The sequence below is a fragment of the Triticum urartu genome, chromosome 7A (genome assembly GCF_056163025.1).
Source record: "Triticum urartu cultivar PI428250 chromosome 7A, HENAU_Tu73, whole genome shotgun sequence".
NCBI classification, from domain to species: Eukaryota; Viridiplantae; Streptophyta; class Magnoliopsida; order Poales; family Poaceae; genus Triticum; species Triticum urartu.
Window position 1 is genome coordinate 457045806 of NC_141879.1, and position 72089 is coordinate 457117894.

The window sequence follows — 72089 nt, forward strand, 5'->3', positions numbered from 1 at the left end:
CATTAGGCTCCATATTAATTTTATGCTGACATAGAGTGGGACTAATGCCCTTAAGATCATCAAGCGTATATCTGATAGCAGCACAATGCTTCCTCAGAGTTTTCAATAATCTCTTTTCTTCATGCTCTGAAAGGTTAGCACTAATAATAACATGATATATCTTCTTTTCATCAAGACAAGCATATTTCGGAGTTTTAGGTAATTGTTTAAGATCAAACACGGGATCACCCTTGGGTGGAGGAGGATCCCCAAGAATTTCAACAGGCAAGTTGTGTTTCAAACAGGCATTTGGTTAAAGAATATTTCATCTAATTCCTTCCTTTCATTCATAAACATATCATTTTCATGGTCTAGCAGGTATTGTTCTAAAGGATCAGTAGGAGGCACAACAATAGAAGCAAGACCAATAATTTCACCTTTACTAGGCAATTCTTTTTCATGGGGTTGTCTACGAAATTTGGAGAAATTGAACTTATGAGACACATCCCCAAAACTTACAGCAACAGTTTCTTTCTCACAATCTATCTTAGCATTAACAGTGTTCAAGAAAGGCCTACCAAATATAATGGGACAAAAATCATTTTGTGAGGAACCAAGAACTAGAAAATCAGTAGGGTATTTTATTTTCCCACACAAGACTTCAACATCTCTAACAATCCCAATTGGTGATATAGTATCTCTATTGGCAAGCTTAATAGTAACATCAATATCTTTGTAGCGACCTGACCCGAATGGATCACGTCTACTGTGCTACGGTGTCATCCCTGGATCAGTAATGCTGACACCACACAGTACATCGAGGTTTTATAGCAGAGTTGCAATCACACACTTATTACATCGATGGCTCAAAAAGAACTATTACAATAAATATGGCTTAAGGCCATATTTTAAAGATAACAGCGGAAGACTTGGAAGATAAATGGGTCCATCAACTCCAGCGGCATCACTGAGTATAGAACCACGACCTAAACGCACCTCAATCGTCGTCTGAAAAGTCTGCAACATTAACGTTGCAGCCCGAAAACGGGTCAGCACATGGAATATGCTGGCAAAGTAACACATAGAGAGCAATGGAATGAAACAGCTATACTATATGCATATATGGCTGGTGGAAAGCTCTATGGTTATAGTTTTTGCGTAAAGCCAGTTTTTCCCTACTACAAAGGAATAAATTTTATTTACTATCATGGTGGTTGTGAAACATTGAGAATGGTTGACAGCATTCTCAATCCCAATTAAAAGTAATTAAAACCCAATAACATTAATTAGAAGTAACATGTTGAGATTCACAATGATATTCAAGTACTAGATACTCAAGTTGTCCATAACCGGGGACACGGCTAATCATGATTAGTTTGTTACTCTGTAGAGGTTGCGCACTTTTCCCCACATGACTCGATCGCCTCCGTTTGTTTTCTCGCACTACATGGTGTTTGAGAGACGGATGACCGAGACATAGTCTTTCAGAAGCACTAGCACCTTACATGTGGGGTAGACCGGTACACCTACATCCCCTACATCTGCTAGTCCACCCCGTAAGAGTTCGCACAACTTAGTCAACTATGCCAGAGCCCATAGTGGCATGTGGCTGCACACGGAAGTTTCTAGCATGAAAGATCTTATGATCCCTTTGAGCCTGGGTGGCGGTCCAAAAAAAACAGGCAAGTCCTGATAGACATCAGGTGCCTCAATCCACCCAGATGTGTGTTTAAGTTGCCACCTTAGATAAACCATTAAAATTATCAATCTCACATCTGTCATGGATATCACTCACCCAATCCACATCTACTAGCATAACATGGCAATATAAGCAAACGTAGAGTAACTCCCAAAGGTTTCATAATAATACAGGTAATAGGTACTACCTCATCTACTTCCCATCCCACAATTTAATTAGATCCTAATCATGCAATGTGTGAGGATTGATCTAATGCAATAAAACATGGGTTGTAGAAAAGGTATGATCAAAGTGTTACTTGCCTTGCTGATGATCCGCGAGTCCTAGGGTTTCGAAGTAACAAGCGGCGCAATCCGGGTAATCTATCGCAGACAAACAACAAGCATACAATAAGTACTCATCTAATGCACAGGTAAAACTCGAACAAGAAAACGAACCAGGTAGTTCAACTTAAGAACTCCGGTTGCAAGAAAGAACGAAAACAAACGGCGGAAGAAAACAACTCGGTTCTAGCAAGTTGAAACTAGGTCAAAATTTTACTGTAACAAAAGCTTGTTCAAGTTGATTAGACGGAACGGCGGTTTCGAGACGAAACTCCAGGCGCTTGAATCACCTGATTCAGATAAACGAGCGAAAAGATAGACTAGGAAGAAGATCGGATCTAAGATCGCGATTGCGGAATAAATCCGACGAAAAGAAAAAGAAGAACGGTTAAACGAACGGACGTTCGTTAACCTAGAAGAATCCGGTGATCACGTTCGTTAGGACGAACGGTCCGGCGAACGGTCCAAAGCAACTAAATCGGAGAAGAAAACGAATCCGATCTAGGGTTTTGGAGAAGAAAAACCGAACGAAAAACCGATCTAGAAAACCGGAACGGTTTAGAGAAGAAAAGAATCGGAACGATTAGAAGAAAATGATCCGAGGAAAAGAATAGATGTAGCACGAGGCAACCTTGGCGAGGTCTCCGGTGAGGGGCTCCGGCGGCGTCGGCGTAGGGCGGCGGCGTGGGCAAGGTGCGGCGGCGGCGCGGGTGTGGGGCGGCGGCGGTAAGGTGCGGCGGCGGCGCGGGGTGTGGGGCGGCGGCGGCAAGGTGCGGCGGCGACGCGGGTGTGGGGTGGCGGCGCGGGTGAGGCGGCGCGGCGGCGGTGACGCAGGGCGCGGTGTGATGCGGCGCGGCGGCGGTGACGCAGGGCGCAGTGTGATGCGGCGCGGCGGCGGTGCAAGGCGCGGTGTGAGGCGGCGGCGCGGGTGACGCAGGGCGCGGTGTGATGCGGCGCGGCGGCGGTGCAAGGCGCGGTGTGGAGGAGAGCTTTGATTTGATGTGTTTAGAGGGGGGTGCTTGGGTATTTATATTGGGGAGGGGAGGGGTTTACTTGGGGTAGAGGACAAGGAATTAGAATAGGAGTAGGAAAGATCTAGAAAATAAACGGAATAAGGAAAGGGGACAAGGGGGCGCCCTAGAATCCTAAAAGGATTCGGTCCTAGCAAGAGGCGGCGGCGGCCGATCGGCTCCTGGCTCGGCGCCTGGCGCCTGGGAGCGCGGCGGTAGGTGGCTTGGCTTGGGCCTTTGGCCCAAGGCGCTGCTCAAAATTTTTTTTAAATAGTTTCCTCGCGTAGAGAAAAAAAAACAAAAAGGGATCTAAACGAACTCCGAAAAATCTAAAGTAAATTTTCCCCGACTCCTAAAAATGAGCCGAACAAAATGAACTTTTCTCCGGACCTAAAATGCAATTTTTGAAAACGCGCATTTTTCCCTATCCAAATAAAATGCAAATAAACACCGGAAAGCAAAATTGATCTATTTATTATATCTTCATTTTTCCTAAATTTGGGAAAGTCATATTTTTCCCTCTCATATATTTTGACACCGGAAAAATTATTGAAGATAAAATAAATAAATCAAATGATCCTATTTTCAAAATTCGAGAGAACTCTCAAATATGAAAATAACGAAATCTCCAACTCTCTCCGAGGGTCCTTGAGTTGCGTGAAATTTCTAGGATCAACCAAAATGCAAGAAAATATGATATGCATATGATCTAGTGTATAACATTCCAAATTGAAAATTTGGGATGTTACAAACCTACCCCCCTTAAGATGAATCTCGCCCTCGAGATTCGGGTTGGCTAGAAAATAGGTGAGGGTGGTCTTTGAGCAAATCTTCTTCTCTCTCCCAGGTGGCTTCATCTTCTGAGTGGTGGTTCCACTGAACTTTGCAAAACTTGATAACCTTGCTGCGAGTAACTCTACTGGCAAACTCGAGAATCTTGACTGGCTTCTCCTCATATGTTAGGTCATCCTTTAACTGAATCGCTTCTAATGGCACTGTATCTCTTAGCGGTACCTCCGCCATCTCGGCGTGACATTTCTTCAGCTGAGAAACATGGAATACATCATGAACTCCTGACAGTCCTTCTGGTAGTTCCAACTTATAAGCGACTTCTCCCATACGTTTCACGATCTTAAATGGTCCAACGAAATGCGGTGCTAACTTTCCCTTAACTCCAAAACGCTTAACTCCTCGAAGTGGGGATACTCGAAGGTAAACTCTGTCTCCGGTTTCGTAAACTGTCTCCTTGCGTTTAGAATCTGCATAGCTCTTCTGCCTGGACTGGGCTACCTCGAGCCTATCGCGAATCAACTTAACCTTCCGTTCTGACTCCTTAATCAAATCTGGTCCAAAGAATTGTCGGTCTCCAACTTCGTTCCAGGACAACGGTGTCCTGCACCTCCTTCCGTATAAAGCTTCGAAAGGGGCCATCTTCAAACTGGTTTGGTAACTGTTGTTATAAGAAAACTCCGCGTACGGTAAGTTTTCGTCCCAACTTGATCCATAATCTAGTGCACAAGCTCTCAGCATATCTTCCAAAATCTGATTGACTCTCTCGGTCTGTCCATCTGTCTGCGGATGAAAAGCTGTGCTGAACTCTAGTCTGGTTCCTAAAGTTTCATGCAACTGATTCCAAAACTTTGAGGTAAATTGGGTTCCTCTATCTGATACGATACTCCTCGGAACTCCATGCAAACAAACGATTCTAGTCATGTATATCTTTGCCAACTTAGCACTGGTGTAAGTGGTCTTAACTGGAATGAAATGTGCTACCTTCGTCAAACGATCAACTACTACCCATATCGAGTCATATCCGGCTTTTGTCCTGGGTAGCCCTGTGATAAAATCCATGCCTATCTTATCCCACTTCCATTCGGGTATCGGCAGTGGTTGTAACAATCCTGCTGGCTTTTGATGTTCTCCTTTTACTCTCTGACATACGTCACAAACTGCTACATACACTGCAATATCCTTCTTCATTCCGGTCCACCAGAATGTTTCCTTCAAATCCAAATACATCTTGGTATTCCCTGGGTGAATCGAATATGGTGAATCATGTGCCTCTTGCAAAATCAACTTCCTGATCTCCGGGTCATTGGGCACATAAACACGGTCCTCAAACCATAAGGTATCGTGCTCATCCTCACGAAATCCCTTTGCTTTTCCTTTTCTAAGTTTCTCCTTTATAGCAGCAATCTCTTGGTCAGATTTCTGAGCTTCTCTGATCTTATCCATCAATGTTGACTGAATCTCCAATGCTGCTACATAGCCTCTCGGAACTATTTCTAAGCTTAGTTCACGAAGGTTTTCTGCTAATTCCTTTGGTATTTTCCCCGTCACTAGGGTATTGACATGGCTCTTACGGCTCAATGCGTCAGCTACTACATTAGCCTTTCCGGGATGGTAATGCAATCTCATGTCATAATCCTTGATGAGCTCCAACCATCTCCTCTGTCGGAGGTTCAACTCCTTCTGCGTGAAAATGTACTTCAAACTCTTATGATCCGTGTACACCTCACAATGATTTCCAATGAGGAAATGTCTCCACGTCTTCAATGCATGCACTACGGCTCCTAACTCCAAATCATGCGTGGCATAATTCAACTCATGAGGCTTCAGTTGTCGTGATGCATACGAAACAACTCTCCCTTCCTGCATAAGCACTGCTCCAAGTCCTCGACGTGAAGCGTCGTAATACACCTCATAATCCTTGGTCTGATCTGGCACAATCAATACCGGTGAGGTAACCAAACGTTTCTTCAACTCCTGAAAACTAGCCTCACACTCCTCAGTCCATTTGAACTTAGTATCCTTCTTCAACAACTCCGTCATAGGCTTCGCAATTTTTGAGAAATTCTCAATAAATCTCCGGTAGTATCCTGCGAGTCCAAGAAAACTCTGGATCTCTCCAACTGTTGTTGGTGCTTCCCATTCGGTTACGGTCTCAACCTTTGTGGGGTCAACTGCTATACCTTCTCCGGATATAACGTGTCCGAGGAATCCAACTTCCTTCAACCAAAACTCACATTTGCTGAATTTGGCATATAACTGATGTTCCCTTAATTTCTCCAAAACCAAACGCAAATGTTCCTTATGCTCCTCTTCATTCTTTGAATAAACTAGGATGTCATCAATGAACACTACGACGAACTTATCCAAAAACTCCATAAACACTTTGTTCATCAGGTTCATAAAATAGGCAGGTGCGTTAGTCAATCCAAATGACATAACGGTATACTCATACAGTCCATATCTTGTGGTGAATGCTGTCTTAGGTATGTCCTGCTCTCGAATCTTCAACTGATGGTACCCTGATCGCAAATCGATCTTGGAAAACACTTTAGCTCCTTGCAATCGATCAAACAGATCGTTGATCATTGGCAGTGGGTACTTGTTCTTGATGGTTACTTCATTCAATCCCCGATAATCTACAACCATCCTTAATGATCCATCCTTCTTTTCCACTAGAAGTACAGGTGATCCCCAAGGTGAAGAACTTGGGCGAATGTAACCTTTATCCAATAACTCCTTAATCTGATTTTTAATTTCCACCAAATCCTTTGCTGGCATCCGGTACGGTCGCTTCGATATTGGGCCTGTACCTGGCAATAACTCAATCAAAAACTCAATGTCTCTATCCGGTGGCATGCCTGGTAATTCCTCAGGAAATACATCAGGAAAATCCTTTACCACTGGTACTTCCTCCTGCACAACTCCTGATAAGCAATTCACTTGTGTCCTGTTTGGCACATGCCGGGATACATACTTGATCCTTCTTCCTTCTGGTGTGGTAAGCAAAATTGTCTTACTGGCGCAATCGATGTTTCCTCCATACATCGACAGCCAATCCATACCAAGAATCACATCCAGACCTTGGGATTCCAGAATAATTAAATCCGTTGGGAATACATGCCTTCCTATACTCAATGGTACTTGAAAACATCCTTGTCTGGCCATGTATTCTGCTCCTGGCGAGCTTACTAGCATAGGTGTTTTAAGAATCCTAGTGGGAAGGCTATACTTTTCCACAAATCCCCTTGATATGTATGAATGCGATGCACCAGTATCAAAAAGAACGAGTGCAGTAAATGACTTAACCAAAAACTTACCGATTACTGCATCGGGCTGATCTTCAATCTCCTCCACATTAACGTGGTTCACCTGTCCCCTATTGAAAGGGTTCAGCTTCTTCCCAGAGCTTCCATTGCCATTTCCATTCTGGCCTTCAGGACATTCATTGGCATAATGTCCAGTCTTCGAACACTTGAAACAGGTGACTTGACTCAGGTCTCTCTTGGTTGGGGTTGATGGGGTTGTTCGGTTCTGGCCGTTGCTTCCTCCATTCCCATTACCATTCTTGTGGCCATTATGGTTGTGCGAGCTATCTCCTCCATGGGTGTGCTGAAACTTAAATCCCGGTTTAGGGGTAAAACGGGGCTTCTGCTGGGCTCCAGAGTTATACTTCCCCTGTCCATACTTCCTCTTACGGTTCTCAATCTGCTGTTGCTTCCCTTCAATCATGATGGCACGATCTACCAACTCCTGGTAGTTGTTGAAATTTGCTACTATCAACTGCATGCTTAGTTCATCATTCAATCCTTCCAGAAACTTCTCCTGCTTGGCTGCATCCGTAGCAACGTCATCTGGGGCATAACGGGCTAGCTTACTAAACTCTTCCACATACTGGCCAACAGTCCTTCCTCCTTGGCGTAAGTTGCGAAACTCACGCTTCTTTATGGCCATAGCTCCTGCTGAAACATGGGCAGTGCGGAAAGCTTGCTGAAACTGATCCCATGTGACAGTGTCAACTGGGTAAGTGGCTGTGAAATTCTCCCACCATGCTGCCGCGGGTCCGTCAAGCTGGTGTGCGGCAAACTTCACTTTCTCACCATCCGTGCATCCTGCAGTGGTCAACTCCCTTCCTATCTTGCGGAGCCAATCGTCTGCTACTATCGGCTCGGTGCTACTAGAAAACACTGGCGGATTCAGCCTAAGGAAACGGGCTAAGTGGTCAACAGGTGGTGGTGGTGGTGGGTTGTTGTTGTTCTGCTGATTCTGAACTAACATCTGCATCAATTGATTTTGCTGCTGGATCAACTGAGTGAGCTCCGGTGGAAATCCATTGCCACGTCTCGGAGGCATCTGAGGGTTTAGAAAAGACGAGAATTGAGAATAGAGGGGGTCTAAAGGGAAAACACTACCCATATGCACATGAGGCAAAAGCACACAATTCACTTCAATCAATCAAACAAGGGCTTACAAACGGTCTAACTATCGCAAAAGTGCTCGACTATAATGTGTTTATATGGGGGAATACTACTACTATCTGGTGGTCATCTAGAAATTTGAACCGGTGGAAGACTCCATGATATCTACTCCAGCTTCGTCTTCAAAGTCGGGTTCACTTGGATCCGAATCGGTGTCGTCGATGATGATGTAGTTGTCCGGACATGCGACGTACTCGTCGTCCTCCTGGGATGCTAACTTCCTCTTGAGTTCTTCAATCTCCTGCTTAAGATCGCCATTGTGCCTTGCTAGAGCTACGATCTCGTCCATGTAGTCCTTGCGTGTAGACTTCAGTTCTCCTTCTAGCTCGATGATCCTTGCCTTCGCATTCTTTAACTCTATCATGTCATTGCACATCTGGTTCTCGTGGCGTCGAATGTGCTGGTTTAACTCCTGGATGAAAGATGCAATGGATCTATCCTTCTTGGTGCTGACTAACTCCCATTGTTCATTACGGTGTCCGCAAATCTGGTAGATAGTGTCCTTGAGGTCTTCTTGATAAACTTCTCCAATGCGTCCTATGGTGATATGAGCTGCCATGCTCCTTCCTAGACTCCAGGTTGGTGCATTGAACACACTATCTATGGGCTTCGTGATTGGCGCGAATGTTCTTCCCGGAACGTGAGCTTGAATCTTCCAGCGCTCCTCTTCAGGCAGAGTGGCGTTGAAGGTTCCCGTGAAGCTTGGTAATCCAATGTTCAGGTACTTGGTGACTTCCTTCAGGTGAAATCCAAATGGTGTGCCTTCATCCGGTTGAGCGTACTTAATCTTCGCGTGCGTCATCCTAATAGAGTAGAAAAGATGAGGAGTTAGAAAATGAGAAGAGAAGGGTGATCTATGGCTTTAACTTAGTGGTCGTGTCCTACAGTCAGCGTGTGCTCTGATACCATCTCTGTAGCGACCTGACCCGAATGGATCACGTCTACTGTGCTACGGTGTCATCCCTAGATCAGTAATGCTGACACCACACAGTACATCGAGGTTTTATAGCAGAGTTGCAATCACACACTTATTACATCGATGGCTCAAAAAGAACTATTACAATAAATATGGCTTAAGGCCATATTTTAAAGATAACAGCGGAAGACTTGGAAGATAAATGGGTCCATCAACTCCAGCGGCATCACTGAGTATAGAACCACGACCTAAACGCACCTCAATCGTCGTCTGAAAAGTCTGCAACATTAACGTTGCAGCCCGAAAACGGGTCAGCACATGGAATATGCTGGCAAAGTAACACATAGAGAGTAATGGAATGAAACAGCTATACTATATGCATATATGGCTGGTGGAAAGCTCTATGGTTACAGTTTTTGCGTAAAGCCAGTTTTTCCCTAATGCAAAGGAATAAATTTTATTTACTATCATGGTGGTTGTGAAACATTGAGAATGGTTGACAGCATTCTCAATCCCAATTAAAAGTAATTAAAACCCAATAACATTAATTAGAAGTAACATGTTGAGATTCACAATGATATTCAAGTACTAGATACTCAAGTTGTCCATAACCGGGGACACGGCTAATCATGATTAGTTTGTTACTCTGTAGAGGTTGCGCACTTTTCCCCACATGACTCGATCGCCTTCGTTTGTTTTCTCGCACTACATGGTGTTTGAGAGACGGATGACCGAGACATAGTCTTTCAGAAGCACTAGCACCTTACATGTGGGGTAGACCGGTACACCTACATCCCCTACATCTGCTAGTCCACCCCGTAAGAGTTCGCACAACTTAGTCAACTATGCCAGAGCCCATAGTGGCATGTGGCTGCACACGGAAGTTTCTAGCATGAAAGATCTTATGATCCCTTTGAGCCTGGGTGGCGGTCCAAAAAAAACAGGCAAGTCCTGATAGACATCAGGTGCCTCAATCCACCCAGATGTGTGTTTAAGTTGCCACCTTAGATAAACCATTAAAATTATCAATCTCACATCTGTCATGGATATCACTCACCCAATCCACGTCTACTAGCATAGCATGGCAATATAAGCAAACGTAGAGTAACTCCCAAAGGTTTCATAATAATACAGGTAATAGGTACTACCTCATCTACTTCCCATCCCACAATTTAATTAGATCCTAATCATGCAATGTGTGAGGATTGATCTAATGCAATAAAACATGGGTTGTAGAAAAGGTATGATCAAAGTGTTACTTGCCTTGCTGATGATCCGCGAGTCCTAGGGTTTCGAAGTAACAAGCGGCGCAATCCGGGTAATCTATCGCAGACAAACAACAAGCATACAATAAGTACTCATCTAATGCACAGGTAAAACTCGAACAAGAGAACGAACCAGGTAGTTCAACTTAAGAACTCCGGTTGCAAGAAAGAACGAAAAACAAACGGCGGAAGAAAACAACTCGGTTCTAGCAAGTTGAAACTAGGTCAAAATTTTACTGTAACAAAAGCTTGTTCAAGTTGATTAGATGGAACGGCGGTTTCGAGACGAAACTCCAGGCGCTTGAATCACCTGATTCCGATAAACGAGCGAAAAGATAGACTAGGAAGAAGATCGGATCTAAGATCGCGATCGCGGAATAAATCCGACGAAAAGAAAAAGAAGAACGGTTAAACGAACGGACGTTCGTTAACCTAGAAGAATCCGGTGATCACGTTCATTAGGACGAACGGTCCGGCAAACGGTCCAAAGCAACTAAATCGGAGAAGAAAACGAATCCGATCTAGGGTTTCGGAGAAGAAAAACCGAACGAAAAACTGATCTAGAAAACCGGAACGGTTTAGAGAAGAAAAGAATCGGAACGATTAGAAGAAAACGATCCGAGGAAAAGAATAGATGTAGCGCGGGGCAACCTTGGCGAGGTCTCCGGTGAGGGGCTCCGGCGGCGTCGGCGTAGGGCGGCGGCGTGGGCAAGGTGCGGCGGCGGCGCGGGTGTGGGGCGGCGGCTGTAAGGTGCGGCGGCGGCGCGGGGTGTGGGGCGGCGGCGGCAAGGTGCGGCGGCGACGCGGGTGTGGGGTGGCGGCGCGGGTGAGGCGGCGCGGCGGCGGTGACGCAGGGCGCGGTGTGATGCGGCGCGGCGGCGGTGACGCAGGGCGCGGTGTGATGCGGCGTGGCGGCGGTGCAAGGCGTGGTGTGAGGCGGCGGCGCGGGTGACGCAGGGCGCGGTGTGATGCGGCGCGGCGGCGGTGCAAGGCGCGGTGTGGAGGAGAGCTTTGATTTGATGTGTTTAGAGGGGGGGGGGGTGCTTGGGTATTTATATTGGGGAGGGGAGGGATTTACTTGGGGTAAAGGACAAGGAATTAGAATAGGAGTAGGAAAGATCTAGAAAATAAACGGAATAAGGAAAGGGGACAAGGGGGCGCCCTAGAATCCTAAAAGGATTCGGTCCTAGCAAGAGGCGGCGGCGGCCGACCGGCTCCTGGCTCGGCGCCTGGCGCCTGGGAGCGCGGCGGTAGGTGGCTTGGCTTGGGCCTTTGGCCCAAGGCGTTGCTCAATTTTTTTTAAATAGTTTCCTCGCGCAGAGAAAAAAAACAAAAAGGGATCTAAACGAACTCCGAAAAATCTAAAGTAAATTTTCCCCGACTCCTAAAAATGAGCCGAACAAAATGAACTTTTCTCTGGACCTAAAATGCAATTTTTGAAAACGCGCATTTTTCCCTATCCAAATAAAATGCAAATAAACACCGGAAAGCAAAATTGATCTATTTATTATATCTTCATTTTTCCTAAATTTGGGAAAGTCATATTATTCCCTCTATCATTTATTTTGACACCGGAAAAATTATTGAAGATAAAATAAATAAATCAAATGATCCTATTTTCAAAATTCGAGAGAACTCTCAAATATGAAAATAACGAAATCTCCAACTCTCTCCGAGGGTCCTTGAGTTGCGTGAAATTTCTAGGATCAACCAAAATGCAAGAAAATATGATATGCATATGATCTAGTGTATAACATTCCAAATTGAAAATTTGGGATGTTACAATCTTCTATCTCAGCAGGTGCAATATCATTCATAATTTCTTGGTATAAAGTAAAGGGAATTGCACTCACACCAGCACCCATATCACATAGTCCATGATAACAATGATCTCCTATTTTAACAGAAACAACAAGCATGCCAACAATAGGTCTATGTTTATCTTTATTACCGGGTCTAGCAATTCTAGCAGTCTCACCACAGAAGTAAATAACATGCCCATCAATATTATCGGCCAAGAGATCTTTAACCATAGCAATACTAGGTTCAACTTTAATTTTCTTAGGGGGTGTAGGTGTTCTAGTATAACTCTTATGAACCACAACTGAAGCTTTAGCATGATCTTTTATCCTAACAGGGAAATGTGGTTTCTCAATATAAGCAGTAGGAATAACAGGATCAACATTATAAGTAATAGTTTCTTCTTCAGCTTTAATAGGTTCTACTACTTTCACTTCAGTGGGAGGATGATATTTAAACCACTTCTCCTTGGGGAGATCAACATGAGTAGCAAATGATTCATAGAAGGAAGCTACTATCTCAGAGTGAAGTCCATATTTAGTGCTAAATTCACGAAAAGCATCAGTATCCATGAAAGATTTAACACAATCAAACTTAAGGTTCATACCTGACTCCTTAACTTCGTTGAGTTCCCAATCTTCAGAGTTGCATTTAATTCTTTCCAATAAATCCCATTTGAATTTAATAGTCTTTTTCATAAAAGAACCAGTACAAGAAGTATCGAGCATGGATTGATCATTACGAGAAAGCCAAGCATAAAAATTCTGAATAATAATTTCTCTCGAGAGCTCATGATTGGGGCATGAATTTAAAATTGACTTAAGCCTCCCCCAAGCTTGAGCGATACTTTCTCCTTCACGAGGCCGAAAATTATAAATATAATTCCAATCACGATGAACTAAATGCATAGGATAAAACTTTTGATGAAATTCCAATTCAATCGGTTGTAGTTCCAAGTCCCAATATCATCACATAGCCTATAACATGTCAATACCTTATCCTTCAAATATAAAGGGAAGACCTTCTTCTTGACTTCATCCTAGGGTAAACCTGCAAGCTTAAATAATCCAAAAACTTCATCCACATAGATTAGATGCATATCAGGATGTAATGTTCCATCTCCTACAAAAGGATTAGCTAGTAGTTTCTCTATCATTCCCAAAGGAATTTCATAATAAATATTTTCAGTAGATTCAATAGGTTGAGGGGAAACTCTTTGCTCTTCCGGTCAGGGTGAAGACACCCCGAACAAACCCCTCAAAGGATTATTTTCCATAGCAACAAGTGAGAGTAAATTTCAGCACACTATATAAATGTTTCCTTACCAAATTCCGCTTACCAAAGGCGCTTCACTCCCCAGCGCCGGCGCCAGAAAAGAGTCTTGATGACCCACAAGTATAAGGTATCTATCATAGTCCTTTTGATAAGTAAGAGTGTCTAACCCAACGAGGAGCAGAAGGAAATGACAAGCGGTTTTCGGCAAGGTATTCTCTGCAAGCACTGAAATTATCGGTAAACAGATAGTTTTGTGATAAGATAATTTGTAACGGGTAACAAGTAAAAAGTGTAACAAAGGTGCATAAAGGTGTCCCAATCCTTTTTGTATAAAAGGACAAGCCTGGATGAACTCTTATATAAAGCAAAATGCTCCCTAGGACACATGGAAATTACTGTCAAGCTAGTTTTCATCATGCTCATATGATTCACGTTCGTTACTTTGATAATTTGATATGTGGGTGGACCGGTGCTTGGGTGCTGTCCTTACTTGGACAACCTCCCACTTATGATTAACTCCTCTTGCAAGCATCTGCAACTACGAAAGAGGAATTAAGATAGATCTAACCATAGCATGAAACATGTGGATCCAAATCAGCCCCTTACGAAGCAACACATAAACTAGGGTTAAACTTCTGTCACTCTAGCAACCCATCATCTACTTATTACTTCCCAATGCCTTCCTATAGGCCCAAATCATGGTGAAGTGTCATGTAGTCGATGTTCACATAACACCACTAGAGGAGAGATAACATACATATCATCAAAATATCGAATGAATACCAAATTCACATGATTACTTATAACAAGACTTCTCCCATGTCCTCAGGAAAAAATGTAACTACTCACAAAGCATAGTCATGTTCATAATCAGAGGGCTATTGGATATCATTAAGGATCTGAACATATGATCTTCCACCGAATAAACCAACTAGCATCAACTACGAGTAATCAACACTACTAGCAACCCACAGGTACCAATCTGAGGTTTTGAGACAAAGATCGCGTACAAGAGATGAACTAGGGTTTGAGAGGAGATGGTGCTGGTGAAGATGTTGATGGAGATTGATCCCCTCTTGATGAGAGGATCGTTGGTGATGATGATGACGATGATTTCCCCCTCTGCAAGGGAAGTTTCCCTGGCAGAACAGCTCCACCGGAGCCCTAGATTGCTTCTGCCCAGGTTCTACCTCGAGACGGCGGCGCTTCATCCCCAAAGCATCCTTCTGATTTTTTCCAGGTCAAAATCCTCCATATAGCAGAAGATGGGCACCGGAGGCCTGCCAGGTGGCCCACAAGCCACAGGGCGCGCCCAGGGGGTAGGGTGCGCCCTCAGGCTTGTGGCCTCTTGGCGGGTCCCCTTTGGTATTTTCTTCGCCCAATATTTTTTATATATTCCAAAATAATTCTCCGTAAATTTTTAGGACTTTTGGAGTTGTGTAGAATAGGTCTCTCAGATTTGCTCCTTTTCCAGTCCAGAATTCCCGCTACCGGCATTATCCCTCTTCATGTAAACCTTGTAAAATAAGAGAGAAAAGGCAACCTATTGTACCAAAATAGGTAAGAATACCCCATAATGCAATAAATATCAATATAAAAGCATGATGCAAAATGGACGTATCAATGCTATGCTTTGAATCTATGTGAAATTTATTATTTTACTTATTGCTCGGAGAACCCTAAAAAACACTTTCCCTACTTATGTGAGTTTAATGATAATGAAATCCTATGTTCTTATGCCAAGGGTGTTTATAGTTACTATGATATCGAACAAATTGAAGAATTTGTTGCTTTTAAGGGTGCTTATGAAGTTCAATACAAAAAAATACACTTCCATGATGATAAGTGTTTGTTAAGTAGGTCCCATTTTCTGTCATGCATGTACACATCCATGACGATTTTATGACAGAATCAAGATAGTCATACATGTGCCGTCGTAAAAGTGTTTCATGACATTACCAAAATTATCATCACGGAAGTGTCCACTTCCATTACGATAAATCGCGCGTCACAGAAGTGCTTTCGTCAAGGGTGAGCGACACGTGGCATCCACTGTAACGGGTCGCCGTTAACCTATCGGGTTCCGGTTTGGATCCGATAACCCGTTAACAGCCCGAACCAATGAGGATTTTCCACATGTAAAATTCTCAATGGCCAGAGGAACCATGTAAAATTCTCACCGCTAGGACAGGTGTCATCCTCATTGGACAGAAGGCGCCTATGATTCATCGACACGTGGTAGGGCCCAACAGAGGCCCATATAGGTTAAAAAGGTCGGCCCAGTCAAAGGCTCATAGTATTTACTCAAGTACTAGTGGGCCAGCCCAATAACGACCTGTTTAAACATGGCCCATTTACAGCCCGAAGCCAGATCTGGCCCATTAATTGTTCGCCGAATATTTGGGCCCAATTACGGCCCAGTGACATTTCCGCGTGTTAGAGGCCCGATGTAGACATGGGCCCATTTCAGCCCGGTGTGTCTTTCGACTTGGGAATGTCATGTACTACCCATGGGCCATATATGGTCCGATCTGACATCCGGCCCTCTAACGGCCCGTGATAAAGGTGGCAACAGTTCAGCCCAACATGACTTTGGGCCTGTTATAGGCCTGCCGTATAATTCGGCCCATTGATGCATGTACTAAGCTTTCGGCCTCTTAAAGGCCCATGATATCAGTAGGCCAACTAAGGCCCGAGATATGTTTCGGCCTAGTAATGGCCCGTCATATAAATGGGCTAAAAAAAGGCCCGGTCTACATTTTAGCCTGCTGAAGGCCTGTCGACGACTAGTGAAAATTGAGGCCCAACATGCATTTCAGCCTGCTAAAGGCCCATGGTTTCTTCTGGGCCATAACAGGCCAGCAGAATATTCAGTCTGTTAATGGCCCAAAGCTACATGGGCCTAACTAAGCGCTGGGTCCACTAAAGGCCCAACTAAACGTTGGGCCGAATATAGGCCCGTGTAAGTTGTGGGCCTGACGCGAAGTGTGAAGGCCCCAATGGCCTTTCAGGCCCAAGAAAGTTGCAGGCCGACCCAATTGTGGCCTGCTAAAAAGCAGGCCTGTTAGAGGCGAATGTTTCGGCCCGGTCTACTACATCAGATATTTTTTTAGATAGTGAATGATGGCAGTAACTAGTAGGAATTAAGAACAAACCTACTCTATACAATAAAGAAATTATGGCATAGTAACTTAGAATAAAACTACACTATACAATAAAGGATTTATGGTATATTATATCCACTAGGCATCGAAGTTCTCCACCAGTGATCATAAAGCGCAACGAAGAAGTAGATTACAAAAACTGGGCACCATTTGTAACGCCCTCGATGCGTCTAAATCTCCCACGTGTCGAAGCACGACTTAGAGGCATAACCGCATTGAAAGCAATGTCGCAAGTGAGGTAATCTTCACACAACCCATGTAATACATAAGGGAAAGAGATACATAGTTGGCTTACAATCGCCACTTCACACAAATACATGAATAAAACATTACATCAACCAGATACAATCAAGGTCCGACTATGGAACCCAAAATAAAATAAGACTACCCCAAATGCTACATAGATCCCCGATCGACCCGACTGGGCTCCACTACTGATCAACTAGAACGAAACAACTCAAAGGATAAGATCCTCAACGAGCTCCTCCTTGAGCTTGGTTGCGTCACCTGCTCGGTAACATCGGCACCTGCAAACTGGTTTTGGAAGTATCTGTGAGTCACGGGGACTCAGCAATCTTACACCCTCGCGATCAAGACTATTTAAGCTTATAGGAAGGGTAAAAGGTATGAGGTGGAGCTGCAGCAAGAGACTAGCATATTTGGTGGCTAACATACGCAAATGAGAGCGAGAAGAGAAGGCAAAAGCACGGTCAAGAAACTATGATCAAGAAGTGATCCTAAAACAACCTACGTCAAGCATAACTCCAACACCGTGTTCACTTCCCAGACTCCGCCGAGAAGAGACCATCACGGTAACACACGTGGTTGATGTATTTTAATTAAGGTCAACTTCAGGTTTTCTACAACCGGACATTAACAAATTCCCATCTTCCCATAACCGCGAGCACGGCTTTCGAAAGTTCATAACCCTGCAGGGGTGTCCCAACTTAGCCCATCACAAGCTCTCATGGTCAACGAAGGATATTCCTTCTCCCAAGACAATCCGATCAGGCTCGGCATCCAGGTTACAAGACATCCTCGATAATGGTAAAACAAGTCCAGAAAAGCTGCCCGATGCGCCGACATCCTGATGGGAGCTGCACGTATCTCATTCTCAGGGCAACACCGAATAGGTCAAGCTACGAGTAAAACCAGCCCTCAAGTTTCCCCGAGGTGGCCCCACAGGCTGCCCATTTCGGACCAACACTTAGACAAGCACTGGCCCGGGGGGGGGTTTAAAATAAAGATGACCCTTGGGCTGGCCTAACCCAAGGGAAAAAGAGGCTAGGTGGCGAATGGTAAAACCAAGGTTGGGCCTTGCTGGAGGAGTTTTATTCAAGGCGAACTGTCAAGGGGTTCCCATTATAACCCAACCGCATAAGGGACGCAAAATCCGGGAACATAACACCGATATGACGGAAACTAGGGCGGCAAGAGTGGAACAAAACACCAGGCATAAGGCCGAGCCTTCCACCCTTTACCAAGTATATAGATGCATTAATTAAATAAGAGATATTGTGATATCCCAACAAGTAAACATGTTCCAACAAGGAACAACATCTCCATGTTCCAACAAGGAACAAACTTCAATCTTCACCTGCAACTAACAACGCTATAAGAGGGGCTGAGCAAAGCGGTAACATAGCCAAACAACGGTTTGCTAGGACAAGGTGGGTTAGAGGCTTGGTTCAACAATATGGGAGGCATGATAAGCAAGTGGTAGGTATCGCAACATAGGCATAGCAAAAGAGCGAGCAACTAGCAAGCAAAGATAGAAGTGATTTCGAGGGTATGGTCATCTTGCCTGAAATCCCACAAGGAAGAAGAACGAGTCCATGAAGAAGACAAACGGATGTAGCCGAACGGGTCCTCACAAACGCGACATTATCAGAACCAACCCGAAGAAGTAACACCGGAAAGAAGCACACAACATAGTAAACAACCAACACATGAACATGGTATGATATGCGGGATGCGGTAAGTGATGCATATGCAAGATTTTGAAAGGAATGATTGAAACTGGACTCAACTTGGAAATCCAAGAGTGCCACTGGAAAGGTGAGGTGATTTCGGTCTAAATCGATATAAAGATCACCGGAATCGGATGCACGGTTTGGAAATGGCAAGCAAAACAAATATGGCACCGGTCTGCGATTAACAACAAGTAGTCTTCTAATGCATCAAGATAAATATGCTACAGCACTCAAACATGGCAATAAAATACATGGCGGGGATCCACTCATGAAGCTTGACAAAAGGTGAACACTGAGCTACGGCTAATTCACTCATTAACAGGTTCAAACAAGCATGGCAAAAGTGCAAATGATAAAAGGTTTCAGACAGTGAAATTAACACAAGTCTGGAATTTATCATCAGGAAGCACACTTTAGAGCATGAAAACTACATGCTACAGGAACTTAACATGGAAAAGCAAGGCATGGCATGAAGCTACTCAAAGCACTTAACAAAAGTCCCTTAGTGACCTTGAGCCAAAAGGGATCAGAAAATACAATTGCAAGCATGTGAACATGGCAAAAACATAAACAGAACTCAAGACTTAGTGAAAAACTGGAGCATGCAAATCAGTTGACGAGTAGGCATGTTTACGAGCTCGATGCACTCACTATAGAGCATGGCATGACAATATAAGCATACACCCATCAAAAATACATGGCATAGAAGCTAGACATGGCAATAACAACAACATAGCATGCACGGATCAATAGCAACAACCTCGGCAAAATCGCTAAACAAGTTAACAATCTGGCAGGAACATTTTATAGCAAAAGTAGAGCTCGATTGACTCAAGCTAGTGTGCTCCATAATTTCAAACAAAGACATGGATGGATAGAGCACCACAATTTTAACAAAACATCCTTACTGATCATCCTCAAAAGAGGCACGGATCACTAGGAAACAACATGAACATATGGCATAACGACAAAATCAGGACAAGGACTTCGTGAAATTCTAAGTCCCTGAAATTAGCATTACCGATTACGCTACTTTGCAAGCTTGTGCTAGTCACCACAAAGATCACAAAAATACATTGCAAGAACCTCTGTAAATATGGCATGCCATATAACAAAACACATGTAGAGCTCAGGATCATAGCATGCACACATTAATCATGGCAAAAATGACAAAATGCCATTTGCTGAAACAGATCTGACAAATTCACCACATAGCCCTCTTCCAACGACATTTCGGGCATGAAGATGAGCTCGAATGAAAATGATGCAATGAGATGAAATGATTTACTTGTTGAGACGAACATTTTGATATGCTACACGCACAAATCAAAGTCACAGATGATGAGGTTACGACATGTTGAAGGGAGCAATAAAATGAACAGGATCTGGAACTTAGTGAAAAAAACAGGACTGAGAGGTGAGCGTTGGATAGCTAAATGACGCACAGGGCGCTGGATAAGGCAGGCTCACCATGGGCTTCGGCCCAGGACGTGGAGGGGTGAGGCCGACGCGGCTGGGCCGACGGCTTGGCGCGGCCCACGAGCGGATGAGGCCAGCCCAGGAGGCTGACCGGTCGTCTCCCTCCTGCGACCGCTCGAGGCAGGAGGTCATGGCGGCGGCGCTGACGACAGAGACCTCCGACGAGGTTCGAAGCAAGGCGGGGAGGCGCTGGGCGCTCGGGAACGACCCGATCCGGTCACTCCGGACCCGTTCCGGCCGGATCCGGCGGCGGCGCGTGATGGCAGGCGGTGAAGGAGCTCCGGCGGGGTGCTTCCATGGCGGCGGCGGAGCAAGGAGGAGGTCCGGCGGCGCGACCAGGGAGGAGCAGGGCTCTCAGGCTGCGCGCAAGCTCACAGCGGGCGAAGGTGCGGTACGGCGAGGTGGAGGTGGGGCACTCCAGCGAGGTGACCGGTGGAGATCCGGTGGTGGCGGCGGATTGCGGCGGCCGGTGGCTAGGTCGACGCCGGCGACGAGACGGCGGCGGTGGAGGAGCGCAAGGGTCAGGCGGTGCTACGAGATCCGGGAAGAGTCGGGCGGCGGCGCGCGGCGACCGGGACGGGCGGGCCCCGCGTGGGCCCTGGCGGGTCGGCGGGTGAGGCGCGGCGGCGGAGAAGAGGCAGGGGCCAAGTGGCGCCATGCGGTTGGGCGCGGGAGGCTGACGTGTCGCGCTCCCATTGGATGGAGCGACGTGGCGGCTGGACATGTCCGTCGGCGGGGAAATTGTCCGGCGGCGTGAGGTGGACGAAGGTTAGGGTTATCTGCGCGAGAATTTCGGAGGGAGACACATATTTATAGGTAGAGGGAGCTAGGAGTGTCCAAATGAGGTGCGGTTTTCGGCCACGCGATCGTGATCGAACGAACGAGATGATGGAGGAAGTTTAGGTGGGTTTTGGGCCACTTTGGAGGGGTGTTGGGCTGCAACACACACGAGGCCTTTTCGGTCCCTCAGTTAACCGTTGGAGTATCGAACGAAGTCCAAATGGCACGAAACTTGACAAGCGGTCTACCGGTAGTAAAACAAAGCCGCGTGGAAAGTCTCGGTCCAATCCGAAAACATTTAGCACCCGCACACGAAAAGAGGTAGAAAGGGACACCGGATGACAAAGGAACGCCGGAATGCAAAACGGACAACGGAAAAAATGCTCGTATGCATGAGACGAACATGTATGCAAATGCAATGCACATGATGACATGATATGAGATGCATGACACGCAAGCAAAGACAAGGCAACAACAACGAATAACTGAAGGACACCTGGCACATCGGTCTCGGGGTGTCACACCATTCCAGCGTAACAAAATAATACTGAACCAAGACCACTTCCAAGACAGTTCAAGAAAGGTTAGCCTTGCGCGGGAACTGCTGCACAAGCTGCTGAGCAAGGCTATGAGACCGGCCTAGTATGTCGGTCATAGCTTCCAAGTGTAGCTGTTTATCAATGAGGTTCTCATTGGTGTTCTCCGCAATCTTTCTTAGAGATAGGACTTCAAGTCGAAGTTGAGTTACAAAATGCGTTTCTCCTAGAACTTGGGACTGAAGAAGTCGAACTGATTCAGACAGCGAATTCTGTGAGCTTGTCTGACTGCTGGTCTCAAGTAACTTGAACAGTGCATCAAGACAAGACTTTGGGTTTGTCTCACTATCTTCAAGATGTATTGCCTTCTTTGCTGCAATATATGTTGGGTTTGTCTCACAGCCTTCAGCAGGCTTGTGCATGCCATCAGGCATATCACCCTAAAACAAGTAGAGAGATGATGGGTTTTGCACGTGTATAAACAAAGATGATAACTGTGTTGTCAATTCCATCCAATTTCAAATTTGAAAATAAAGAGTAAGTTCAAAATATCAATAGCATAATTTTGCATTGTTCATAATGAGGGGAGCTTCACCACACTACTGAATTACCATGTCAACATAACAAACATAGATGAAGGGCAAAGACAATCATTGTATCTATTTTGGTTAATGTGCATGATATGTTGTTCATATCATCAGCCACACCAGTAAGATAAAATAGGAGATGAAAAGGTGCAAACATGGGTTGCTTCACCACACACTAGATTATATATCCACATAAACAAGTATACATATAGGGAGTATTGAGTAATGTGTATGGTATGAATAAGGAATTTGGTTTTACAAGTAAAACTTGGAACCTATGGTTGTTGCGAACATGCATTTTGATAGAAACAGCAAACTAAACAGTAGTTAATGCTAGGGAGGATGAGAAAATTAAACAACAGTTGAGGATAAAGGCTTTAGAAGGACTGACTTACATTAACAGTTAACACCTACTTTATAATGCCCTTCTCCATGTCAAGGGAAGGATAACTCAAGAATTTCAGCATAGAATATTCTTCATAAGCATTGTCTGTACTCTACATTTTGTAGAGAGTAATTATAGATATGATAATGCTGGAAGGGATAGAGGATAATGAAGATAAGATGTAGATTGATGCTACATAATCAACTACCAATCCCTGGAAGTACAAGCGTTACAGGACAAAATGTACTGACATGAGCAATGGGATACACTTTTGCACTGGCATTGTTTGTGTATTCAACTTTTTGGTAAGATTAAATATAGATCTGATATTTTTATAGTAAATGATGGGCGAGGGAGATAAGATGCAGAATGCTACATAATGAACCAATCCCTCTTCCCATAATATAAGAATATTTTGAACACTGGTGTACTATACAAAACGTTCTTATATTATAGGATGGAGGAAGTAGTTGTTAATGTAAGTACAGTGATAGATGACGTTTTGTCCTTACAAGAGAACTGTAGAGCTAAACCTCTTCAAAAGCATTGGGTCGATTCTAAATTTATGTAAGATTCCATACAGATCTTATAATGTCCACCAAATGGACGATCTCGAGGCTAACATGTGCAGTGATGCTACATAATCAACCAACTATGAAAGTAAGTATGGTCATACAGGGCAAGGGTACTCACAAGAGCAATGCAGTGTGCAGTATAGTTGCGAGATTCTGTGGTCCCTTGAGAATGAATGTTCTTCTGCAAACAGTTTCCGTACAAGTGAGACGTTAAGGCACATGCAGAAATCTAGTTCAAACTATGATGTGATATCATAGATAGTACCTTACGCTGCAGACGAGACCAATGTGTAACAAGATTATTCCAGTCACTGTCTGATAAATGTAGCACCGGAGACTTTACAGAAATTTCGTTTAGAAGCTTGCCATTGAAGTGCGCTTGCCTCAGGTAGGAAGGAAACTTCATCAATGAGTGCTTGAAAAGCGCAACCAACCCTTGCTCGTCTTGACAATCCAGTTTGGTCCTCGCCTATTTAAAAGAATGAAATCTTGTGTCTTCTGTCAGCAGAAACATATTGCTACCTCTTGAGCACTGCGTTGGTTTTCCCTTGAAGAGGAAAGGGTGATGCAACAAAGTAGCGTAAGTATTTCCCTCAGTTTTTGAGAACCAAGGTATCAATCCAGTAGGAGACTACACGCAAGTCCCTCGTACCTACACAAACAAGTAAGAACCTCGTAACCAACGCGATAAAGGAGTTGTCAATCCCTTCACGGTCACTTACGTGAGTGAGATCAGATAGAGATAATAAGATAAATATTTTTGGTATTTTTATAATATAGATTGGAAAATAAATATTGCAAAATAAAATAGATTGGAAACTTATATGATAAAAGATAGACCCGGTGGCCATAGGTTTCACTAGTGGCTTCTCTCAAGATAGCATAAGTATTACGGTGGGTGAACAAATTACTACCGAGCAATTGATAGAAAAGTGAATAATTATGAGAATATCTAGGCATAATCATGTATATAGGCATCACATCCGCGACAAGTAGACCGAAACGATTCTGCATCTACTACTATTACTCCACACATTGACCGCTATCCAACATGCATCTAGAGTATTAAGCTCATAAGAACACAGTAATGCATTAGGCAAGATGGCATGATGTAGAGGGATAAACTCAAGCAATATGATATAAACCCCATATTTTTATCCTCGATGGCAACGATACAATACGTCCCTTGCTGCCACTGCTGTCACTGGGAAAGGACACCGCAAGATTGAACCCAAAGCTAAGCACTTCTCCCATTGCAAGAAAGATCAATCTAGTAGGCCAAACCAAACTGATAATTCTAAGGGACTTGCAAAGATAACCAATCATACATAAAAGATTTTAGAGAAGAATCAAATATTGTTCACAGATAAACTTGATCATAAACCCACAATTCATCGGATCTCGACAAACACACCGCAAAAAGAGTTACATCGAATAGATCTCCAAGAAGATCGAGGAGAACATTGTATTGAGATGCAAAGAGAGAGAAGAAGCCATCTAGCTAATAACTATGGACCCGAAGGTCTGTGGTAAACTACTCACACATCATCGGAGAGGCTATGGTGTTGATGTAGAAGCCCTCCGTGATCGATTCCCCCTCCAGCGGAGCTGCGGAAAAGGCCCCAAGATGGGATCTCTTGGGTACAGAAGGTTGCGGCAGTGGAAATAGGGTTTCGTGGTGCTCCTGGATGTTTTGGGGGTATATGGATATATATAGGAGGAAGAAGTAGGTCGGTGGAGCTACGAGGGGCCCACGAGGGTGGGGGCGCGCCCAGGGGGCAGGCGCGCCTCCCTGCCTCGTGGCCTCCTCGTTGATTTCTTGACGTCTACTCCAAGTCCCATGGATCACGTTTGTTCCAAAAATAACTCTCCCGAAGGTTTCATTCCGTTTGGATTCCGTTTGATATACCTTTTCTGCGAAACACTCAAATAGGCAAAAAAAACAGCAATTTGCACTGGGCCTTGGGTTAGTAGGTTAGTCCCAAAAATAATATAAAAGTGTATAAATAAGCCCATTAACATCCAAAACAGATAATATAATAGCATGGAACAATCAAACATTATAGATACGTTGGAGACATATCAAGCATCCCCAAGATTAATTCCTGCTCATCCTCGAGTAGGTAAATGATAAAAACAGAATTTTTGGTGTGGAATGCTACCTAGCATAATTCTATATGTAATCTTCTTTATTGTGGCATGAATATTCAGATCCGAAAGATTCAACACAAAAGTTTAATATTGATATAAAAACAATAATACTTCAAGCATACTAACTAAGCAATCATGTCTTCTCAAAATGACATGGCAAAAGAAAGTTCATCCCTACAAAATCATATAGTTTGATCATGCTCCATTTTCGTCACACAAGAATGCTCTCATCATGCACAACCCCGATGACAAGCCAAGCAATTGTTTCATACTTTAGTAATCTCAAACTTTTTTCAACTTTCACGCAATACATGAGTGTGAGCCATGGATATAGCACTATGGGTGGAATAGAATATAATTATAGGGGTTATGTGGAGAAGACAAAAAAGGAGAAAGTCTCACATCGACGCGGCTAATCAACAGGCTAGGGAGATGCCCATCAATTGATGTCAATGCAAGGAGTAGGGATTGCCATGCAACGGATGCACTAGGGTAATAAATGTATGAAAGCTCAGCAAAAGAAACTAAGTGGGTGTGCATCCAACTTGCATACTCACGAAGACCTAGGGCATTGGAGGAAGCTCATTGTTGGAATATACAAGCCAAGTTCTATAATGAAAAATTCCCACTAGTATATGAAAGTGACAAAACAAGAGACTCTCTATCATAAGGATCATGGTGCAAATTTGATGCACAAGTGTGGAAAAAGAGGATAGTACCATTGTCCCTTTTTATTTATTTTTATTTCTTTTTCTTTTTCCTTTTTTGGGCCTTTATTCTTTTTTATTTGGCCTTTCTCTTTTTTTTCTTTGGGACAATGCTCTATTAATGATGATCATCACACTTCTATTTATTTACAACTCAATGATTACAACTCGATACTAGAACAAAGTATGACTATATGAATGCCTCCGACGGAATACCGGGAAGGGCAATGAATCAAGAATGACATGTATGATAAATTATGCATGGTGGCTTTGCCACAAATACGATGTCATCCACATGATCATGCAAGGCAATATGACGATGATAAAGCGTGTTATGATTAACGGAACAGTGGAAAGTTCCATGGCAATATATCTCGTAATGGCTATGGAAATGCCATAATAGGTAGGTATGGTGGCTGTTTTAAGGAAGATATAAGGATGTTTATGTGTGATAGAGCGTATCATATCACGGGGTGGATTCACTGGCGAAGTTTGCACCAACTCTCAAGGTGAGAAAGGGCAATTCATGGTATCGAAGAGGCTAGCAATAATGGAAGGGTGAGAGTGCGTATAATCCATGGACTCAACATTAGTCATAAATAACTCACATACTTATTGCAAAAATCTACAAGTCATCAAAAACCAAGCATTACGCACATGCTCCTAGGGGGATAGATTGGTTGGAAAAGACCATCGCTCGTCCCCGACCGCCACTCATAAGGAAGACAATCAAAGAACACCTCATGTTTCAAATTTGTTACACAACGGTTACCATACATGCATGCAACGGGACTTGCAATATTCAACACAAGTATTTCTCAAATTCACAACTACTCAACTAGCACAGCTCTAATATCACCATCTCTATATCTCAAAACAATCATCAAGCATCCAACTTCTCATAGTATTCAACACACTTTTTATGATAGTTTTTATTATACCAATCTTGGATGCATGTCATATTAGGACCAATTTTATGACCAAAGAAAATTACCATGATATTCTAAAGGACTCCCAAAATAATATAAGTGAAGCATGAGAGATCAATAATTTCTATAAAATAAAACCACCACTGTGCTCTAAAGGATATAAGTGAAGCACTAGAGCAAAATTATCTAGCTCAAAAGATATAAGTGAAGCACATAGAGTATTCTAATAAATTCCAATTCATGTGTATCTCTACAAAAAGGTATATACAGCAAGGATGATTGTGTTAAACTAAAAAGCAAAGACTCAAATCATACAAGATGCTCCAAGCAAAACACATATCATGTGGTGAATAAAAATATAGCCTCAAGTAAAGTTACCGATGGAAGAAGACGAAAGAGGGGATGCCTTCCGGGGCATCCCCAAGCTTAGGCTTTTGGTTGTCATTGAATTTTACCTTGGGGTGCCTTGGGAATCCCCAAGATTAGGCTCTTGCCACTCCTTATTCCATAATCCATCAAATCTTTACCCAAAACTTGAAAGCTTCATAACACAAAACTCAACAGAAAATCTCATGAGCTCTGTTAGTATAAGAAACCAAACCACCACTTAAGGTACTGTAATGAACTCATTCTTTATTTATATTGGTATTAAATTTACTGCATTCCAACTTCCATATGGTTCATACCCTCCGATACTAGCCATAGATTCATCAAAATAAGGAAACAACACACGAAAAACAGAATCTGTCAAAAACAGAACAGTCTGTAGTAATCTGTAGGTTCCGAATACTTATGTAACCCCAAAAATTCTGAAATAAATTTGTGGACGTGAGTAATTTGTCTATTAATCCTCTTCAAAAAGAATCAACCTAATTGCACTCTCCAGTAAAAAAATGGCAGAAAATCTCGTGAGCGCTAAAGTTTCTGTTTTTTACAGCAGGATCACTAAAACTACCCCCAAGTCTTCCCAAAGGTTCTGCTTGGCACAAACACTAACTAAAACCATAAAACCACATCTAAACAGAGGCTAGATGAATTATTTATTATTAAACAGAACCAAAAAGCAATAAAAAAAATAAAATAGGGTTGCCTCCCAACAAGCGCTATCGTTTAACGCCCCTAGCTAGGGACCTATAATTTTAATGATGCTCACATGAAAAAAATAGCAATTGCAACACGAAGAGAGCATCATAAAACACGTGACAAACACATCTAAGTCTAGCATACTTCCTATTCATAGGCATATTATAGTCAATCAAATTATAAAGGCAAGCAAAAACTAGCATATGCAAGGAAGCGGAAAGAAACAATAGCAATCTCAACATAACGAGAGGTAATTTAGTAACATGAAAATTTATACAACCATATTTTCCTCTCTCATAATAATTACTTGTAGTATCATAATAAAATTCGACAATATAGCTATAAAAAAGCATATTCTTAACACGATCCACATGGTATGCAAAGTTGACACTCTTCCAAAATAGTGGGATTAAAATTAACTAAAGTCATGACCTCTCCAAACCCACTTTTATCAAAAATTTCATAAGATTGAATATTATCCAAATATGTGGGATCTAAAGTTGACACTCTTCCAAACCCACTTTCAATAATATTTCAAACACTATTATCAATCTCATATTCATCATGGGGCTTAAATAAATTTTCAAGATCAAAAGAAGAATCACCCCAATCATGATCATTGCAACAAGTAGAGGACATAGCAAAACTAGCATCCCCAAGCTTAGGGTTTTGCATATTATTAGCACAATTGACATTAATAGAATTTATAATAACATCATTGCAATCATACTTTTCATTGAAGGAACTATCAAGTATGGGTGCAATAGCAACGATCTCATGTTTAACATAAGGAACTATAGCAAATTCATCTTCATAAATATTGGCATCATGTTCATCAAGGGATATTTCAATCAAATCATCGGAATCATAATTATCTATAGATTCATGCATATCATTATTTTCTTCCAAAGCAACGGTCATTCTTTCAATAAATTCTTTGACATAGACATTATGAGCATAGTTTTCATAGCAATGTTTAAGTATGTAAAAAATTTCCGATTCGTAGAGAGTAATACCATACTTTCAAATAAAAGAAGCAATTTCATAAGCACCCTTAAAAGCAACAAATTCTTCAATTTGTTTGATATCTTAGTAACTATAAACACCCTTTGCATAAGAAGATAAGATTTCATTATCATTAAACTCACATAGGTAGGGGAGGTGTTTTTTAGGGTTCTTAGAGAAACAAGTAAAATCACAAATTTCACAAAGAATCCAAGCATAACACAATAATCTGTTTATTTGATCCCATAAGAGTGTCCCTTTTTCAGACAAACGGCGACGCACAAAATGAGCATGCTCATCTAAAGATTTCACATCAACTAGGCTAGTTGGGGTTTCAGCACGAGCGCATAAGGATCGAAGATGATCCAAGTAGAACACTTTAAGTGGATCCATATCAATAGATTTTTAGCAAGCAAAGATGCAAGCAAATAGAAGGCACATGGAAACACAAACAAAGATACATACGGAAAGAAGGTGAATGGAAAAGAGGGCGAATAAAATGGCATGAGTGAAGTGGGGGAGAGGAAACGAGAAGCAAATGGCAAATAATGTAATGCGAGGGATAAGAGTTTGTGATGGGTACTTGGTATGTCTTCAGTTGTGCGTAGATCTCCCCGGCAATGGCACCAGAAATCCTTCTTGCTACCTCTTGAGCACTACGTTGGTTTTCCTTGAAGAGGAAAGGGTGATGCAACAAAGTAGCGTAAGTATTTCCCTCGGTTTTTGAGAACCAAGGTATCAATCCAGTAGGAGACTACACGCAAGTCCCTCGTACCTACACAAACAAATAAGAACCTCGCAACCAACGCGATAAAGGGGTTGTCAATCCCTTCACGGTCACTTACGAGAGTGAGATCTGATAGAGATAATAAGATAAATATTTTTGGTATTTTTACAATATAGATTGGAAAATAAAGATTGCAAAATAAAATAATTGGAAACTTATATGATAAAAGATAGACCCGTGGGCCATAGGTTTCACTAGTGGCTTCTCTCAATATAGCATAAGTATTACGGTGGGTGAACAAATTACTATCGAGCAATTGATATAAAAGTGAATAATTATGAGAATATCTAGGCATGATCATGTATATAGGCATCACATTCGCGACAAGTAGACCGAAACGATTCTGCATCTACTACTATTACTCCACACATCAACCGCTATCCAGCATGCATCTAGAGTATTAAGTTCATAAGAACAAAGTAATGCATTAGGCAAGATGACATGATGTAGAGGGATAAACTCAAGCAATATGATATAAACCCCATCTTTTTATCCTCGATGGCAACAATACAATATGTGCCTTGCTGCCCCTGCTGACACTGGGAAAGGACACGGCAAGATTGAACCCAAAGCTAAGCACTTCTCCCATTGCAAGAAAGATCAATCTAGTAGGCCAAACCAAACTAATAATTCGAAGAGACTTGCAAAGATAACCAATCATACATAAAAGATTTCAGAGAAGAATCAAATATTGTTCATAGATAAACTTGATCATAAACCCACAATTCATAGGATCTCGACAAACACACCACAAAAAGAGTTACATCGAATAGATCTCCAAGAAGATCGAGGACAACATTGTATTGAGATCGAAAGAGAGAGAAGAAGCCATCTTCCTAATAACTATGGACCCGAAGGTCTGTGGTAAACTACTCAGACATCATCAGAGAGGCTATGGTGTTGATGTAGAAGCCCTCCGTGATCGATTCCCCCTCCGGCGGAGCTCCGGAAAAGGCCCAAAGATGGGATCTCTTGGGTACAGAAGGTTGTGGCGGTGGAAATAGTGTTTCGTGGTGCTCCTGGATGTTTTTGGGGTATATGGATATATATACGAGGAAGACCTAGGTCGGTGGAGCTACGAGGGGCCCACGAGGGTGGGGGCGCGCCTCCCTGCCTCGTGCCCTCCTTGTTGATTTCTTGACGTCTACTCCAAGTCCCCTGGATCACGTTTGTTTGAAAAATAACTCTCCCGAAGGTTTCATTCTGTTTGGATTCCGTTTGATATTCCTTTTCTGCGAAACACTGAAATAGGCAAAAAACAACAATTTGCACTGGGCCTTGGGTTAGTAGGTTAGTCCCAAAAATAATATAAAAGTGTATAAATAAGCCCATTAACATCCAAAACAGATAATATAAAAGCATGGAACAATCAAAAATTATAGATACGTTGAAGACGTATCAAGCATCCCCAAGCTTAATTCCTGCTCGTCCTCGAGTAGGTAAATGATAAAAACAAATTTTTTGATGTGGAATGCTACCTAGCATAATTCTCAATGTAATCTTCTTTATTGTGGCATGAATATTCAGATCCGAAAGATTCAAGACAAAAGTTTAATATTGACATAAAAACAATAATACTTCGAGCATCTAACTAAGCAATCATATCTTCTCAAAATAACATGGCAAAAGAAAGTTTATCCCTACGAAATCATATAGTTTGATCATGCTCCATTTTCGTCACACAAGAATGCTCTCATCATGCACAACCCCGATGACAAGCCAAGCAATTGTTTCATACTTTAGTAATCTCAAACTTTTTTCAACTTTCACACAATACATGAGCGTGAGCCATGGATATAGCACTATGGGTGGAATAGAATATAATGATAGGGGTTATGTGGAGAAGACAAAAAAGGAGAAAGTCTCACATCGACACGGCTAATCAACGGGCTAGGGAGATGCCCATCAATTGATGTCAATGCAAGGAGTAGGGATTGCCATGCAACGGATGCACTAGAGCTATAAATATATGAAAGCTCAACAAAAGAAACTAAGTGGGTGTGCATCCAACTTGCTTACTCACGAAGACCTAGGGCATTTGAGGAAGCCCATTGTTGGAATGTACAAGCCAAGTTCTATAACGCAAAATTCCCATTAGTATATGAAAGTGACAAAACAAGAGACTCTATCATAAGGATCATGGTGCTACTTTGATGCACAAGTGTGGAAAAAGAGGATAGTAGCATTGTCCCTTTTTATTTATTTATTTCTTTTTCTTTTTCCTTTTTTGGGCCTTTCTTCTTTTTTTATTTGGCCTTTCTCTTTTTTTATTTGGGAGAATGCTCTATTAATGATGATTATCACACTTCTATTTATTTACAACTCGATACTAGAACAAAGTATGACTCTATATGAATGCCTCCGGTGGAATACCGGGAAGGGCAATGAATCAAGAGTGACATGTATGATAAATTATGCATGGTGGCTTTGCCACAAATACGATGTCAACTACAGATCATGCAAGGCAATATGACAATGATAAAGCGTGTCATGATGAACGGAACGGTGAAAAGTTGCATGGCAATATATCTCGGAATGGCTATGAAATGCCATAATAGGTAGGTATGGTGGCTGTTTTGAGGAAGATATAAGGAGGCTTATGTGTGATAGAGCGTATCATATCACGTGGTCTGGATGCACTGGCGAAGTTTGCACCAACTCTCAAGGTGTGAAAGGGCAATGCACGGTACCGAAGAGGCTAGCAATAATGGAAGGGTGAGAGTGCGTATAATCCACGGACTCAACATTAGTTATAAAGAACTCACATACTTATTGCAAAAATCTACAAGTCATGAAAAACCAAGCATTACGCGCATGCTCCTAGGGTGATAGATTGGTAGGAAAAGACCATCGCTCATCCCCGACCGCCACTCATAAGGAAGACAATCAAAGAACACCTCATGTTTCAAATTTGTTACACAATGGTTACCATACATGCATGCTACGGGACTTGAAATCTTCAACACAAGTATTTCTCAAATTCACAACTACTCAACTAGCACAACTCTAATATCACCATCTCTATATCTCAAAGCAATCATCAAGCATCCAACTTCTCATAGTATTCAACGCACTTTTTATGATAGTTTTTATTATACCAATCATGGATGCCTATGATATTAGGACCAATTTTATAACCAAAGAAAATTACCATGGTGTTCTAAAGGACTCTCAAAATAATATAAGTTAAGCATGATATATCAATAATTTCTATAAAATAAAACCACTACCGTGCTCTAAAAGATATAAGTGAAGCACTAGAGCAAAATTATCTAGCTCAAAAGACATAAGTGAAACACATAGAGTATTCTAATAAATTCCAATTCACGTGTGTCTCTCCCAAAAGGTGTGTACAGAAAGTATTAATATGGTAAACTAAAAAGCAAAGACTCAAATCATACAAGACGCTCCAAGCAAAACACATATCATGTGGTGAATAAAAATATAGCCTCAAGTAAAGTTACCAATGGAAGAAGACGATAGAGGGGATGCCTTCCAGGGTGTTCCCAAGCTTAGGCTTTTGGTTGTCCTTGAATTTTACCTTGGGGTGCCTTGGGCATCCCCAAGCTTAGGCTCTTGCCACTCCTTATTCCATAATCCATCAAACCTTTACCCAAAACTTGAAAACTTCACAACACAAAACTCAACAGAAAATCTCATGAGCTCCGTTAGTATAGGAAAACAAACCACCACTTAAGGTACTGTAATGAACTCATTCTTTATTTATATTGGTGTTAAACCTACTGTATTCCAACTTCCTATGGTTCGTACCCTCTGATACTAGCCATAGATTCATCAAAATAAGTAAACAACACACAAAAAACAGAATCTGTCAAAAACAGAACAGTCTGTAGTAATCTGTAGGTTTAGAATACTTATGTAACCCCAAAAATTCTGAGATAAATTGGTGGACGTGAGTAATTTGTCAATTAATCATCTGCAAAAAGAATAAACCTAATCGCACTCTCCAGTAAAAAGTGGTAGCAAATCTCGTGAGCGCTAAAGTTTCTGTTTTTTACAGCAGGATCACTAAAACTACCCCCAAGTCGTCCCAAAGGTTCTACTTGGCACAAACACTAATTAAAATCATAAAACCACATATAAACAGAGGCTAGATGAATTATTTCTTACTAAACAGAACCAAAAAGCAAGAAACAAAAATAAAATTGGGTTGCCTCCCAACAAGCGCTATCGTTTAACGCCCCTAGCTAGGCATCTATAATTTTAATGATGCTCACATGAAAAAAATAGCAATTGAAACACGAAGAGAGCATCATAAAACACGTGACAAACACATATAAGTCTAACATACTTCCTATGCATAGGCATCTTATAGGAAAACAAATTATCAAGGCAAGCAAAAACTATCATATGCAAGGAAGCGGAAAGAAACAATAGCAATCTCAACATAACGAGAGGTAATTTAGTAACATGAAAATTTATACAACCATATTTTCCTCTCTCATAATAATTACATGTAGGATCATAATCAAATTCAACAATATAAATATCACAAAACATATTCTTAACACGATCCACATGTATGCAAAGTTGACACTCTTCCAAAATAGTGGGATTAAAATTAACTAAAGTCATGACCTCTCCAATCCCACTTTTATAAAAAAAACTTATGATTGAACATTCTTCAAATATGTGGGATCTAAAGTTGACACTCTTCCAAACCCACTTTCAATAATATTGCAAACACTATTATCAATCTCATATTCATCATGGGGCTTAAATAAATTTTCAAGATCAAAAGAAGAATCACCCCAATCATGATCATTGCAACAAGTAGAGGACATAGCAAAAGTAGCATCCCCAATCTTTGGGTTTTGCATATTATTAGCACAATTGACATTAATAGAATTTATGATAACATCATTGATATCATACTTTTCATCGAAGGAACTATCAAGTATGGGTGCAATAGCAACGATCTCATGTTTAACATAAGGAACTATAGCAAATTCATCTTCATAAATATTGGCACCATGTTCATCAAGGGATATTTCAATCAAATCATCGGAATCATAATTATCAATAGATTCATGCATATCATTATTTTCTTCCAAAGCAACGGTCATTCTTTCAATAATTCTTTGAAAAAGACATTATGAGCATAGTTTTCATAGCAATATTTAAGTATGTCAAAATTTTCCGATTCGTAGAGAGTAATATCATACTTTCCAATAAAAGAAGGAACTTCATAAGCACCCTTGAAAGCAACAAATTCTTCAATTTGTTCGATATTGTAGTAACTATAAACACCCTTTGCATAAGAAGATAAGATTTCATTATCATTAAACTCACATAGGTAGGGGAGGTGTTTTTTAGGGTTCTAAGAGCAACAAGTAAAATCACAAATTTCACAAAGATTCCAAGCATAACACAACAATCTGTTTATTTGATCCCATAAGAGCCTCCCTTTTTCAGACAAACGGAGACGCACAAAATGAGCATGCTCATCTAAAGATTTCCCATCAACTAGGCTAGTTGGGGTTTCAGCACGAGCGCATAAGGATACAAGATGATCCAAGTAGAACACTTTAAGTGGATCCATATCAATAAATTTTTAGCAAGCAAAGATGCAAGCAAATAGAAGGCACATGGAAACACAAACAAAGATACATACGAAAAGAAGGCGAACAGAAAAGAGCGCAAATAAAACGGCAAGGGTGAAGTGGGGGAGAGGAAAACGAGAGGCAAATGGAAAATAATGTAATGCGAGGGATAAGAGTTTGTGATGGGTACTTGGTATGTCTTGACTTGTGCGTAGATCTCCCCGGAAACGGCGCCAGGAATCCTTTTTGCTACCTCTTGAGCACTGCGTTGGTTTTCCCTTGAAGAGGAAAGGGTGATGTGCAAAGTAGCATAAGTATTTCCCTCAGTTTTTGAGAACCAAGGTATCAATCCAGTAGGAGACTATACGCAAGTCCCTCGTACCTACACAAACAAATAAGAACCTCGCAACCAAAGTGAAAAAGGGGTTGTCAATCCCTTCATGGTCACTTACGAGAGTGAGATCTGATAGAGATCATAAGATAAATATTTTTGGTATTTTTATAATATAGATTAAAAAATAAAATAGATTGGAAACTTATATGATAAAAGATAGACCCGGGGGCCATAGGTTTCACTAGTGGCTTCTCTCAAGATAGCATAAGTATTACAGTGGGTGAACAAATTACCGTCGAGCAATTGATAGAAAAGTGAATAGTTATGAGAATATCTAGGCATTATCATGTATATAGGCATCATGTCCGTGACAAATAGACCGAAACGATTCTGCATCTACTACTATTACTGCATACATTGACCGCTATCCAGCATGCATCTAGAGTATTAAGTTCATAAGAACAGAGTAATGCATTAGGCAAGATGACATGACGTAGAGGGATAAATTCAAGCAATATGATATAAACCCCATATTTTTATCCTCGATGGCAACAATACAATACGTGCCTTGCTGCCCCTGCTGTCACCGGGAAAGGACACCGCAAGATTGAACCCAAAGCTAAGCACTTCTCCCATTGCAAGAAAGATCAATCTAGTAGGCCGAACCAAACTGATAATTCAAAGAGACTTGCAAAGATAACCAATCATACATAAAAGATTTCAGAGAAGAATCAAATATTGTTCATAGATAAACTTGATCATAAACCAACAATTCATCAGATCTCGACAAACACACCGCAAAAAGAGTTACATCGAATAGATCTCCAAGAAGATCGAGGAGAACATTGTATTGAGATCCAAAGAGAGAGAAGAAGCCATATAGCTAATAAATATGGACCCGAAGGTCTGTGGTAAACTACTCATACATCATCGGAGAGGCTATGGTGTTGATGTAGAAGCCCTCCGTGATCGATTCCCCCTCCGATGGAGCTCCGTAAAAGGTCCCAAGATGGGATCTCTTGGGTACAGAAGGTTGTGTGGTGGAAATAGGGTTTGGTGGTGCTCCTGGATGTTTTTGGGGTATATGGATTATATATAGGAGGAAGAAGTAGGTCGGTGGAGCTACGAGGGGCCCACGAGGGTGGGGGCGCGCCCAGGGGGGCAGGCGCGCCTCCCTGCCTCGTGGCCTCCTTGTTGATTTCTTGACGTCTACACCAAGTCCCCTGGATCACGTTTGTTCCAAAAATAACTCTCCCGAAGGTTTCATTCCGTTTGATATTCCTTTTCTGCGAAACACCGAAATAGGCAAAAAACAACAATTTGCACTGGGCCTTGGGTTAGTAGGTTAGTCCCAAAAATAATATAAAAGTGTATAAATAAGCCCATTAACATCCAAAACAGATAATATAATAGCATGGAACAATCAAAAATAATAGATACGTTGGAGACATATGACATATGCAGTAATTACCATGAATAACATTAGTACATTACTTACGCATAAGTTGTGTAGGAAGACTAGAAATTTTTCTATGTATGCGGTATAATCTTTCCATGAAGGAAAGATGCGCACAAAGTTCCTTACAACAATATAAGCTTCATCTTCTAAACCAGGAAGAAATGGAACAGGGGTCCTATTTGCTGCAATTGGGGCTCTCGCTGTTTCGAAAATGGATTTGTCAACTAGATTTGGTGTACTCTTTGCTGGAATGGGGGTTTTGCACCGTAGAGCTGGTGCTATGTCAACTGGCATCATCATACTGTTTGCTGCAGTTGGGGTCTGTTGAGTTGGGGCATCAGAGATGACTAGTGTAGTAGGGCTAGAGTCTGCTAGAGTTGGGGCCGTGTTTTGTGGGTCAGGTGATATTGCAACTACACCTAATGGGCCATTTGATTTATTAGGTGTGACTACCTTTTCCAAATACTTTTCCCGTGCTCCTTCGCGATCAGCAATTTCCCTCTTCCTTTTGAACGTCTAATACACAAGAACAACATTCGAATGGATAAATATGGTATGACGACAGATGGAATATGTACTGAAAATGGCTAGGTAGGGCGTATTCACATACACAATGTGTGAACTAAGATAATAGCAGTGCAACAAAGTAGAAGCAATGCAAAGCATTAGTTGCAAGATATGTGCGACCAATATAACCTTGGAAAGTTAGAGCAAGCACCTTGATGGGTGAATAAGATAGGGCATCTGCCTATGACTCCTCCACTAGGGAGCTACATTGACTTAGGTCTCCCTCTAGCTCAGAATCACTATTCGAATCATATTCTGAGCATGAATCTATAGGTGGAGAGTGTTTGCATTGCATTGCATCTAGACTTGATTTCAGTCCCTTAATGCCAAGTTTGACAGCCATTGCATTGTTCTGCTTTATTCTTTTCATACGCGCAAGCTCATAATCATTATGATGTTGTTCAGTATCTGAGATTCATGAAAACAGGAAAAAGTAGTCAAATTATCTATGGAATGCATTGCGGATCCAACTCGAAGAGTGTCTCCCTATAAACCCCTGCATATGCAAAGTTCACCCCCCAACCACGCTGACCAGACCACACACAGAAATATAAACCTCTTATGTCTCTATAACAGACAGACACACATTTCAAAAACTGAAGTAGGAACATTAGAATCATATCAAATTCGTATTTGAACAAATAAACTAAGCATAATGTTTAGCTTCAAGAGTGGAGTGCTGGTAGTGTGACACAAAGCAAGTAGGCAGATTGTATTCCATGTAAAAGATCGTAGTCTATGTAAAAGGTGGAAATGACACTTTCTTTCTATACAATGCAGTGTTCGCTGCCCACACATGATGGAAGAGATCACATGTAGAAATACTATTCACTCATGTCTGCGGTTCCAGTATTTTGAAACAGGGTGGTCCACCCTAAAAGAATATTGACAAAAAATATGACAAGGCAAGCATAGATTTAGTGAATCAATCATTACTTGTGAGCTTACTAGGACAAGTATGCAGAATTGTAACTGCAGTAGGAGACCGTCCAAAATCTGAATCAAGAAGTTGGTCTAGCACTTATTGTTTGCAACTAATCGACATGAATAATAGGATATCATATCGAATGAGTAAGAAAGACAAGTAAAATTTTCAACAAACCTGGCCTGCAGTAGTAATCTAGGTCAATGTCACTATGACCAACAATCCAAAATGACTAGTGTCTGTTCCTAGGGCTAGAATTTTGAAACCCTGTGAACTTTACAGGTACTAATGATTACTGAAATACATCTGAACCATTAAGTGTAGGTAGCACTCAGTACACAACAAACCCTAATGATAGTCCTGCCTAATGAGTAATGAATCGATTAGAAAATGGGTGATGAGGAGTGGTTGTTGAGTGTTGAGGACGTATCTCAGGATAAATCAGGTTGGCTTAGTGGCTGCTGCACGCCTGAGCCCTGAACGAACTAGGGAGGTAGGCACGGCGGCGCGCCCGGGCAGCGGTGACGCTGTTGGGCGAGCGGCTCCTGACCTCTTGTTAGTCCGGCGTCTCCTCCTAGAGTCATGCCGTCCGGGGACGGCAAGTCGCCGGTGAGGCAAGCGGTTGGGGGCGAGTAGAGATCGGAAGCGCAGCAGAATAGAGGGGAATTGGGGCCTGGGCTGACCCAAAATCCCAGGGTGGGCCACGGCCCACCGTGGGCACCCTATAGAGATACACACCTGAGCTGTGAACATGCATTTTCGAAACTAAATTAGAAACATTTAGCTGACCAATTAAATGACTCTGTTTTAATAATATCAGATTCGTATTTTAAGAACTAAGCTTGTTTAGCTTGATGGGTGGAGCAGTGCTATTATGACACGAAGCACGTATGCTGATCGTATAGTGATCATAAAAGGAGGAAACCCTAAGGAAATTTTTTTCAGCAAAAGAGGGTTTCCCCTCCGATTTCTATTAAAGAAACCACTACGGAACCAACATGATCAATTAAACCCTAAGCATGATCAATTAAACCCAATTATGACTGTGACATGGCAGATTTAAAGCTACAACCCGCAGAAATGCTATTTAGCATCCACTGTTTGCTTCGAACTAAGAAAAAAATTCTAAGAGATGAAAAGAAAGTATAGTAACCAAGTTATGATCTATTTTCTGGTTGAGATCAAAAAGTTGAGGATATATGAAGTACCAACTCTCTTTCGGCGCCGTGTAGGCATCAGGGGTGTGATGGTTGTTGGTGGCGTTGAATCGGATCTGTGACGGTAGACGGGTGAATCGAGGGATAAGTCCTGTTGCGGTGGACGAGAAGGTCGTGTGAGCGGCCCCGGCAAAGAGGACGACGACGTCGATGAAGCGATAGGACACGATGCAAGGCTCTTGGTCCGTCACCGTGGATGAGAAATGTCCATCTCTAGCAGTGGACGATGTGGTCTTGGTAGGTGCTCCGACATGGTGGAGGACGGTGGCGATGGATGGAGTGGAGGATGGCGGCGATGGATGGGGTGGAGGACGGAGGAGGCTGGTGTGGGGATGGTGTTCTAGCGCGGACGGTGTATGAATGGGAAAATGGAGGGAGAGGTACGGGGAACCATGTTTTTGGGACACGCCTGTCTGAAATATGGGAAAGTTACGAACTTAGCCCTGGTTTAAAATTTGGAAGTCTCGTCGGTTGGGGATAGGACGGTAATCTCGCATCTCGCCAATATTTGCCCAGAGCGATTTCGGGCGAGGAGAGGGTGTTTTGGCGCCCACGGTGGGCGCCCATGGTGTATGAACGGGGCTGACAGGTAGGGCGGTGGTGTCACATTTGAGTGAAGTTACAAACCTGCCCCTATTGAAAATATTTGCCTACATCGATTTCGGCCAAGTCGAGTTTGTTTTGCCGCCCATCGTGTATGAATGGGGAAATGGAGGGAGATACAGAGGTCTTTCGGACGAGCTTGAATCAAATGTGTTTTGCCGCCCATGTTTGGCGCCCACCGTGTCGGAATGGGCTCAGAGGCGGTCGGGTCACATCTAATTGAAGTTACTAACCTACCCTTATTGTGAGCAGTGGAAATCGGGCCGATGGATTGCCCGTGTAAGGGGTAGGCAGTAATTTCCAAACACTGGCTTCGAGCAGCCGACGTGGGAGTGGACATTTTGCCGCTTCTTTAGAATTTTGAGACAATAAGCATCCACATTTACCCTGGTAACTAATTTCGAATCCATTTTGTATTCCTATACAAATCTTTATAAGTCATTCTATGTGTTTTTATATATCTTCAAAAGCACGACAAAGATGTATTCCACTATCATATATGAATATGATTTACAAATGCCGATACTCGAATTCAGAAGCTAGAATCCAGTTTAAGGTGAATTCGAATATTTGAAACCACCTTATGTCCAACTAAGTGTCACACACAGCATAATGTGTACTCTCATTAGAATATGTACACAAGCGATGTATCAAGATGTAGCGACCCGACCTCAGACGGTCAAGTCACTGTGCTTTAGTGTCATCCCTGGATCGGTAATGCTGACACACACAGTACTCGAATGGATTTATAACAGAGTAGCAATCACACACTTATTACATCGATAGTCTCAAGAGAGAACTTAATGCAATAAATATGGCTTAATGCCATCTAATTAAGATAACAGTGGAAGGCTTGGAAGATAAAGTGTGTCCATCAACTCCAACGGCATAGCTGAGTGCATGATAACGACCTAGCGCACCTTACTCCTCGTCTGAAAAGTCTGCAACATGATATGTTGCAGCCCGAAACGGGTGAGCACATGGAATATGCTGGCAATATAACACAGTAGAGCAATGAACAGATAAATGATATCACTACATGCATATATGGCTGGTGGAGGCTCTATGGTTATATTGTTTTGTGAAAAGCCAATTTTTCCCTACAACAAAGGAATAGATTTTATTTAACTATCATGGTGGTTGAAACATCATTGAGAAGGTTCCTCCAACTCAATCCCAATTAAAGTAATCATTATCATCCCAACAAATTAATTTTAGAGTAATGAGATCCAATCAATAATTCAAGTACCAGATACTCAAGATGTCCAAAAGGGGGGACACGGCTAACCATGATTAGTTTGTACACTCTGCAGAGGTTTGTGCACTTTTCCCCACAAGACTCGATCTCCTCCATCGGATTTCTCGCACTATAGGGTGTTTGAGAAACGGATGACCGAGACATGGTCTTTTAGAAGCATTAACTCTTTACTCCGAGTAGGCAATTACACCTACTTTCCCCTACATCTGCTAGCCTACCACTAAAAGAGGTCACACAACATACTCAACTATGCCATAGCCCATAATGGCTTGTGGCTACACACAGAAGTTTCTAGCATCAATAATCTCATGATCCCTTTGAGCCTGGGTGGCGGACCATAGGATGATCACGCGGGTACTCGGGGATATCCTAGGACAACAATGGATTCTCCAAGTGCCCACAAGCAATCCACCCATATGTGTATTAAAGTTGCCACCTTAAGTTGAACCATTAATTAACAAACACACATCTTTCATGGATCCACTCAAACCCAAAACACATCTACGAGCATAGCATAGCAATATAAGCGTAACATAGAACTAACTCCCAAGGGTTTGATAGTAAAACAGGTATTAAATTCTACCTCATCATCTACTTCCCAGACCCACATATTAAGAGATCCTGCTCATGCAATGTGTGAGGGTTGAAACTAATGCATAAAAACTAGGTAATAAAGGGGTATGATCAATGTGTTACTTGCCTTGCTGACGATCTGCAAATCCTAGAGACTCGTAGTAGCACGCTTCGCACTCCGGGAATTCTGTCGCAAACAAACAGTAGCATACATAAGCAATCAAGCAAAGATGCACGGGTAAAACTCAAATAAGAAGATCGAATCTGAAAACTCAACTGAAGAGATTCGATTTGCAAAAAGAATCAAATCAAACGGAGCAACGAAACTCAAACTACGAAAGAAACAAGATCCGTTTACTAATCTGGACTAAAGTCAAATTTTACAGTACCAAAATCTTGTGCAAGTTGGTTAAACAGAACGAAGGCTTCGAGACGAAGATCTAGGTGCGTGTTTCACCTGATTTGGATAAACGAGCGAAAAGATAAACTAAAATGAAGATTAGGGCAGAAATCTCGATCGAAAATAATCATGGAGAAACCCTGGAAAATAAAACGAGATGAACAGGCTAACGAACGAACGTTCACTGTCTGCGGATAACTGACGAACAACGTTCGTTAAAAGGAACGTAGGGACAAACGTCCGCTAAATAATAAACTGATGAAAAACTGAAACGAACCGAAATCTAAAAAAACGAATCTAGGGTTTACTAGAAAAAAACCGATCGGTTTTTCCCGAGTAAAACCGGACGGCGGCGGCTACCTCGGCAGTGGGGTCGGCGGCGTGCGGATCGAGGCGGCAACACAACGACTAGGGTTTGGGGCAGCGGGGCTGGTGGCGGGGTCGGGCCGTGACTAATAAAACCTGGCCGGGTAGTGTCCGGATCGGGCACGGCCCGGTTAGGTCGGTGCACTTTTTTTTAAAATAATCCTGACGCAGAAAAACAAATAAAAGAAATACTAAACGGAGTCCAAAAATCCTGAAATAAATTTTTGCGGTCCTCTAATAATATTGCAGATAAAGTGAACATTTATTTGGACCTCTAGTACAATTTTGAAAAACGCATATTTTTCGTAATTCAAATAAAATAGCAATAAAAGTCCAAAAAGAAATTATTTATTTGATTTTAATATTTTTCCTCCTATATTTCCTTTATTTTGGAGAAGTCATATTATCTCCTCTCATATATTTTAATATGAAATATTTTCGAAGAGAAAAATAATTAAAACCAAAGTGATCCTTGTTTCGATATTTGATAAAATTCAAATATGAAAAACGTGAAATCCCCAACTCTCTCCATGGGTCCTTGAGTTGCTTGAATTTCGAGGATCGCAAAGCAAAAATGCAGTAAAATATGATATGCATGAATGACCTATGCATAACATTCCAAATTGAAAATTTAAGATGTTACAAACCTACCCCCCTTAAGATGAATCTCGTCCTCGAGATTCGGGTTGGCTAGAAAATAGGTGTGGGTGGTCTCTGCGTAGATCATCCTCTCGTTCCCAGGTGGCTTCATCCTCGTTATGGTGGCTCCACTAAACTTTGCAAAACTTGATAACCTTGCTGCGTGTAACTCGGCTGGCAAACTCGAGAATCTTGACTGGTTTCTCCTCATAGGTCAAATCACTATCCAACTGAATTGCTTCCAGGGGCACTGTATCCCTCAGAGGAATATCGGCCATCTCTGCGTGGCACTTCTTCAATTGGGAAACGTGAAACACATCATGAACTCCTGACAGTCCCTCGGGTAACTCCAACTTGTAGGCAACCTCTCCCATGCGTTCCAAAACACGGTACGGTCCTACAAATCTCGGGGCTAACTTTCCCTTAACTCCAAAACGTTTAACTCCTCGCAGTGGTGACACACGAAGATATGCTCTATCTCCAATTTCATAGACTACCTCCTTGCGTTTTGAGTCTACATAGCTCTTCTGTCTGGACTAAGCTACCTTCAGTCTATCTCGAATCAGCTTAACCTTCTCTTCGGGCTCCTTAATCAAATCCGGTCCAAACGACTGGCGGTCTCCAACTTCATCCCACATCAACGGTGTTCGACATCTTCTTCCATTCAGGGCTTCGAACGGTGCCATCTTCAAACTGGCCTGTTAGCTGTTGTTGTATGAGAATTCTGCGTAGGGCAAGTTGTCATCCCAACTAGATCCATAATCTAGCGCACAAGCTCTCAGCATGTCTTCCAAAATCTGATTGACTCTCTCGGTCTGTCCATCTGTCTGCGGATGAAAGGTTGTACTGAACTCTAGCCTGGTTCCCAAAGTCTGGTGCAGCTGGTGCCAAAACTTTGAAGTAAACTGTGTTCCTCTATCTGATACGATGGTCCTCGGAACTCCGTGCAGACATACGATCCTGGTCATATATATCTTGGCCAACTTTGCACTGGTATAGGTGGTTTTTACTGGGATAAAGTGAGCTACTTTGGTGAAGCGATCCACTACTACCCAGATAGAATCATATCCTGATCGGGTCCTGGGTAATCCGATGATAAAATCCATGCCAAGCTTGTCCCACTTCCATTCGGATATCGGCATAGGCTGCAGTAATCCTGCTGGCTTCTGATGTTCTACCTTCACTCTCTGACACACATCACATATGGCTACATACTGGGCAATGTCCTTCTTCATTCCAGTCCACCAGAAATGCTCCTTCAAATCCAAATACATCTTGGTGTTTCCACGGTGTATCGAGTATGGCGAGTCATGAGCTTCCTGTAGTATCAACTTCCTGATCTCGGCATTATTGGGCACATATACACGGTCCTCAAACCACAAGGTGTCGTGCTCATCCTCACGAAAACCTTTGGCTTTTCCTTCACTCATCTTCTCCTTTATCTCGGCTATTTCTTTGTCATCCTTCTGTGCTTCTCGAATCTTTTCCAATAATGTTGACTGAACCTCCAGTGCTGCAACAAAACCTCTAGGAACTATCTCCAAATGAAGCTCCCTGAGATCTTCTGCTAACTCCTTTGGCAATCCTTCGCTTATGAGGGTATTGACATAACTCTTCCGGCTCAAAGCGTCTGCTACAACATTGGCCTTGCCTGGATGATAGTGCAACTTCATATCATAATCCTTTATGAGCTCCAACCATCTCCTCTACCTGATGTTCGGCTCCTTCTGAGTAAAAATGTACTTAAAACTCTTATGATCCGTGTACACATCACAACGGTTTCCAATAAGAAAATGTCTCCAGGTCTTGAGCGCATGCACTACAGCTGCTAACTCCAAATCATGCGTGGCATAATTCAACTCATGTGGTCGAAGTTTACGTGAGGCATACGAAACAACTCTTCCGTCTTGCATAAGTACTCCTCCAAGTCCTAAGCGAGAGGCATCGCAATACACTTGGAAATCCTTGCGTATATCCGACAGAATCAGCATTGGGGCTGTAGTTAGACATTTCTTCAACTCCTGGAAACTTGCTTCACATTCTTCAGTCCAATGGAACTTGCTGTCCTTCTTCAACAACGCCGTCATGGGCTTCGCAATCTTAGAAAAATTCTCAATGAATCTCCGGTAATATCCCGCGAGTCCAAGAAAACTGGGGATCTCTCCAACTGAGGTGGGTGCCAACCACTCAGTGACTGACTGAACCTTGGTAGGATCCACTGCTATACCTTCTCCTGATATAACATGTCCAAGAAATCCAACTTCCATCAACCAAAACTCACATTTGCTAAACTTGGTATATAACTGATGTTCCCTGAGCTTCTCAAGAACCAAACGCAAATGCTCCTTTTGTTCCTCCTCATTCTTCGAGTATACCAAGATATCATCAGTGAACACCACGACAAACTTATCCAAGAACTCCATGAACACCTTGTTCATCATACTCATGAAATAGGCAGGGGTGTTAGTCAGTCCAAATGACATAACCGTATACTCATATAACACGTACCTTGTGGTGAAAGCTGTTTTTGGTATATCCTTTTCTCATATCTTCAGCTGGTGATATCCCGATCGCAGATCAATCTTCCAACACACCTTAACTCCTTGCAACTGGTCAAACAAATCATTGTTCATTGGCAACGGGTACTTGTTCTTGGTCGTCACTTCATTCAACACACGATAATCAACAACCATTCTTAACGATCCATCCTTCTTCTCAACCAAGAGCACTAGGGCTCCCCATGGTGATGAACTTCATCGAATGTAACCTTTCTCCAATAACTCCTTAATCTGCTTCTTGATCTCTTCCAGATCATTTGCGAGCATCCGGTATGGTCTCTTCGATATCGGTCCGGTGCCTGGCAATAGTTCTATCAAAAACTCGATGTCTCGATCTGGCGGCATGCCTGGTAGCTCATCTGGAAATACATCTGGGTAATCCTTCACTACAGGCACTTCCTCCTGAACAATTCCCGAGAGAGAATTTACTTGAGTCCTCCTAGGCGCATGCCTAGATACATACTTGATCCTTTTTCCCTCCGGGGTGGTGAGTAAGATCGACTTAATGGCGCAATCGATGTTTCCCCCATACATCGATAGCCATTCCATGCCTAGTATCACATCGAATCCTTGTGACTCCAAAATTATCAGGTCCGAGGGGAAAACGTGGCTTCCAATGGTCAATGGTATCTGAAAACATCCTTGACTTGCCATATACTCCGCTCCTGGTGAGCTTACTAACATAGGTATTCTAAGTACTTTAGTGGGCAACTTATATTTATCCACAAATCCCCTTGAAATGTATGAATGCGATGCACCAGTATCAAAAAGAACAATTGCAGTAAATGACTTAACCAAAAACTTATCGACAACTTCATCAGGCTGCTCTTCAACCTCCTCCACATTCACGTGGTTCACTTGTCCCCTGTTGAAAGGGTTGGGCTTCTTCCCAGAGCTTCCATTGCCATTCCCATTATTCGCTTCAGGGCACTCAGTGGCATAGTGTCCAGTCTTCCCGCACTTGAAACAAGTAATGTGACTTAGATCCTTCTTGGCGGGTGTTGCTGGGTTAGAGCGGTTCTGATTGCTGCCTACTCCATTCCCATTTCCATTCTTGGGGCCACTGTGGTTATGCAAACTTCCTCCATTGTGAGTATGGCCTCCATGGTTATGGGTAAATCCTCCTGAGTTCGGGGTGAAACGGGGCTTCTGCTGAGCTGTAGAATTGTACTTCCCTTGTCCATACTTCCTTTTGTGGCTCTCTATCTGCTGCTGCTTCCCTTCAATCATAAGAGCCTTGTCTACCAGCTCCTGGTAGTTGTTAAATGTTGCCACCATCAACTGCATGCTCATCTCATCATTCAGCCCTTCCATAAACTTCTCCTGCTTCGCGACATCTGTGGCCACATCATGAGGGGGCATAACGAGATAGCTTACTAAACTCATCTACGTACTGAGCCACAGTACGATTTCCCTGGCTCAAGTTGCGAAACTCGCGCTTCTTGTCGGGGGTTGGGTGCGACATATGCCAAAGGATGGCTTATCATGGTGGGGGCGAGTAGAACGTCGCCGGTGCCTGGAAACGGGATGAGGTGTAGACATGCACGCCGGCGAATCTTACCTAGCTTCAGGGCTCTCCGGGGAGATAACACCCCTACTGCTGCTCTGCTGGGTCTCCGCATGATCACTATGGCAAAGTGTTACACGATTGCTCCTAGAGCTGTTTTCCTGGAGGTAGGAGAGGGCAAGGCCATCTCTCTCCCTCCTATATGATCTGGTCTAGAGCTAATGGATTCCAACCCCTTGCATGGGTGCCCTGGGGGTTTATATAGGCCTACCCCCCAGGGGTACAATGGTAATCTGGCTGGACGCGGGCCCAGCTGTCAGTGTCTCCGGCCTCCGTCTTCTCCGCCGATTGGCTAGGTACGGAGCCGACAGGCCGCGTCCGCCGCGGGCGGGTCTTGCCGGCTGCTGATTACTGTAGCCGTGCTTCTGATGACACGGTCTTGGTCATGGAGTCATGGCAACAGCCCCGCCGCCTGGCGGGCGATCACTGTTGCCATTCTCCGTCACATTTGATTAATGGCGCGTGGGCCTCGGGGGAGGATCTGGCCGACTCTCGGGGCCGACTCCCAATGGGTCTGACTGGGGGTGCACTTGCCGTCTCCTGGGGTCTCACTGGCTGGTGGGACCCGCCGCCCTAGGGTCGTACAGACAAGCCGTCGTGGGCGCGGGATTCGGTCCTTTGGTGCTGATGTCAGGGCCGGCATGGCAACAGTGCCACGCCGCATGGAGATCTTCCTGGGTACGGCGTGCTGTAGCCATGCCTGCCCCTGGTAAGGGGTGGGAGTGGGCTTGACTGTAGCCACTCCTCGTCCCGTCCCTCTTGATGAGGGCATGGGGTTTGTTGGAGTCGCGGGCCGACTCCCCAAAGCCGGCTTCTCTGGAAGTCGCCAGTCAGGAGTCGGCTTATCCTGAAATCGTCCCCGGGACTCGGCCGCGAGTGGGCAATCGGCTGTCTTGCCGCCGACTTCTCAGAAGGCAGCTCTTCGTCCTGGGGTCTTGAGGGGCGCAGCCTGCCCCGATGTCTTGGAAGGTTCTGGGGCTCGGGTTAGCCTACCCGTGGCCCATTACTCCGACAGTAGTCCCCGAAGCTGGTGAGGCACCGCAGACGATCGGCCAAGAAGCCTCAGCAGTTTCTCTCTTCGGGCGCTTGACACATGGTTCTTGCTTGATTTTTGCCGGGCCGACTAGAAGGAGTCGGACCCGCCCAACTCTGACTTGCACAGTACTTCGAACGTCTTGGCAGGATCCAAGTAGCGTGGCGGCTAAGCTTCCAGGCCGCCGCCCGTTCCGGGCCCATCACGTGGCAACGCGCGGCCGGGCTAGTCTGCCAGCCTACGTGCGTGACGGGACATGCCCGTAGGAGGGGCCCGCCACTACCACGCCTTGGCCCTCGAGCGGATCCGCTATGGCCTGTGCGGACGGTTGGGATTCTTGTGAAGTTACTGCGTGCAGTAACTTTTTCATGGTAACGTGGGGGTCGTGGGGTCGTGGGCGCAGTAAATCCCATGCCCGCCCCCTCGGCTTCGCAGCCCATGAGGCTATAAGTAGGGGGAGGAGGGGGCGCGGCAGAGCACGCGCGCCCCTCCTTCCCACTACTCCTTGCTCGTCTCCTTCTTCTTCCTTGCTCCGCCGCGCGCCCAAGCTTTGCCGAACGTCGCGGCGATCAGCTAGCGATGAGTTCTTCCTCCGCCGCCGCGCCTCCCTCAGTGCATTCCGGCACCTGGGACGGCTCAGAAGTGCATGACGACCACATCGAGTTCCTCTGCAAGACTCATCGGCTCCCCGACGAAGATCACGTGCGGGTGCGTCTTGCACCGGAGGGGGAGATTTCCCCTGCGCCAGAGGAGGGCGAGCGGGTCATCTTCCGCTCGCACTGCCTGCGCGGATTGGGGCTGCCGGCGAGCAGCTTCTTCCGCTCTTTTCTGGAGTTCTACGGCCTCCAGCCGCACCACCTCACGCCCAATACGGTGGTGCTGCTGTCCGCCTTCGTGGCTTTGTGTGAAGGCTTCCTCGGAGTCCTCCCCACCCTCGAGCTCTGGGGGGAGTTCTTCTTCTCCAAGCTCGGCACCCAGGCTACACGCGTGCCGGCTCAATGTGGCACCTTCATCGCCGTGCGGAGATTGGGGGCCGACAACCCCTTCCCCGCCATCAAGCTGATAAAGTCGGTGAAGATGTGGCAGCGCTCGTACTTCTACGTCAAGAGTGTCTTTGCGAGGGGCGATTGGGTCAACCTGCCGGCGTTCGAAGCCGGCCCGCCGGCTGGGAGACTGCCCAACTGGTTGTACCGGGCCAAGTCGCTGACGCCTGCGGGAGCCGGCGTCATCACGTGACTCTGAGTGCTGACGCAGTCGGAGGGCTTGACTGGTCCAGACCTGCTGGCTGCCTTCGTGGCGCGCCGAGTCCTCCCGCTCCAAGGTTGCCCCCACATGATATGCCAAATGAGCGGGCACCGTGACCCGAGTTGGATGTGCACCAAGGACATGCCTCACGAGGAGGTGGCCTACATGGTGAACTACCTCTCGGACAGCAAGCTCCTAGAAGATTGGCGGTTCGGCAAGGAGCCGTACTCTCGCGCCAACCCCCCGCCCATAGTGAGTTGCCTTTTTCCTTCTTTCTTTGAATTGTCTTCTTTCTTGCTGAGTTTATCTTGTCCGACCTGACCAGTCAGCTTTGGTTAGAATCCCCTCCTCCATCCACCAGCTGGCACCTCAGGGCCGGTCCGCGAGTTCCTCGCCGACCGGGCGGAGAGCGACGTCGACGACCCCGATCTAGGGGCGGCGGCTTTGGAGGACGATGCCGAGGGAGGAGGCGGCCGGCGGCTCGAGGCCAGTCTAGAGGACTGGCCTGATGATGATGAGGAGGTCGCCCCCCGCCACTGGCTAGGAGCCAGTCATCCCGGCGCGGGCTCTTCTGCCGCGCCGAGTGCTCCAGGCAGCGGGAAGAAGTGTAGGGCCGTGCCGACTTTGTTTGGCAGTCGGCCGAAGAAGCCCAAGAGTTCGGCTGCGGCGACCCAGTGGGACGAGGCGGCTGCAAAGGCCCTCCGCTTCCGTAAGGAAGTGAAGAAGCTGCCACTGGTCTCCGCGTGAGTATTCTGTTTCAACGCTTTATTCTTTCTTTGTGGTTTTGTCTGAGTTTTTTACATGCTTCAGGGCTCCCCTCACTCTTGAGAGGGCCGTTGCTGCCTCCGTCATGGGGTCAGCGGAGACGTCCGCTACCACTCGGCGGATCGGCCCCGCCGCTGACCTCCGGGAGGCGATGGAGCAGAATGCGCAGGAGAAGCGCAACGAGGAAGAGGCCGCCCGCCTGGAGAAGGTCGAGGCCGATAAGGCGGAGGCCTCCGCCAAGAAGAAACTAGCCGAGGCCGAAGCCGCCGCGGCGGCGAAGCGGCAGGCTGAGGAGCCGCGCGCCGCCAATCGGCGGTGTTCGTCACCCCGTTGAACTCTGCACCACCGCCTCCGGAGTTCACGGGGCAGACTGGGGAAGCCGACGGCGAGAGCCCCGTCTTGGAGAGGGAAGGCGGCGACTCCTCCACGCCGGACATGATCGTTTCGCCGCCACCTTCGCCGCCGTCTGGGGGCGCGCAAGGCGAATAACCGGCAAACCCGCCGGTGCCACTGACTGAAGATGAGGCCGTGGCGAGGCTACTCCTTCAAGTCGGCTCGCCAACGCGCCGCCGTCTTGAGAAGGCGACCTCAGCGCCACGCCCCCTGGAGACCGGCACCACCAGCTCGGCGATCCCGGATGCCGAAGCGGTTAACGCCGCACCCGTTGGGTGGGTGCGAGGAGGTGGCATGGGGCCACTGAATCAGGTGCTTTTGGACGTCCAAACGAAGCTTTGAGCTGAGGGCAACGCCATCCAGAACTGCACCAAGGCGTACCTGGCATCGCGGGCAGCCGTCCGGGTATGTTTTCTCTTTGGTCCTTGTTTTCTTGTTCCTCTCTGTGGGGGCGCGCCAGCGCACCCACTGGGTGTAGTCCCTGAGTTTCAGGTCGGTTGCTTGAGCAGGCGGCCCGGAACTCCTATTGGTGAGTTTCGGGTACTTACTTTTGTCTGAAATATTTTGTCGCAGGATTATCACAACCTCCGCGTCACTGCCTTCAACCGCAATGTTGAAGAGCTGGGGAAGCGGACCGCCGACTTGTTGAGTTCTTTTCCTTCTTTGTGGGGGCGCGCTGGCGCACCCACGGGCTGTAGTCCCCGAGATTCGGGCCGACTGCTGAGCAGTCGGGCCGGATCTCCCCGGCGACCTTCTTTTCTGATGACTTAACGCCTTCTTTCTTCCTTCTCTTCAGAAGCCAACGCTGTTCTTCAACAACATCTGAGCGAGGCCAACTTCGCGTTGCGCGCCAAGGGGGAGGAGTGCAGCAAGCTCGCTACAGAGCGCGATCTGCTGGCCACTCAATTGGCAGAGCAGAGGGAGCTGCTCGTGAAGACGCAAACGGAGGCAGAAGAGGTGGAAACCGCCCTCCTGGCCGAGTTCGCGAGCGAGCGCTCCTCCTGGACTAACAGAGAGGCACTGCTGGCCTATGGCTTCCATGATATTGAAGACATCGTTGATGGTGGGTTTCTTTACTTTCTTTCTTCGAGCTGCCTATTATAAATCGTGCTGACTCCCGGTTTTTGACTTGTTTCTTCGTTTCTTCCGTCTTGGCAGACTTCTTCCCTGGGCACTCGCAGGCCGCCATCCAAGCCATTGAGGCTGACCGTGAAGGTCGGAGGGCAGAAGGTGCGGAGATCGCAGCCGACGCCCCTCGAACCCTTGATGAGCATATCCTGAGCATCAAGGCTCGCCTTCGGCCGACTCACCGGATGTTGCACCGGCTTCAACGTGTCGGCGCCCAGGCGACTGCCACCCTGTGGCCGGAAATGCAGGCTCCGCGCACCCCCAGCCTGACTGCCGACTGGCTAGAGGTCGCGGCTGGTCGTCTTGAGGCCTGGAAGGGTTCCTCGGCCCGAGCTGGAGCGCGCCGGGCCTTGGAGTTCGTCAAGGCATGGTATCCGGGGCTGGATCTAGACCGGCTGGCCACGCTCTGGTCAGAGGCCCAGCCGGAACTGGTAGCCGCGTAAGATGCCCTCGTCAAGCGTGCCGCGGCGATCGCTAAGTACACCGACACCAGCATCTTCGTCCTCGAGCGGTCTGAAGACGGCGAGGAGGTGCCGTCGGAGTTGTTTGGGATGAACCCAGACTACGGCGAGGACTCGGGGGAGGTGATCGGCTCCAGCGTCGAGGAGGAAGGCGAGGCGGGGGACGGAGGTGAGACGGAAGCACCAGAAGACGGAGCGGACGGCCAGCCTCAGCTCGACCGCACCTCCAGCAACAAGCCGCGTGCGACCGAGCCGACTGTCGCCGGAGGCGATCAAGCCAAGACTGCCCAGCCGGCCGCCCCAACGCCTGACGCTGCCGCCTCCTCCGACCCTCCGAATCCGTCTGCCGCATCTTAGGCTGCCGCCTTATCTTTATTTTATCTGCTTCAGTAATCTTGAAGAACTTGTTAATTCGCACAATTCCACCCGGGGGGTGTATTTTGAACTTCTGCTGGAAGATTCGGCCAAGGGCCTATGCTATGTAAATACTTATTCGAGTTCTATCTTTTCTTATTCATTGCTCTTTTGGCTTTTTTCCTTTGCCGCTTTCCCTTAGTTGCCTGCCTTGCCAGTCGGACAGCCGCTCTACAGACTGCCGTTGGATCAAATGCTTGGCTACTTTGGGAAGGCAAGTACTTAGCCGTTTTAGAGTTTTTTAGCAAGTTGGATAGAAGGCGGTGAGCCGACTGGTTAATAGTCTATTTGTGACAAAGGAAAAGGAAGGCTGGCAGCCGTCTTGAGCTATGTTTTATGCTTTGGGTCCTTAGCCATTTTTCATGCGAGCGCCCATTCTGCCTTACTCCTGCCCACCGTACAGTCGCTCTGCGAGCTGCGGCTTCTGACAGGAAATGGCTTAGACGCCACACACTACTTGTCCGGCTGCAGGAAGCTTTTCATAGTGCAAGGCGGCAAGTCCTCGGGCTGACCTATCGAGCCCGGTGCCAAGCGGCATAACAAATAGTAACATACTCGTAGGCATAACTTTTATCATATAGACAAAAGAGGGAAGTCCCTGAGCTCGTCTCGGGGGGCCCGAAGTCTTGGTACTTTAATATAAAAGGTAGCGTGGTACATACTGCATCAACTGTAAAATCTTCGGAGGAGATTTGCATTCCATGGCCGCTCTGTCTCTTTGCCAGAGTCGTCCTTCTTGCGTGCTCGGGGCTTCTGAGCGTCAATTAGGTAGTAGGAGTCGTTGCCCAGCACTTTGCTGATGATGAAAGGGCCTTCCCAAGGTGTCGATAGCTTGTGCTGGCCGGCTGTTCGCTGGATCAGCCGGAGCACAAGGTTGCCATCTTGGAAAGATCTTGGCTTGACCTTCCTATTGTAGTATCGGCGCAGGCTCTGCTAGTAGATGCTGGACTGGCTGAGTGCCAACAGCCGGCCCTCTTCCAGCAGATCGACGCCGTCTTGACGTGCTTCTTCTGCTTCCTCCTCGGTGTACATGGTGACTCGCGGGGAGTCGAACTCTATGTCCGTTGGGATGACGGCTTCGGCACCGTAGACGAGGAAGAAAGGCGTGAAGCCTGTTGACTTGTTTGGAGTCGTGCGCAGACTCCAGAGGACGGCTGGCAGCTCATCGAGCCAGCAACTAGCCGAGCGCTCCAGAGGCTCGACCAGCCGGGGCTTGATGCCGGATAGGATGAGGCCGTTTTCTCCCTCCACCTGTCTATTGGACTGTGGATGGGCGACGGACGCTAGGTCCAGTCGGATGCCCTGTGTTGCGCAAAACGGGCCAAGGCGCCTTTGGCAAAATTTGTGCCATTGTCGGTGATGATGCTGTGTGGTATGCCGTACCAAATTGTGATATCGGAGATGAAAGTCATGGCAGTCGCACCGTTCAGTTTCTTGATTGGCTTCGCTTCTATCCACTTGGTGAACTTGTCCACTGCGACAAGTAAGTGAGTTAAGCCACCTCGTGCCATCTTGAATGGTCCCACCATGTCTAGACCCCAAACTGCGAAAGGCTTGGCAATGGGGATGGTCTTGAGTGCAGAAGCCGGCTGGTGCGGCTTGGAGCTGAACTTCTGGCACCCTTTGCATTTTTGGACCAATTCCTTGGCCTCTTCTAAGGCAGTCGGCCAGAAGAAACCATGTCGAAAGGCTTTTGCGACGAGTGCCATTGAAGCCGCATGGTGGCCGCACTCGCCTTGATGGATGTCTTTGAGAATTGCTTGGCCTTGCTCTGGCTCTACGCAGCACTGGTAGACACTAGTGACGCTGCGCCTGACCAGCTCTCTGTTGACTATGGTGTAGGCTGCCGCTCGGCATTGTACTTGCCGAGCTGAGGTCTTATCAGTCGGCAGCTCTTTGCTCACCAGGAATTTGAGGATGGGCTGGGCCCATGAGGGTGCTGCTATTTCTTCGACTGCCAGAACTGCGACTTGGACGAGGGCGGTTGGGCTAGGAGGCGGAGGGTTGGAGTCAACAACCGCTTGCTGGGTTAATGAAGTCCCCGGGCCGACTGGCGCGGTTCTTGGGCCGAGTTCTGGAGTCTTCGAGCCCACCGCCGCAGTCCCCAGGCTGGGTACTGCAGTCCCGGGGCTGGCCTCAACTGTGGCAGCTTTGGAGCCATCTACCAAAATCGCCATACCGTCTGCCGGGGCTCTGGAGTCGGATCCGACTTCTTTGGGAGGAGCCAGCACGAAGATGGAGTCTGATTCTGGTGAAGGCTTGACAGATGGCTTGAGGAGGCGTTGAAGGGTGACGCCGGATGGTATTGCTTGGCGGGTAGAGCCGATTCGTGCCAAGGCATCTGCTTGGTCGTTGTCGTTTCTTGGCACATGGAGGAACTCGCACCCCTCGAAATACCCACTGAGTTGCTGCACGAGGAAACGGTAACTCGCCATGTTTGCATCTTTGGCGTCCCAGTCGCCAGACGACTGCTGGACCACTAAGTCCGAGTCGCCATAGCATAGGATCCGGCCAATGCCGAGTTCTTTGGCAAGCCGGAGCCCGTGAATGAGCGCCTCGTACTCGGCGACATTGTTGGAGGCGGCAAAATGGATTTGCAGTGCGTATTTGAGCATGTCGCCTTTAGGAGAAGTGAGGACAACACCGACTCCCAAGCCGGTGCGCATCTTGGAGCCGTCGAAATGCATCCGCCAATGGGTGGAGTCGGGCGCTGGAGGTAGGTACTGGGTCTCGGCCCAGTCGACGAGAAAGTCGGCCAGTGCTTGTGACTTGATGGCGGTGCGGGGCTGGTAGTGGATGGTGTAGGGAGCCAGCTCTATGGCCCACTTGGCCACTCGGGCAGAAGCATCTCAGCTTCCGATGATCTCGGCAAGTGGGGCCGTGCAGACCACAGTGATTGGATGCTCTTGAAAGTAAGGCTTCAATTTCTTGGCGGTAAAGTGCATGCCATAGCACATCTTCTGGTAGTGGGGATAGTTCTGCTTGGAGGCCGACAGTACTTTGCTTAGGTAAAATACCGGTCTCTGGACAGGTAGTTCCTTGCCTTCCTCCTTGCGTTCCACTACAATGACCGTGCTGACTACTCGGCTGGTGGCGGCGAGGTACAGGAGCATAGGTTCCTTAGGAGTCGGAGCCGCCAGAACGGGTGGAGTAGCCAGCATCTTCTTCAACTGGAGAAAAGCTTCGTCCGCCTTGTGGTTCCACTCGAAAAAAGTGGTCTTCTTCATGAGTTGGTATAAGGGGAGAGCTTTCTCGCCCAGCCGACTGATGAATCGGCTGATGGACGCCAAGCAGCCGGTGAACTTTTGCATGTCCAGCAGTCGGCTGGGTACCTCCATCCTCTCAATGGCCTTGATCTTCACAGGGTTGCACTCTATGCCGCGTTCAGAGACCAGGAAGCCAAGGAGTTGGCCGGCTGGTACTCCGAAGACGCACTTCTCGGGGTTGAGCTTGATTTGGAATCGACGCAGGTTCTCAAAGGTCTCCTTGAGGTCTTCCAGCAGTGTTCCACACTTTTCCGTCTTCACCACTACATCGTCCATGTAGACGTGGGCGTTTCTCCCGAGTTGCTTGAGGAGGCACTTCTGCATGCAACGCTGAAAGGTGGCGCCGGCATTCCTCAAGCCGAACGTCACGGTGAGGTAGCAGAAGTCTCCAAATGGCATGATGAAGGCGGTGTTCAGTCTGTCAGCCGAGTTCAGCTTGATCTGGTGATATCCTGAATATGCATCCAAGAAACTCAACAGCTCGCATCCGGCTGTGGAGTCTATCACCTGATCAATTCTTGGTAGAGCAAACGGATCCTTGGGGCAGGCCTTGTTGAGGCTCGTGTAGTCAATACACATTCGCCACTGCCTGTTCTTCTTCAGTACCAGGACCGGATTGGCTAGCCACTCTGGAAAGAATACTTCCATAATGAAGCCGGCTGCTAGGAGCCGGGCTATTTCTTCTCCGACAACTCTTCTCTTCTCTTCTGATAGGCAGTGCAGGGGCTGCCTGACCGGCTTTGCATCAGATCGGACATGTAGTTTGTGCTCGGCGAATTCCTTCGGTACACCTGGCATGTCTTTGGGGGACCATGCGAAGATGTCCCGATTCTCACGGAGGAAATCGACGAGCTCGCCTTCCGATTTGCTGTCGAGGTTTGTGCCTACGATAGCGTACCTCTCCGGGTGCTCCGGATCCAAGGGTATCTTCTTTGTCTCCTTGGCCGGCTTGAACGAACCCTCAGCCTCCGACTCCTTTGGGTTGGGTGACACCTCTGGCTGCTTGCCGGCCATCGCCACAACCCGTTCCAGGAGCTGCTTCTCGGCTGCGATCACCAGGGACTCGGCTAGCCGACTGCTCTCAGTCGCACAGGCAGACGACTTCCGGTAGTCACCGACTATGTTCAGAATTCCCTTGGAACTGGGCATCTTCATTTTGAGGTAGGCGTAGTGGGGGACCGCCATGAACTTGGCCAGGGCGGGTCGGCCAAGTAGTGCATGGTATGGGCTCTCGAGGTCCACCACCTCAAACCAAACTGACTCTCGGCGGAAGTGCTCCTTGTCTCCAAAGAGGACGTCCATCAGGATCTTGCCGATTGGTGAGCAAGTCCGGGAACAATGCCGTGGAACACAGTCCGGCTGTTCTGAAGCTGTCTTTGCTTGATTCCTAATTTCTCCATGGTGTCTTTGTACAGGATGTTGATGTTGCTGCCTCCGTCTATCAGGACTCGCGAGAAACGCGCGGCTCGTCTATCCGTGGAAAAGGTGGCACCCAAGACCAAGGCATTGGAGCCCAGACTCGGCATCACCTCTGGGTGATCAGCCCTGCTCCAACTGATAGGCTTCTCGGACCAGTGCATGAACTCTGGCGTCTCTGATGCTACTGCATTCACCTCTTGTCGCTGCAGCCGCCTGCTGCGTCGATCGTCAGCCATACTGGTGAACACCACGTAGGCTCCGTGCTCTTCGGGGTATTCGTCTTGAACTGCGCCGACTGGTCTGACAGCCGGCTGCTGGGGCGGAGGCGGAGGCGGCTGCCCAGCAGGCGGTGGAGGTAGGAGGCCGTCTCCCTTGGCGATCCTAGTGAGTCAGTGGCACTTCCGGGTGGTGTGGTTCGACGGTTTCGCGCCGCTATGGAACTTGCAAGGTCCGTCCAGAGTTTGCTCGTATGAGAAGGCCGGCAACCAGTTGGGCTTGCCACCTTTCTGTCGCTTGGGTGGAGGCTGCTCATCCGGCTGCTGGTCTTCAACTGTCGCCACCTGCCGGCTGCTGGAAGCCGGCTGCGCGGCCTTGCGCTTGTGGTTGCTCTGCTGTTGCCGCCGACTGGCATCTCCCACCGGGGTTCTTGGAGCTTGAGGGGCCACTTTGCCAGTCGCGCTGACTTGAATTTCCGCCTTCATGGAGGAGTCGGCCGTGGCGTACTTGTCTGCTATGTTCAGCAACTCGTCGAGGGTTTCTGGCTCGTCGCAGAGGAGCTTGTGCTTGATGAGGGTGCCTTCTCTGCACCCGGCGGTGAAGTACTCGATTGCCTGCACCTCGTGCATGCCCTCGCAGGACTTCCGAAGCTCGACCCAACGCGTGAGGTAGTCGCGAGTCGACTCATCGGGACCTTGTATGCACAAGGAGAGCTGACGAGGCTTGGGAGGACGCTTGTACGTGCTGGTGAAGTTGCGGATGAACGCTTCTGTGAAGTCGACCCAGCTGTAGATGCTGCGGGGCTTCAGGCTGTTCAGCCATGTCCAGGTCGTGCCCTGGAGCATGAGCGGAACGTACTTTACGGCGACATGCTTGTTGCCGTTCGCTATGGTGACAGTCGTGGAGTAGTCGACTAGCCAGTCTTCCGGCTTCACGGAGCCGGTGTACTTGGGCGTGTCTCTTGGGAGCGTGAACCCTTTGGGAAAGGGCTCGTTTCGAATGCGGGAACCGAAACAAGGCGGACCCAACTCGTCTTCTTCTTCCAGCGTCAGGGATCGGTGAAGCCAGTCGATCCGGTGGCGGGCGTCGTTTTCTCCGACTCCCTCTCGGCGGCCAAGGCGGTCGCCAAGAGTTGGATGATCAACAGGCGGCGGGGAGACTCGCCTTTCCCTGCGAGGAGGAGGAGGCAGACAGTCGTCCCGTCGTTCCACTGCTCTCGGGTGGCCATCTCGGTCGCGCTCTATGGTAATGTGAGTCCGACTGCGGCTGACAGTCGGATCCTTATCTCTTCTTCCTCGGGTGCCGCCAGTTGGCGCTCGGGACGTCGCGCCTTGATCTCGGCGAAGGTCGTCGTTTTGCCGCTGCGGCGCCTCCGTGCGGCAGCTGGCCTCATTCTGCGCGGCAGCTGTGTCGAGAAGCCGCTGGACTTGCTCCATCATCAGGCGGCGCTCTTTGCCCTCAAAATTGTCCAGCTTGTCCGCCGCCGCCTGGGCGGCTCGGATGTTCTCCGTAGGGGTAGCGTACACAGGGCGACTTGCCCCGAATAGGTTGGCGATGGCTACGCCGCACTGCTGGACCGTGCCAAGGTGGCTGGGCCCAGCTGGGGCTGGCGAGCCACCAACGAGGCGATCCATCTCTCGCTCGTAGGCTTCTGACAAGCGTCTCATGCTAGCCAGCTTCTTTGCGCCTTCGACCAGCTAAAGGCGGCGCGCCTCCAACGTCTCCGCGTCAGCGTCTTCCGGAATGGGCGCAGTCAGGTCTTGCAGCGCCGCGCCCAGTGGGTCATGCGCTCCTCCGCCGGAGGGCTCGCCATGACTGATGACGAGCACCTCGGTGACGATGCTTCTGTTGCTCTCCGCGCGAGGGAGAGGCTCGTTGTAGACCACCACGTTAGTGGGGAACGCGTCGAGTGACGCGGTGTCGGAGTCGACCAGCATCGGGTCAGTGGAGCCTACAGACTCCAAGTCCACGGCAGGCTCGCCGGCGACGTGGAGTTGGTCGAGGAGGCCCGCGAGGAGGCTCTCGGGGCCGCCCATGCCTGCGTCGGATGCAGGTTCGTCGGAGATGCGAACCTCGCCGACAAGTTCGGCGAGGCGACTAGCTGCGCAGGCGATCTCAACGCCATGCAGCGCGTTGGTGCAAACTCCGTCTGGCATGCCTGGCTGGTTGCGCTCGCCAGGGAGGAAAAGGGTTCCCGTCCAGAACAGGTCTCCGGATGACGGTGCACCAGGCCCCACGGTGGGCGCCAAATGTCGGGGGTTGGGTGTGACATATGCCAAAGGATGGCTTATCATGGTGGTGGCGAGTAGAACGTCGCCGGTGCCTGGAAACGGGATGAGGTGTAGATATGCACGCCTGCGAATCTTACCCAGCTTCAGGGCTCTCCGGGGAGATAACACCCCTACTGCTGCTCCGCGGGGTCTCCGCATGATCACTATGGCAAAGTGTTACACGATTGCTCCTAGAGCTGTTTTCCTGGAGGTAGGAGAGGGCAAGGCTAGCTCTCTCCCTCCTATATGATCTAGTCTAGAGCTAATGGATTCGAACCCCTTGCATGGGTGCCCTGGGGGTTTATATAGGCCTACCACCCAGGGGTACAATGGTAATCTGGCTGGACGTGGGCCCAGCCGTCAGCGTCTCCGGCCTCCGTCTTCTCCGCCGACTGCTGGGGCCCGCCGACTGGCTAGGTACGGAGCCGACAGGCCGCGTCCGCCGCGGGCGGGTCTTGCCGGCTGCTGATTACTGTAGCCGTGCTTCTGATGACGCGGGCTTGGTCATGGACTCGTGGCAACAGCCCCGCCGCCTGGCGGGCGATCACTGTTGCCATTCTCCGTAACATCTGATTAATGGCGCGTGGGCCACGGGGGAGGATCTGGCCGACTCTCGGGGCTGACTCCCAACGTGTCCGACTGGGGGTGCACTTGCCGTCTCCTAGGGTCTCACTGCCTGGTGGGACCCGCCGCCCTAGGGTCGTACAGACAAGCCGTCGTGGGCGCAGGATTCGGTCCTTTGGTGCTGATGTCAGGGCCGGCACAACAACAGTGCCACGCCGCACGGAGATCTTCCTGGGTACGGCGTGCTGTAGCCATGCCTGCCCCTGGTAAGGGGTGAGAGTGGGCTTGACTGTAGCCACTCCCCGCCCCGTCCCTCTTGATGAGGGCATGGGGTTTGTTGGAGTCGCGGGCCGACTCCCCAAAGCCGGCTTCTCTAGAAGTCGCCAGTCAGGAGTCGGCTTATACTGAAGTCGTCCCCGGGACTCGGCCGCGAGTGGGCAGTCGACTGTCTTGCCGCCGACTTCTCAGAAGGCGGCTCTTCGTCCTAGGGTCTTGAGGGGCGCAACCTTCCCTGATGTCTTGAAAGGTTCTGGGGCTCGGGTTAGCCTACCCGTGGCCCATTACTCCGACACTTCTTTATGCTCATAGCTCCAGTTGAGACATGGGGTGTGCGGAATGCTTGCTGAAACTGATCCCAAGTGATATTGGCTATAAGGAAAGTGGTTGCATAATTCTCCCACCATGAGGCTGTTGGTCCATCCAATTGATGTGCGGCGAAACGCACCTTCTCAGCATCGGTGCAACCTGCGGTGGTCAAGTCCCTTCCAATCTTGTGTAGCCAGTCATCGGCAACTATTGGCTCGGTGCTACTGGAAAACACCGGCGGCTGCAACCTCAGAAAACGGGCTAAGTTATCAACGAGTGGTGGTGGCGGAGTGTTGTTGTTGCCTTGGTTCTGGACTAATATCTGCATCAAGGCATTATGCTGCTGGATCAACTGGGTGATCTCCGGTGGGAAGACAAATCCGGTATCACGTCTCGGAGGCATCTGATGGGTCTAGAGGGGAGAGATTAGAATAGAATGAGGTCTAGTGAGAAAACACTACCCATATGTACATGAGACAAACACAATCAAATCACACCAAAAAAATTCAAGCAAGAGCATACAATCTATCTAGAACTATCATTACAAAAGTGCTCGGACTACTACTATATACATTGGGGGGAACTACTATTCATATGGTGGTCATCTAGAAATTTTGATCAGTGGAAGACTCTATGATATCCGCTCCTGCTTCGTCTTCATAGCCATCATCACTACCATCAGGATCGAAGTCGGTGTCGTCTATGATGATGTAGTCTTCAGAACGAATTTCCTTGGGTTCGTCGTCTTCTCCTCCTGGCGCGGGGTCTCCCATGAAAACTCCTAACTTCCTCGTTAGGTCGTCATTCATCTCCACTAGTGTTGTCATTTCCTCTTCATATCCATCGCGTATAGACTTGAGTTCCTCTTCTAGCTCTGTGATCCTGGTCATTGCCTTCTTCAGATCTATCATGCCTGTGCACATCTGGTTCTCCTGGCAACGAATGTGATGGTTTAGCTCCTGGATGAAAGTTGCAATGGACCTGTCCCTCCTGGTGCTGATCATCTCCCATTGCTCATCTCGACGCCCACATATCTGTTAGATAGTGTCCTTAAGATCCTTGCTGTAGACTTCGTCGATGCATCCCATGGCGATGTGGGCTGCCATGCTCTTTCCTAGACTCCAGGTTGGTGCATCAAAGGAAAACTCTATGGGCTCCGTAACTGGCATGAATGTCCTTCCTGGAACTTGAACTCGAATCATCCAACGCTCCTCTTCTGTTAAAGTGGGTGTAGGTCCCGGTGAAGCTGGGTATTTCGATGTTCAGGTACCTAGTGACTTGCTTAAATTGTTGTCCAAAGGGTGTGTGTCGGTGTCGAAACCGGCGGATCTCGGGTAGGGGGTCCCGAACTGTGCGTCTAGGACGGATGGTAACAGGAGGCAAGGGACACGAAGTTTTACCCAGGTTCGGGCCCTCTTGATGGAGGTAAAACCCTACATCCTGCTTGATTAATATTGATGATATGGGTAGTACAAGAGTAGATCTACCACGAGATCAGAGAGGCTAAACCCTAGAAGCTAGCCTATGGTATGATTGTTGTGTATGAATGTGTTATCCTACGGACTAAAACCCTCCGGTTTATATAGACACCGGATAGGGTTAGGGTTACATAGAGTCGGTTACAATGGTAGGAGATCTACATATCCGTATCGCCAAGCTTGCCTTCCACGCCAAGGAAAGTCCCTTCCGGACACGGGACGAAGCCTTCAATCTTGTATCTTCATAGTCCAGGAGTCCGGCTGAAGGTATAGTCCGGCAATTCGGACACCCCCTAATCTAGGACTCCCTCAGTAGCCCCTGAACCAAGCTTCAATGACGACGAGTCCGGCGCGCAGATTGTCTTCGGCATTGCAAGGCGGGTTCCTCCTCCATGTACTTCATAGAATATTTTGAACACAAAGATAGTGTCCAGCTCTGCAAAATAAGTTTCCACATATTGCCATAGAGAGAATAATATTTACAAATCTAATCCGCCGACGTATTCTGTAGTGTGACATCACACCACGACCAAGCCTTTATTCAAATCGTCTTACTGTCCCATCTCAGCGTGTTATGCGAGGCGGTTTCCTTAGCACGTCTTGTTAAAGCAGAGATCATGTCCCCTTATTCCGGGATTCTCATCAATACGGACGTGGGTAACCCAACCGCTTCTAGGACTCCTAGACTATAGGCAAGTCCAAACGGCCACGGAGAGGACGCTTGATATTCACCTTCTTTATAAAGGGACAATGTTTTTACTTTTTCCCTCCCGTGCTCGATCGAATCCTTCCCCCACCTCAAGCTCAAACACCCAAGGTTTAGGTCAGGTGCTTCGAACCCTCAATCATGTCCGAATCTAGCCTTCAAGGCCGATGTATGCCTTCCTCCGTCATGGAAGAAGACATCAAAAAGTTGAGGGAGGCCAGATATCTAACCGCCGAGGTTTTGCATCGGCTGCCTGCCCGAGGGCAGGCCATCCCGTCCCCCAAACCCAACAAGAACGTCGTGTTCGTCTCCCACTTCCTCCGAGGTCTAGGCCTTGCTCTGGATCATTTCGTTAGGGGTTTGATGCATTATTACGGGCTAGATTTCCATGATCTAGCTCCGGACTCCTTTCTTCATATCATGACATTTATTGTCGTGTGCGAGGCCTTCCTCCGGGTTACCCCTCACTTTGGCCTGTGGCTTAAGACCTTTGAAGTAAAGCCGAAGATGATCGAGGGGCAACATGCAGCGTGCGGAGGTGCCTCAATACGCAAGATGACGGGAGCCCCCTGGCCCAAAGGTTCCATTCCAGAGGTGTCTGAATTGTGGCAACAGGAGTGGTTCTACATCACGGCCCCTAGAAGTGCCAAGTGGGTGGCCGCCCCTGTTTTCCGCTCGGGCCCTCCACCACAACTGATGTCATGGATCAGCAGAGGTCTGAGCTGGGGTCCAGCCAAGGACGTGCCTATACTACAAAGCCGCATTTGAGATCTCTTCAATGGAGATTTTAGTTTGGTTGCGGTAATACAAGTTATGCTGGTTCGTCAAGTCCAGCCTTGCAAACGGCGGCCCCTTCACTTGTGGGAGTTCAATCCCGAAGGACCGCGTGTCATTCAAAATTTCCTTGGCCTGACGCACGAGGAGATGTACAAGTCATTCTTCGGACCTCAGGTAGAGTGTCTGGAAATCACCGAGGACATGGGCTTGAGCAGTAACCGCGCCGCCGAACAGGTAAGGAATCTTCCAACCGAACATACTATCTCTCATTTGTTACGAAGTTATTTCTAAGAGTTTGCTTTTTGACCAGGACTGGATAACAAAGGCGAAGTTGATTCGGTGTTTGGCCCCCCTCCCTGAGGGTTTGGACAATCCGATATTGGAAAAGATGCTCCAGGTTGCACCCTGCCCGGAGCCCTTGAAGGAAGATACTGGGAAGGATAATACAGGCGGACGCGGGCCCCCAACGCTGCCCATTCTAACCAAGGGAGCGAGCATCTCCATGAAGGAAGACGACCGTAGGAGGAAAAGGACTGCGCCCGGGGATTCGGAAGCCGAAGCTTCCAAACGGGAGAAGAAGTCTCCCACAGAGGGTCCTACCTCGGGGGGTGCTTTTTCCGCACCAAGTCCGCGGGGGGATCAATCCTCCAGCGAGTCGTAAGTGACCCGAAATACTTTAATAGTACATGTATGCCATCTTTTTCTTCTGAGAAAATAACCACCGCATATATCTTTGTAGTTCGGGCCTTAGCCCCTCTCAAATGAGTTCGTCTTCAGGGGATCTTCTTCCAGAGATGATGGAGAGCGAAACGCCTCCTTCGGACTCCTCCGCTCCGGAAGCGGGCGACCCCGAAGTGTCGTCGCGGAGGGCCTCTCCGAATCCGGTGAGGCCAGAAGATAATCCCATTAACCCCCGAAGCTCCCAGTGTCCGGCTCCTGAAGAGAGCAGACAAAAGAGTCAGGCACCGTCTGGTGCGCGATCGGATGTTCTGAGGGAGTTGGTGGGGCGAGCGACCATCTCAGATGAACACCGTATGCTGATGAATACGGAGATGGAGAGAATCTTGTCCGCCGAAAGCGGATTGCATGAAGCTTTTATGAGTCTACTGACAGGCTTTGAGGTACGTAAAATAATGTATAATAGTCCTGCACATGCTAGGTGTGCCCTGTGTAGATAGTAGCCCCTGAGACTCTGGTGGTCGTTGGAAGCGACGATGAACAGAGGATCATATTCCCAGGTAATAACCATACTGCCTCTATGTGCAGGTGATGGAAGCTCCAGTGGCTAGCCAGACTAGCGAGTTTGCCTATTTAAAACGGCAATTGGATGCGGCAGATGCCGACATCGAGCTTGTTAACAAAAGGCTTGATGAGGCACAGGGTAAGTGTCATTGTCTGGTAAACGCCACATAGTAAGAGCAGCATGATGCCAGTATCTTTAATATGTTGTGACTGCAGATGGAGCTGCCACTGTTGAAGCCTTGCTGGCACAACTTGCCCGAGCCAAGGAACAAGTGAGGTTTGGTAATGTGGCTGCTTTGAAGGCGGCCGAAGAGTTGCAAGTCGAGAAGGCCGCGCATGGCAAGAGCCGAGATAAGATGGCCAAGATGGCCACAGAATTAAAAGCCGCCGCCGACCGTTGCCGGATTCTTGAAAAGGAAAACTTAGCGAAGGCATCGGACCTTGAGAAAGGCTGCTGCAACAAAAGAAGACATCCGCTCTGCTATGAGGGCGAAGAAGGAGGAGCTGCAGGAAGCCGGGGGTATTGTAGCTGGGAAATCCTTTATGTTGCGGAGGAAGTTCGGAGATCCGCGGTATGCCCCTCTGGATCGGCTGTGGAGTTCGGAGGATGTGTATATGGATTTGGCCGATGCGGTCAAGTACTTCCAGGGTCAAAAGGACCATGAAGTGGACCAGCTGTTTTGGACACAATTCCATTCTCCCGAGCGTCCACTTTCATTGACTGACCAATTAGCCGAATGGGCCGAACTGAATAGGTTGTCCGGATGCGCCATGAGGTCTGTTGTGGATCAGCTATGGCCGGAAAGGCCAAAACCGAACAGCTATTTTAGCTTGGTGCAGCAGCTCCTTGACGTGGTGCCGCGCATCAATGCGATGAAGAGGTTGGCGTGCATAGAGGGCTCACGGATGGCCTTTGACCGTGTTAAAGCATGCTGGGCGGAAATGGATGCCACCACTGTTGCAGCGCGGGATTCGGCCATAGGCCGAATGGCTGCTGAGCACTACTTTGAAGAAGTTCTTGAGGGTGCTCGTTTGATAGAGACCCAGTGCTCAAAAAGTATTATGTTTGAGTGATATGTAATCTCATTGTAAGCGAAATGCTTTTATAAAGTTTTATAAGGCTATTTTTATACTTTTGCCTGAAAGTAATATGATGCCTCCTGGGCGGCCGTTTATGTATACATGTGTATAACCTGAAAGATTGCAGCCGTCGGCTTCAACCCCCACGCATATAATGCGGAGGTGCTCGCAAAAACACGCGTTCACACTTAACCCAACGTCTTGGTCCTATTAAGGAGGTGATAGCGGAGCGAGCGAGGCAACCTGACTATAATGCTTTAGCACTTTCACTTAGACATAGGAGTTTGACAGTGGGGCTACTAGATAGCCCCTGGTGGCTCCGCACTCTCCCGATCCCAGGGTGCGTACATGCTTGGCCGGAAAACGGCCCTTCGTTAAGGCGGAGGAATTCTAACATTCCAACAGGTCATCGAGTGGTTGACCAGTCTCACGCTATATCATGACAGTCAGTTTTCGGCTTTCTCTACTGAGGTGCTCGTCCGGATGAACCAGGGCACAATCGCAGTAGTTCTCCTGGTGCTACCTTAGCCGGTAAAGCTGAATGTAAGGCACCAAAACACAGGAGCCAGGCAAACCCAACATTTGACCAAAGACAATGATTCGGAGCTGATGCATATAGGGCCAAACTCGCGACGCCGAACACTCCCTAAGGTATTCGGTCTTTGTGGTATAAACCGGGCCTGAATAATGGCTTTTGTAAGAATCCCCTTGTGTCCAGGTACGTGCATTGTTCTGGCATGGCCACATGCCAAGATGTCAGCATCCTTCTCAACGGTGGATATGTATCAACAAGAGACAGTAAAAAAGGTTTACGCAGGGTTTTAATCTAAAAAGAATCCTTGGAGCGGGTCCCTGCTGCACGTCTATGCCTGTGTCTCCATTGTGCCGTATCCTGGACGGGTGTAGCACGATGATCGTCTGTAAAAGAGAGGAATTTAGGTGAAAAAGTTGTTGTGCAAAAAGATAGTTTTTAAAGAAACCATGTATAATTCAAGATGAGAAAAGATTGCCACTTGTCTGCGCGCGTTGAGCCCCTATTGACAAATAGGGGTGTGACCGTTTATTCGGTATAAATAGCGGCTCCGGACTTGGTTAGTTGTGTCTGAGGTCTTGACAACCTATTGGATGCTTTCGGTGGTCCGGGCGCCTTTAGTGTGCGGCTGCCAAGACAGCCGCACTCTCTTCGGCGCGCAGAGATCGCTTGATATTTTCATTCACTGAAATGATGCCACGTGGACCGGGCATCTTGAGTGTGAGGGAGGCGTAGTGTGGTATTGCATTAAAGCGAGCGAAAGCTTTGCGTCCGAGCAGTGCTTGATAGCCACTTCGGAACGGAGCGATGTGGAAGGTTAAATGCTCGTGACGGAAGTTATCGGGGGAGCCGAATATAACTTGTAGTAGTAGGGAGCCCGTAAAGTGAGCCCCTGGGCCTGGCGTTACTCCTTTAAAGGTAGTATTGCTATGGCGAATTTTTGTTGGCTCTAACCCCATCCCGCGGATTGTATCCTGATATATTAGGTTTAGATTGCTGCCACCGTCCATCAATACTCGTGTGAAGTGATATCCGCCAATTACTGGGTCTAATACCAGGGAAGCCCATCCTGCACGCCGGATACTTGCTGAGTAATCGCGATGGTCGAAAGTGATCGGTTGAGACGACCAGTGGCAGGACTTCGCGGTGATAGGCACTTGGGTATATTTCCCTGGGAGTGCCGCATTGTTTCCCTTTATCATGTGTAACACGTTTACTGTTTTGACTTCTGGTGGAAATTTCTTTTGTTCCCCAGTGTCTTTCTTGGGAGGCTCGTCCTCGTCTTCACTTGGTGTATCCTCCCCCTTGTGTACGGCGTTGAGCTTGCCGGACTGCTTGAAGACCCAACAATCTCTGTGGGTATGATTAGCAGGTTTACCAGGGGTACTATGGATCTGACATACTTGGTCCAGAATTTTGTTGAGGCTGGACAGTTCATCCCTGATGCCTTTAGAGGGCGGCATTTGCTGACCTGGCCGAGAGCTTTTGAATCCGGCGTTTACTGCCATGCCCTTCATGCTGTGTTCTTTATTCCGGCGTTTGTTATTGCTGTTGCGCCGTGATTTCCCGTTTCCATCTCTAACTTCAGATGTACTGGGGTCGCTGGTGCTGCATCTGGCTAGCCAGCTGTCCTCACTTGCGCAAAAGCGGGTCAGGAGGTTTGTTAATGCGGCCATCATTCTCGGCTTATTTTGGCCGAGGTGTCTGGCGAGCCATTCGTCACGGACGCTATGCTTAAAAGCTGCCAAGGCTTCGGCGTCCGGACAGTCGACAATCTGGTTCTTTTTAGTAAGAAACCTGTTCCAAAGCTTTCGGGCTGACTCTCCGGGCTGTTGAGTTATATGACTCAAATCGTCCGCATCCGGAGGTCGGACATAAGTCCCTTGAAAATTTGCCCGAAAGGCGTCTTCGAGCTCTTCCCAACTTCCAATGGAGCTTTCAGGGAGGCCTTTAAGCCAGTGACGAGCTGGCCCTTTGAGCTTGAGGGGTAAGTACTTGATGGCGTGGAGATCATCTCCTCGAGCCATATGGATATGGAGGATGTAGTCCTCAATCCAGACCCCAGGGTCTGTTGTTCCGTCGTATGCCTCTATGTTTACGGGTTTGAATCCCTCTGGGAATTCATGGTCCAGCACCTCATCGATGAAACATAGGGGGTGTGCGGCACACCTGTAGCTGGGTGTGCCGCGTTGTTCAGATGTTTGTTGTATTGCATTGTATGCTGGGGCGCGCTTGCGTGGTCCATAGATGGATCTTGTTGCGCCGTACTTTGGGTGCGAGCCCTCGCATGGGTCGCGTGTTGTATTGTGAGTGGCGTTGTATGCCGCCCTGTGTTGGTAGAGGGGTCGTCTATCTGGCCAGGTGGCTGCTTTGATGTTTGGTTATGGAGGGTCTGAGGCCTCCTCATCGAATTCGGGTAGCAGCTTCCGCTTTGGGTAGCTCTTGGAGGCGCGATTGTCGCCGTACCTCGCTGCTGTGTTGAGTATTTTACTCCATCTGATTTGGAGTGTGTCTTGCACAGCCCTGAGCCTTTGTTTCTGCTTTTTGAGACTCCTCGCAGTGGCAACAAGCCTTTTACGAGCATTCTGCTGCTCCGGGTGCCTGTCCGGCGTTATGTCATCCGGACTATTATCCTTGATAGAATTTGTTTGTTCGGTTTGATTATCCGAATTGCCGTTGTCCGGCAGCGGTTCACCCTGCTCCAGTGCTGGGTCTGTGTGATCGTTATTTCTGTCGAGGCGGGATTTGGGGCGGCGCTTGCATCGCCGCTTTGACTGCTTCTCGAGGGAACAAGCCTTCGGTGCGTCCTTCCGCTCCTCGTCATCATCTTTTGGTGCGTCCACCATGTATACGTCATATGACGAGGTGGCTTTCCAGGGCTCAATAGGCGCTGGTTCTTCATCGTCTCCTGCGTCGGCGTCCCTACCATCGATATCTTCGGAGTCGAAGTCGAGCATATCGGTTAAATCGTCGACAGTGGCTATAAAGTGGGTGGTGGGTGGCCTTTGAATTTCTTCATCGTCTGTATCCCAACCTTGCTGACCGTAGCTCGGCCAGGGCTCTCCTGATAGAGAGAGAGACTTTAGTGTCTTCAGAATATCGCCGAAAGGCGAGTGCTGAAAGATATCCGTGGCAGTAAACTCCATGATCGGCGCCCAATCGGATTCGATCGGTAGGGGCGCGGAGGGTTCGGAGTCCGGAGAGGAGTCCGGCTCCCTGGAGTCACGAGTCTCGCAGAGTGCGGGGCTGGTGTTCGGCTCGATCGCCGTTGGGATCGCAGCCCCCGAGGCGTCGTCCAACCACCCATCCTCGATCAGCGCAGTAGGCTCCGAATTAAGGGTCGAAGCCGATGCGGGTGCAGCCTCCAAGGCACTGTTCAGCGGCAGAGCTAGATCATGCTCGTCGTGATAGTGCGGCGCGCTCGGCAGTGGCTCGAATCCATCGAAGATCAAGTCCCCGCGGATGTCATCCGTGTAGTTTAAACTTCCAAATCTGACCTGACGACCAGGGGCGTAGCTTTCGATCTGCTCCAGGTGGCCAAGTGAATTGGCCCGCAGTGCGAAGCCACCGAAGACGAAGATCTGTCCGGGGAGGAAGGCCTCACCCTAGACTGCATCGCTATTGATGATCGTAGGAGCCATCAAGCCTAACGGTGACGACACAGAGGAACTCTCAACGAAAGCACCAATGTCGGTGTCAAAACTGGCGGATCTCGGGTAGGGGGTCCCGAACTATGCGTCTAGGCCGGATGGTAACAGGAGGCAAGGGGCACGAAGTTTTACCCAGGTTCGGGCCCTCTTGATGGAGGTAAAACCCTACGTCCTGCTTGATTAATATTGATGATATGGGTAGTACAAGAGTAGATCTACCACGAGATCAGAGAGGCTAAACCCTAGAAGCTAGCCTATGGTATGATTGTTGTGTATGAATGTGTTGTCCTACGGACTAAAACCCTCCGGTTTATATAGACACCGGATAGGGTTAGGGTTACATATAGTCGGTTACAATGGTAGGAGATCTACATATCCATATCGCCAAGCTTGCCTTCCACGCCAAGGAAAGTCCCTTCCGGACACGGGACGAAGTCTTAAATCTTGTATCTTCATAGTCCAGGAGTCCGGCTGAAGGTATAGTCCGGCAATCCGGACACCCCTTAATCCAGGACTCCCTCAGTGTGTCTTCATCCGGTAGAGCAAACTTGTTCCTTGAGTCCGCCATCCTAAAGAGTAGAAAATGGAGAGGAGTCAGGAATGAGTAGAGAGGAGTGACCTATGGCCCATCTTAGTGGTTGTGTCCTACATTCAGCATGAGCTCTGATACCATCTTGTAGCGACCCGACCTCAGACGGTCAACTCTCTGTGCTTTAGTGTCATCCCTGGATCGGTAATGCTGACACACACAGTACTCAAATGGATTTATAACAGAGTAGCAATCACACACTTATTACATCGATAGTCTCAAGAGAGAACTTAATACAATAAATATGGCTTAAGGCCATCTAATTAAGATAACAGCGGAAGGCTTGGAAGATAAAGTGAGTCCATAGACTCCAACGGCATAGCTGAGTGCATGACAACAACCTAGCGCACCTTACTCCTCGTCTGAAAAGTCTGCAACATGATATGTTGCAGCCCGAAACGGGTCAGCACATGGAATATGCTGGAAATATAACACAGTAGAGCAATGAACAGATAAATGCTATCACTACATGCATATATGGCTGGTGGAGGCTCTATGGTTATATTGTTTTGTGAAAAGCCAATTTTTCCCTACAATAAAAGAATAGATTTTATTTAACTATCATGGTGGT